Source organism: Archocentrus centrarchus, chromosome 13, assembly GCF_007364275.1.
Source record: "Archocentrus centrarchus isolate MPI-CPG fArcCen1 chromosome 13, fArcCen1, whole genome shotgun sequence".
NCBI lineage: Eukaryota > Metazoa > Chordata > Actinopteri > Cichliformes > Cichlidae > Archocentrus > Archocentrus centrarchus.
In genome coordinates, this window is record NC_044358.1 from 35503917 (window position 1) to 35565831 (window position 61915).

At 41.9% G+C, this 61915-nt stretch overlaps 1 protein-coding gene across 3 annotated transcripts; it reads right to left on the minus strand.

Annotated features, from left to right (window-relative positions):
- Positions 1-18913: 18913 nt before the first annotated feature.
- On the minus strand, positions 18914-54754 carry ets1 (v-ets avian erythroblastosis virus E26 oncogene homolog 1). 3 transcript variants are annotated; one of them, XM_030744893.1, is made up of 10 exons: positions 54641-54754; positions 53059-53160; positions 48972-49119; positions 29884-30003; positions 29068-29268; positions 28697-28774; positions 27943-28194; positions 26040-26300; positions 22121-22239; positions 18914-21973 (listed from the first exon to the last, which is right to left on the minus strand). In XM_030744893.1, exons 1-10 carry the CDS (start codon positions 54740-54742, stop codon positions 21758-21760), a joined length of 1599 nt encoding a protein of 532 aa, XP_030600753.1. In that variant the 5' UTR covers positions 54743-54754; the 3' UTR covers positions 18914-21757. The 3 variants fall into 3 exon arrangements, with proteins under 3 accessions (XP_030600753.1, XP_030600754.1, XP_030600756.1); XM_030744894.1 differs by having other exon boundaries at positions 53059-53157; positions 54641-54657; XM_030744896.1 differs by lacking the exons at positions 48972-49119; positions 53059-53160; positions 54641-54754 and adding an exon at positions 40846-41210.
- Positions 54755-61915: the final 7161 nt, after the last annotated feature.

The following is a 61915-nucleotide window of genomic DNA, read 5'->3' on the forward strand; positions in this document are numbered from 1 at the left end:
GCAAAGGTAATTGCAAGTGATTTTTTGTAATGCAAACTAAGGAGAGATTGACAGCAATATAAAGGCTCTGTTAAAAAAAAATCATTGGTAATTGGTATGATTATACACTTCTGTAGAGCAAGAAGTCAGCAGAGATATGAATTCTCCTGTTCCACAATGCGTATTACCTTTGATTGGCATTTCTTCTCCCCAAATGCATTGCATTGCAAAATTATACATACATTTATTAATTCGCATGTAGACTATAAAACCTCCACCTGTCACAAGCTGTGGTTTCATTTAACACAGACATTTTGGTGTAAAATTCACTCATTGTTACATGTTATGAATGATTAACACAGCAGAGAAATATCATGATGATACTGTGTCATGTATCGGTGCAGACAGGATATTTGAATGCTGTAACACTAACAAGAGACGCTACCTCTCAAAACACGAGCCTACCTGATCGCATCAAACAATGAAAATGACATTTTAGGAAAGGATTTTAAAAAGTACAACAAAAATACAGGAACTTTCTCCTGAAGTGGGGCACTTTAGATTTATTATCTCAGTGTGACCCGGGATTACATTCGAAGACCAAGTAACTACTGCCCTGTAAATCAAGCTGTGCCCAGCAGGAGCAGGATCACAAAGTCAATAGCCTTCAGGGTCAAGGGCCATCTGGAGGAAGCTCAAAATCAGGCAGCCACTAGCTGTATCTTTATCTACTCTAAAGGCCACAGATGTTATATTAACAACAGATTTACAATGTAATTCCAGACAATGTCAGCAAGTAAATATAATAACATTTAAGCATGTTCATCTTCCATTCTCAGTACTGTTTTCTGATTTTTCATAACATAGTTGACACAGGTAATCCATTTATTTACCTGTGTTAAATGTTTAGATTTGTAGCAGGGCTAACCTCCACAGTCTGGCCCAGCTGCTGCACAAAAGTGTCAGTAAAAACTCCTAAATTTCACTTGACCAGCCTCATAACTTCCAAGTTATTTCTCCCATGATTGTTTAGCCATGGTGGCCAAAGCCTATTAAGCAATTTGCTGGCAGAAACAAGACTAATAGAGAGGTATTGCTAAGAACTGAAGGAACTGCTGCTTACATAGCATGTTTCTCTTTGGCTACAGTGAATCACTGTGCTTATTTCTGTGGAAAGTACCTGCTATAATAAGCAGAGTTTTCTGCTGTTTGTTGACTTGTAGTTGAAAGCCATACAATAGAAGCAACGGCAATGACCACACAAGAGGGCAGAGCTGTGAATCAAAGAAAGAAAGCAAGAAGGAGTAGCAAGAAATGACGCTTGTGGTCAAGGAAGCTGACCTTTAGTACTAGTTTCTCATGAAAAAGATGCTGTGCTGAGGACATCGGCTACAAGGATATTAAGTGTGTGTTTGAGTTTTTACCTTTTGGAAAGTTTGGGGTTTTTTTTTCTCTTTTTTAACAGTGTCTGCCCTTTTTGCTCCCATTCAATTCTGTGAGATCTGTTTCATGAACTGAATAATGATGTATCATGGTTTACTGTCACATATCAACATCAAAGTTTCTGTGTAAAGAGAGTAAAAAAAAAAATATATATATATATATACTGGTACAGTTAAATTAATTTGACTAAGAAGTATCTTTAATGTTGCCTAAAACATGAAGTTTCCTGCATGTTAACAAGTAGGAATACAGATGACTGGGGTGAGTGTGTATGTATGTGTCTGTGTATATATGTCCATGTGTGCGCAACCCAGACAGCAGGGAGAAAGAAAAGCAGCTTTTTCACTAGCGTTGATTGGAAACAGATGTTGGTGAAAGCCAAGACAGCAAAGAAAATGTTTCGGAAAATTCTCAGGGCTCAGCCTTCCCATTCTGGGCCCTGGCCCAGGCAACCAATCACTGCAGAGCACCCTCTGGTCTTTGGGGTGAAAGAAGCACTTCTATTGGATGAAGATATGAACGTGGGCGTTGGGAGCAGATGTCCTGGGAAAGTTGCTGAATCCCACTCAACTCACACTAAAAGAAAAGCGAAAACATTTGCTTGGTTAACTGGACAGTGACCAAAGCCTGTTTTAATCCAGCTGAACTTGTTCTCTCTCTCAGTGCATGCACAAGCTTACAATGAATACCTTAGCTCTGCATTATAAATATATACATTTGAAGTGGGCTGGTTTTCAAATTGTTAGGCATTAACCTGCCTCTAAAAAAGAAACCTAAGAATAATAATCTGTGAGAAAAATATCTTAAAGACCTCTAACTGTTTTCTGCTGTCTTCTTTCATCTAGTAGTTTGAAATGAGTGCAGTTGAGGGCTTCCACACATCTCCCCATCTTCACACCTCTAAACCCTTGACTGCTCCTTTACTTCTTTTCACCTCCTAACCTTCAGCCTCCCGCATTCAACTTTCTATTCCAGCTCTCATCTCTCAGTTCGTCTCTGTCCCCAGCCCCCCTCCCCTCTCCCTCCATCTGCAACACCCAGATTCAGTCACAGTCTAGTTCACATATGGCCTCACCTGCACACAAAGCTCCATCTCACTCTTTTATTGTGCCAGTCTATTGCCTATTCACAGCAACAGCACAGCACAAATCAATCATCTTTCCTAATGGAAAGTCCACATTAACATGAGAAGACACTCCATTTCCGTCTCAGAATGCCAGGTCGACTGGTACCTGAGCTCCGGTCGATGAAGATCTAGGGGCCTGCAGGCACTCTCATTTCAGGTGGGATAGCAAGGTGATGCCGTTAGGTCCAGGGGTGGCACTGGGAGTCAATGGTGTATTAACTGAGGATGTGACAATGGCAATAAAAATGCAAATTGCCAGCCAAAGCAGGGGATGGCCTGGATCTGCCCTTCATAAGCCTGCATAATACAGTCAGCACACACCTGCCAAGACATGCAGTTCAACACATCTCAAACATAACAATACAATGAGTGAGAAAAAGGGAGTGTCTGTCCTTGAGCCTATAAGAGCTGTAACTAAAAGAGATGTCTTTTTATTATGGTCAGTTCTTGTTGATTTGTCAAATAGCCCCCATTATGTACAATTTGCATTGGAGTAAAAAAAAAAGTTAATATATGCTACTGAACAGCAGTGGACCCAACACACCATTTGTCATTTCTTCAGGTCTATATTTTTTTTCTCATGAAAAAGACTTCAACACAGTTTAACACCTATTTAACAATTTGAACCAACATGCTAGACAGCACTCTCCACCACAATCACCATCTCCAAAAGAGGCAGTGTCTTTTAGAAAAATGGTGTGTGATCTTGGACAATTCATACCAAGGTGCACTGACACTATTCTGGTGGCCCATAGTTCCCCAAAATGTTACTAGGAAATATGTTGTTTCCTTATTTTTCCTTAAATTAAGTACCTATTTTGGCAAATTAATTCATTATGTTTTGTCTAGTGCATCCTATAATAATGTTAAAATAGTGTGTAGGCTTCAAAGCAATCTACTGGAAAAAAAAAATTGCAACTCTTGGTCTAGTTCATTACACACAACCTCAGTCATGGGGAAGACCGTTGACCTGATAGCTGTCCAGATGATGGTCATCAACAGTCTCCACAAGGAGGAAGCCACAGAACTCATTACTGAAAAGGCTGGCTGTTGGCAGAGTGCTGTACCAAAGCATATTAATGGAACGTTGACGGAAAGGGAAAAGTGTGGTAGCAAATGTACACAATGAAGAGAGACAACCACAGCCTAGAGAGAATTGTCAAGAAAAGTCGAGAGCTTTGGAAGAAGTGGACTGAGGCTGTAATTATTGCATCACCATGTCTTCAGGAAAAGGTCTACAACTGCTGCATTCCTAATAACAGGCCTCAACTAGAGTCAGTTTCTTATCTAAGCTAAGGAGAAAAAAAAACAGTGGACTGTTGCTCAATGGTCCAAAGTCCTCTTTCCACATGAAGATAAATTTTGCATTTAATTTGAAAATCAAGGCCATAGAGTCTGGAGGAAGAGTGGAAAAGCACAAAATCCAAGATGCTTGAAGTCCAGTGTGGATTTTCTGCAGTGTGTGGTGATTTGGGGTGTTATGTCCTCTGCTACTGTTGGTCTACTGTGTTTTATCAAGTCCAAAGTCAACACAGCGATCTACCAGGAGATTTTGGAGTAATTCATGCTTTCATCTGCTGACAAGCTTTATGAAAATGTAGATTTCCTTTTCCAGCAGGACTTAGCACCTGCCCTCCATGTTAAAACTATTATGAAATGGTTTGTTGACCTTGACTGGCCGGCTAACTCACCTGACCGAGTTGTCAAGAGGAAAACAAGAAACACCCAAAAAATGCAGAAGGCCACTATCAAAGCAACCTGGGCTTCAGTAACACCTCAGCAGTGTCACAAGCTAATCACCTCCACTACAAACCACACTGATGCAGTAATTCATGGTAAAGGAGCCCCAGTACTGAATGTGTAAACGAGCATACGTTTCAGAAGTTGGACATTTCTGTATAGTAAATTGATCTTGGGAAATATGCTAATGATCTAAGATACTGGATTTCTGATTTTCATGAGCTATAAGTCATGAGCATCAAAATTAAAACAAAAAAAAGGGTTGAAATGCTTTATGGATAATGAATTAAGAACATAAAGATTACCTTTTAAATAAAAAAAAAAAAAAAGATTTCCATAATATTCTATTTTTTGAGATGGACCAGTAGTCTCTATGACATGGCAAGACTCCAAATTTAGTGGGGTCATTTTTGAGAAGTCAGTTCCAACTCTGTTTATGTTAGTCCCTGCACGCTATACTAACACAAGGCAGCAGAACTATGATGGACAATGGGACATGAATGCATCCCCTGATAACACTTTTTTTTCAGTTGGGCCCTCAGGGACACACTGGTTGTATTTCACAACTGCGTAATGGAACCACTGAGTTGCTCTTTTGTGCGTCACAGGGATTCTGTTTCAATGAAGGGGACATAATGTTGGGCAGTGAAGACAGAGTTGTGTTGTGTTGTGTTATCTGTAACAGAAAGTCTATTAGGTCTGAAGTATTAAAGATTAGGCTGCAGAAGAAAATAAAAGTGGACAAATATTTTGAAGTAATGACATATGGACTGGTTTACATTTGGTCTCACAGTGTTAGATTTCTGGTTGTGCCAGTCCTACTGCTTTCTTTGCCTTTCATTCAGATGTACACTAATAATAAGATTTACAGTGTAACTATACCTCAGTTTCACCACAATTCAATTTGTTGTGGTTCTGTTAACAAACTCTCAGAAGTTTGACTCATTTAAAATAGGCAAGGAGTGACTTACTTAATCTATTAAAAACAAACCAACGCGACCGAAAACATAACCTCCTTGGTGGAGGTACTTACTGTTACTGTAGTATGGGGCCCACAATCTGTCACATGCTTAGCATTTAGTATTTGTTAAAAGTGATTCTGTAATCTGGCAAATTTTGTCAGAAGCGGCAGAAATCATCTGATATCTTTATGTCACTGTCAGGTGTTACACTTCTCCCTTTTAGCACAGACATCTTTTTCCTTTTTATGTCTCACTTTTCTGTTTCTCACCTTGAGACACTGCTTAAATCACTGGAAGGTTTCTTTGAATGAGGAACAAAGGGGGGTGGGGTGGTGGGGGGGGGGGGGGGGGGGGGGGGGGGGGGGGGGGGGGGGGGGCACTGCATCCACATGAGCCAGCTTTGTGTCTGAGGATGAGAAAGAGGTGGGTATGAGTAGTATCATAATGATTTGGATTTCGTTCCAGGTCTCTTGGAACATGCACTGTCTGGTGGAGTATTTTAAAATCTGCCTAGTGAACGCGTCTGCTTTGGATCATCAGCCCAGTCAGGGAGAGGGAGGAGGAAGAGGAGGAGACCCACCTGGGTAACCTCAGCGTGCCCTCTGCCAAGAACACAACACACTGATCCAAGGATCTAGTATGGGTCTGATTTTGACAGAAGACAACTCTATCATATTTTTAACATGGCAGTCTGTTGTAAAAAATATCATTGAAATCTATTGTAAAGGATTACATTTGTCAATATAATGCATATTAGCTTAAATAAATGAATACATTTGAAACCACCCCCCCCCCCCCCCCCCCCCCCCCCCCCCAACAAATTATCAAATGAAAACAAAACATTAATTAAACAAATGTAGCCCGTCTACCATATATGTAAATAACGATGTAGATGGGGCCCTAGGTTCTTTTCTCTATCTACTGTAACTGTTAACAATTAAAGATTATTCAACTCAAATTACCCCCAGAAACTAACATACACTAACACACAATAGGATTAGCAACAGAGAATGTACATTTACTACTACCACCTTGAAACCTTAAAGAGAATGAGCTTTACTATAAACACAATAAACACAACAGTATTTGAAATTAAAAGAGTCAATTTACTAATAGTTCAATGAAAATAAAAGAGAAATACAAAATTAAAGTGCCTTCTGTTATTCAACTTAAATTTCAAATCATCCTTATCCTTTAACACTATGCCGGCAAAACAATATAAAAGAAAATAAATGTTGCAGGCCTGAATCGTGGCTGGAGATCGTAGTGACCTAAAACTCAGTGGTCGTTTCACTCCACCTGGAGCAACAAAATAAAATGGTGGTACCTTTTTGAAAGACACGTGTCCCGCAGGAAGAAGCTAGCCAGCAGGCCTCATCTCCGGAGCAGAACAGAAGCTCTCAGGAATCACTGCAGAACAAGATGGACTTCACCTCCACTAGAGGAACCACGGGCGTCCCCGGGCCACTCTAATTGTTGCTTGGATGCTATCTCTTTTCCAGGCCCACAAAATGTCCAGACCGGGCAGCTGTCTTGAAGCTGGGTTAGCTACTAGCCGCTTACAGTCCGATCGCTCAGTCATTAGCTACTCACTTCACCAACGAGCAGCAAACTTCCACACAGCAAACTTCAGGTCGACTTTTGCTGTTCTCAGAATGGCCCACAGTCTCTGACTTATCTAACCGACAATCCAAAATGTCTGTAGCCATAAACTTTTGCCTCCGATCTCTGCGGGAATCCACTTCTCTGCGGTAGCTCCTCTCGTCTCCTCTCGTTCTCCCTCCGCCATTCCACCTGTGTCTCCTTCACTTCCACTCGGAAAAAACAGTTCTTTCAAAGAAATACAACCAATAAAAAAACCAAAAAAAATATACAATAATTAAAACAAATGGTTTTTAACATTCTTAATATTTCAGCCATGAACTTAACACAACTAAATATATTTTTAACTGTTTTTAACCAAATATCACAAATTTATTATGAACAGCTTATTTATTACAGTTTCCCATTTTTTAACCGGGCTACACCCTCCCCCTTCTAAACGTCTGATGTCCTCATCAGGCTTCAAACCTCTCAAAACATAAAACACATAAGGGGGTGTGAGCAAGCATCCTGTTTTTTTTTTTTTTTTAGCTTTGCCCAATCTTTATGACAACACCTCTATGTATGATGGTGATTGGTTCATCTTTGGCAGTACCTGGTTTGTCATACGTTAGCCTAACAACTGGCTTCACTGTTCTCTTGGGGCGGATCTCAGTTTTCTCATCATGCCTGCAATCTGTCTCTCTCACATATCTTGGAGCTCTAGCATGGTGAGATCCATCCCCTTCCAAATCTTCTTCCTCAAGATCAGTTCCAGAATCAGGAACAGAATCCTGAGATTGCTGGTCTTGATCAGTCCAATACTCTTGCTCAGCATGATCCAGCTTTGGACCTTCATCTAACTGAGAACGCGATCTCTCTTCCTCTAAAACAACAGATGACCGCCTAGCAGGTTGCCACATTTGTTGCCCCAATCTTGCTGAGCATTCATCGGCAATCCTTGCTGGTCTATAATACTCTAAATCAGAGGATGAGTCAGAGTCTTGCACCTCTCGACTCTCAGGTAAGTTTTGGGTCCATCTCTGGGTAGATGAAGTTCTGGTCTTTGGTCTGGTGGGTGGACTGCAATCCCTATTAGTCTTTGGCAACCTCACAAGTTGTCCAATAGGCAGGATATGGTCACGATGAATAGTTTTCACGCCTCCACAGCCATCTTCAGGTTTGACTCTATAAACTGGAAGATTGGGCAGTTTTTCCACTACAGTGTAGGGGACAGGACTCCACCGGACTTGCAACTTATGCTTTCCTTTAAGCCCCAAGTTCTTGAGTAACACTCTGTCACCTACTTTGAGAGACTGAAAGCCAACTCTTTTGTCGTACATTCTCTTGTTCTTATAGTGACTCTTGTTGGCAGTTTCAGTGGCAAGCTGATAAGCTCTCTTAAGGTCTTCCTTCAACTTTGCCACATAGCGTGAATGGCTCTCTCCTTTTCCATCCTCACCAGTGCCAAAACACAAATCCACTGGGAGCCGGGCTTCCCTGCCAAACATTAGATAATACGGGGAATAGCCTGTTGCATCGCATTTAGTACTGTTGTAGGCATGCACCAGAAATCCAACATGTTGACTCCACTGTTGTTTTTTCTCATCACTCAGAGTAGCAAGCATGGAAAGCAAGGTCCGGTTGAACCTTTCCGGTTGAGGGTCTCCTTGAGGGTGATACGGAGTAGTTCGGGACTTCCGCACTCCCATCATCTTCAGCATGTCTCGAATCAGGTGACTCTCGAAATCTCTGCCCTGATCTGAATGGATTCTAGAAGGCAGACCATAATGTACAAAATACTTGTCAACCAGTATCTTTGCCACAGTCTGAGCCTTCTGGTTCTTGGTAGGGAAAGCTTGTGCATAGCGAGTGAAATGATCAGTGATCACTAATACACTGCTCATGCCTTTACTATCAGGTTCCAATGAAAGGAAATCAATACATACTAGATCCATAGGGCCACTGCTCAGGATCTGATGTAATGGAGCTGCTCTCTGCGGAGGTGACTTACGGGTAATGCACTCTCCACAAGTCTTTACATGCTGCTCCACATCTCTTGACATTTTGGGCCAAAAGAACCTTCTCCTCAGGAGATCAGCGGTCCTTTCAATGCCAAGGTGTCCCAAATCATCGTGCAATGATGTCAACACAATCTTACGGAACTCCACAGGTAGAACAAGCTGAGTGAGTTCTTCACCTGAGGGTTGCCTGCTTATTCGATAAAGCAGCCCATCCTTTATTACCAGCTTATCCTTGTCTCGTTTCAGCTGGGAGAGCTCTGGATTATTCTCTGTATCCTCAGGCCATTGTTTATTCTGAACCGCTTGCAAAGCTGCTCTAATTACCGCATCCTCTTTTTGGGCACTGACCAGCTGTGGTTTTCTCAGACACTCTAAAGACTTCAATCCCATGTATGTCGGGAAAGAGTAGATGTCTGGCACACAAGCAGGAGAAGCTCCTAACTGATCAATGTACCTTGGGGGGCTATCTGAGGACTCAGAGACACAAACCTGTTGACAGACTGACTTTACATCTGCCTGCGGAATGATCTCCCATTCTGTGTTATCACTGTCTGGAAAGTTTCTGGAAAGGAGGTCAGCATCTATATTATGCCTTCCAGGTCGGTAATGGATGTCAAAGTCGTATGTGGAAAGGGCAGCAAGCCATCGATGCCCTACTGCACTAAGCTTGGCTGTGGTGAGCACATACGTCAAGGGATTGTTATCGGTGCGCACCGTGAATCGAACCCCATAAAGATAATCATGGAACTTGTCCACCACAGCCCACTTAAGTGACAGGAACTCCAGCTGATGTACTGGGTATCGTTTCTCAGATTGGCTAAGCTTTCTGCTGGCAAACGCAACTGGTCTCAATCCTTCTGGGTATTCTTGATAAAGGACAGCCCCAATCCCCTTCAAGCTTGCATCCACATGCAGGATGTACGGCTTTTCAGGGTTAGCAAAAGCTAACACAGGGGCATGAGTCAAGCAGTAGATGATCTGATGGAATGCATCTATGCAGGACTGATCCCATCTTTCACCAAAAGGTTCGGACTCACTCAGGTAAGTCTTAGTAGGGTCTCTGTTTTGCCTCTTACTTTTCTGGGTGGGAGCATAGCCTTTCGTCAGCTCAGTCAACGGTCTGACAATGGCAGCATAGTTGGCTATGAACCTGCGATAGTATCCGCAGAAACCCAAAAAGGATTTCAATGTTTTCAGGTTTGTTGGCTGAGGCCAGCCAATGACTGCCTCAATTTTCTGTGGGTCTGGTGAAACACCATCTGCGGATACAATGTGGCCAAGAAACTTTACTTTTGGCTGGCAGAACTGACACTTCTCAAGAGAGAGTTTCAGTCCAGCCTCTGCAAGTCGGTCTAGAACTTTGAGGAGCCTTTCCTCGTGCTCTTCCAAGGACCTTCCAAAGACAATTAGGTCATCGAGGTAGACCAGTACTTGCAGCAAGTTCATGTCACCAACAGTCTTTTCCATTAACCTTTGGAAAGTTGCTGGGGCTCCAGTTATTCCCTGAGGCATTCTTTCGAACTGGAAAAAGCCCAGAGGACAAATGAATGCAGTTTTTTCTTTGTCCTCCTCAGCCATGGCTATTTGGTAATAGCCGCTCCGCAAGTCGAGAACAGAGAACCACTGGCTTCCAGACAGGGAGTCCAGTACTTCATCAATACAAGGTGTAGTGTATTGATCGGGAACTGTCCGGCTATTCAGTAGCCTATAGTCAATGCACATCCTTATAGTCCCATTTTTCTTCCTAACGATCACAATTGGTGACGCATATGGACTACGAGACTCCTTAATGATGCCTGCACACAGGAGCTGTTGGAGGTGCTTTCTGACATCCTCAATGTCTGCAGGAGCCAGGCGGCGGGAACGCTGCCGAAAGGGTCTATCATCAGAGAGGCGAATTGTGTGCTCCACATCTCTGGCTAGCCCAACATCCCATTCCTCCTTGGAGAAGACATTTGATCGTTGAGACAGTTTTTCTCCTAATCGTCTCTTCCATTCTTCTGGGACAGGTGAATCTCCAAAATTAATCAGTTTGGCATCAATGTCTGATGTTGATGCTGACTTGGCCAGAGGAACTGTAGCAACACTCTCAGTGAGGTACATGTGTCCCAGGACCGTGCCCACTGGTATGACTGTCTCTTTCAGAGACTGGTTCTGAACCAGGATTCTGAAATTATTGACATTCACTGCATGGCCTGGTACTACCATAGGTTGCAGTAACACACTGGCCGGAAGTGGAGCCGAAGGAGAAGAGTCAAGCATCAGGATCTCTTTATCAACCGGTTGTGTGAGATCAACTTTGCAGACCACCTGCTGGTCTGCACCTGGGGGCAGAGTAAGAGGGCCAGGGCCCTGCCATGTCACCATGCCAACACTGTCCTCTGACTCACTGGCAGATGATGTAGTCTCTGCAGCTGAATGCTCACTGTTAGACTCAGCCGGTATGCCAAGAGTTTGTGTGATATCAATGCCACTTGCTCGACACTGTTCCACTAGACTCCTGACATGACTGGTATTTGTCCCTATAATAACTGGGGTCTGGTCATCAGTTCGGGGACTGGGGCAAATCAGGGCAAGAACTGTCACAATCTGACATGTCCCTGTGACCATGGCTGGGTATTCAAGGTCTACCACTACATAGCCACGATAAGGATAGCTAGCCTCTGACTCACTCAAACCCCACAGAGCAAGACCGGACACTGGTTGTACGGGGACATCCGGGAGGTACTTTTGGTACCAAGACTCAAAAATTATAGTGACCTGAGAGCCACTATCAAACAGGGCATGGCATGAGTGTCCATTAACTTTTAACTGTACAATGCTAGGTGGCCCAATCAAACCTTCAGGGATTCCAGAGTCCTGTGGTGTAAGTACGAGACTTCTCTTGACACCACAGTTAACCTCTTCCCTTGCTGGTTTTGCAGAAGGTTGGTGTACCTTTGCTAGCTTTAGAGCTTGAATCAGTTGCCTAATGACCTTGCTCTGATTTTCTGGATTACGGCATTTTGCGGCAAAGTGACCTTTCTCCCCACACCGGTAACAGAACTGTTCCTCTGTGTGTCTGGAGGGTCTGGAGAGGGAGCTAGCAGAAGCTTCCATAGTCGAAACTGTAGCTGGTTGGGCCAGAGTGTCTGATTCAGGCACTCTTTTATTTACTTTTTGCTGCAACCTCTTTAACTGCTTTTTTAAAGATGTCAGCTCAGACTCTTGAGTGTTCTCAAAAGTGTGTTCTTTGATCACAGTACCAGCACTGGGATATTCATCCTTAGGTACATGGGGCTTGGTCCCAACTGATGCAACCATGCTCTTGAGCTCTTTGATTTCAGCTTTTAGACTTTGGATCTCGGCCTGTCTTAGATCCACTGTCTGTGTTGCTTCTACTCGATGCACTGAAGTTTTGAGTTTCATCCTAGAGGCTTCATACTCTTCCTCAGCCCGAACTTCACTCAAAAGCTGCAGAAAGGTAGGAGGAGCTGTCTTTCGCTCTCTTAAGCGTAGCTGGATTAACATCAGGTCAGAGGCCACTGCCCCTCTGAGTAGTTGCTCCAAACGAGCCCTATCCCTACAACTAGGGGGAAGGCCACCTCTCTGAATGACCTTTGAGAGAGCGCGCTCCAGCCTTCTGAGGAAATCGGAAAGTTTTTCTCCAGGTTGCTGCTGCATCAATCTGAATGCGAAATACAGATCATCCCCGGATTCTGCTGTTCCGAAAGCACTTTCTAGGGCTTCCAAATACACAGCAGGGCTAGCATCCGGATGGGAGGTTCGCACAGCTTTTGCAATTTCCAGTGCTGGCCCCTTTAAACTTTCCATTAATCGCCGCTTTTTTTCTTTATCAGTGCATTCACTTTCTTCTATCATGAGCCATGCCTGTTCGAGCCAGTACTCAAACTGCTCTTCCTCAGCTGGGACAGGCTGTGCTCCTGAAAAAATGCGTAAGCGTCGATAAATACCTTCTAAGGGAGGTTTAGTAGCCTTTTCCAAAAAATCCCCAACTGCTTGGAGGATGGACTCAGTAGAGTCCCTGGGGCGTTGACCAGTAGTCAGCAGGACTTTAAGGTCCTCTATAGTCTTTCCTTCAGCTGCCAATAGCCCTTTTAGTTTTTTGTCAAACTCTTCATCAGCAGTGTCAGGGGAGTTTCCTGTAGTGACTAAGGGCCAGGACCCCCTTCCCTCAGGAAGATGGACCTCTGAAGGAAGACTTGCGCCAGATAAAGTTTCTCTACTTTCACACAAAACCATCAGGTTGTCTGATCTGGCATCAAAGATCCTTCCTCTGACACGAACTCGCCCTAAGCACTTAATAGTTTCAAGAGTCTCTTCAATTTTAGATATTTCAGTATCTTCTGGAACAATGACCATTAGTCCATGGGCTTCATCCAAACCTTCACCCCTGCACCATCTCTTCAGCTCAGAAACAAGGTTTACCTTATCTGCCATTCTTAAGAGTATTGCTTCTCTACGGTTTCTTAGCTAATCCATTGAAATCTAATAAAAGGGGGGTTGTGAACATCCCAGCGGTGCCTCCATTTTATGTAGCCCGTCTGCCATATATGTAAATAACGATGCAGATGGGGCCCTAGGTTCTTTTCTCTATCTACTGTAACTGTTAACAATTAAAGATTATTCAACTCAAATTACCCCCAGAAACTAACATACACTAACACACAATAGGATTAGCAACAGAGAATGTACATTTACTACTACCACCTTGAAACCTTAAAGAGAATGAGCTTTACTATAAACACAATAAACACAACAGTATTTGAAATTAAAAGAGTCAATTTACTAATAGTTCAATGAAAATAAAAGAGAAATACAAAATTAAAGTGCCTTCTGTTATTCAACTTAAATTTCAAATCATCCTTATCCTTTAACACTATGCCGGCAAAACAATATAAAAGAAAATAAATGTTGCAGGCCTGAATCGTGGCTGGAGATCGTAGTGACCTAAAACTCAGTGGTCGTTTCACTCCACCTGGAGCAACAAAATAAAATGGTGGTACCTTTTTGAAAGACACGTGTCCCGCAGGAAGAAGCTAGCCAGCAGGCCTCATCTCCGGAGCAGAACAGAAGCTCTCAGGAATCACTGCAGAACAAGATGGACTTCACCTCCACTAGAGGAACCACGGGCGTCCCCGGGCCACTCTAATTGTTGCTTGGATGCTATCTCTTTTCCAGGCCCACAAAATGTCCAGACCGGGCAGCTGTCTTGAAGCTGGGTTAGCTACTAGCCGCTTACAGTCCGATCGCTCAGTCATTAGCTACTCACTTCACCAACGAGCAGCAAACTTCCACACAGCAAACTTCAGGTCGACTTTTGCTGTTCTCAGAATGGCCCACAGTCTCTGACTTATCTAACCGACAATCCAAAATGTCTGTAGCCATAAACTTTTGCCTCCGATCTCTGCGGGAATCCACTTCTCTGCGGTAGCTCCTCTCGTCTCCTCTCGTTCTCCCTCCGCCATTCCACCTGTGTCTCCTTCACTTCCACTCGGAAAAAACAGTTCTTTCAAAGAAATACAACCAATAAAAAAACCAAAAAAAATATACAATAATTAAAACAAATGGTTTTTAACATTCTTAATATTTCAGCCATGAACTTAACACAACTAAATATATTTTTAACTGTTTTTAACCAAATATCACAAATTTATTATGAACAGCTTATTTATTACAGTTTCCCATTTTTTAACCGGGCTACACAAAAATCTTAAAATCTCTAATCAGTATTTTTGTTACTTAATGTTAGCTTGTTATAGCAGAGCCAAACAGCTGTGCAGCTTGAGGCAGCAGGCAATGGCCCTGCATGTTTTCTATCTAGAGTGGAATTTATCAGAGGGGTTGGATGGGCCCCAGTCTGTTGGTTTTGTTTTCATGTCACCTCATTAGTGCGCATGAAACAAAATTGTTAAAACTCAGAAACACTATGGATGGCATGGATTTCAAAGGGAAACTATACACCCTCTTTGAAGCACCACAGCAGTACAATGGATGGATGTTTGACAAATTTGTACCACTGTGAGTTTGAGGTTATTATTATTATTATTCAAATCTTTTTATTTGTTTTAAACATGTAATAACAACAATGAAACAAAAACAAAAACAGAACCAAAATGGCAACAGGTGCTGACATCATATATATAACAGGAAGGAGGGGAAGGGAGGAGGATATAGAGGGGAAGAGGAGCTATATGCTCAGGATATCTTTGTCTCAAAATACAAAAGAAATGGCTGCCAGGTGATGTTGTATTGTTGAATTGAGTCGTTAACTGTATGTTTCAGCTGCTTCAGCTTCAGATGGAACATAACATCTTCTATCCATTGCTTATGAGACGGAGGAGCAGCTCTCTTCCAATTGACTAATATTAGGCGTCTTGCAAGTAGTGTAACAAATGCTGTGGCATTGGCCTGCTGCGTTGTTATTGGTGTTGTCGGAGGGACAACCCCAAATAAGGCAGTTAGTGCACTTCAATCAATATTCCTCTTACATATAAATGTAATCGTCCTAAAGATTGACTCCCAAAAGGGGAGGAGCCTGGGGCAAAGCCAGAACATATGACTGAGATCAGCAGGGCTGTGCCCACACCTAACACAAGATGAGTCTACGCCAGGAAACATTCTAAATAGTTTATTAGAGGACCGGTGTAATCTGTGCAGCACCTTAAACTGTAGCAGGCTATGTCTAATGCAAATTGAAGAAGAGTGGATTCTTTAAATTGCGGCCTGCCAGGCTGCATCAGTAAATAGTTCCCCTAACTCTTCTTCCCATGATTCTTTCAGATGTCTAAGTGATGGGGATGCAGCGTTCTGGATTTTGCCATATATAGCTGATACTAAGCCATTCATCAATCCACGTTATTCGAGGCAGCGTTAATGAAAAATTAGCTTTCACGTAACTGCGTACTTTGAGATACCTAAAGAAGTCACCCTGAGGGACACCGAAGTCCCTTTTTAGCTGTTCAAAAGAATTAAATTGGCCTCTTTCAAAAAGGTCCTTTATGCAAGTTATGCCACTCTCGTGCCACTTTTGAAAAGATGGATCTATCATGGATGGGGTGAACTGGACATTGCATCGCACAGGAGATGCAGTTTCTACATCGAAAATGGGTCCTAAATTGGGACCATATCTTTAGAGAGCCCCCAACAAATGGATTGTTTGTCCCGTGACATTTACTTAATGGTAAAGGGCTACATATTAATGAGCTAAGCAAAACTGGACTGCTAGAATGTTGCTCCAGGTAGACCCAATCTGGAGATTCAGCATCCGACTGATCCATAAACCAGTACAAAAACTTATGGATATTGGTTGCCCAGTAATAGTAAAGGAAATTAGGTTGGGATAATCCACCCTCCTCTTTGTGTCTCTCTAGATATTCCTTTCTAATTCTCAGAATGTTTTTATTCCAAATGAATACAGATATATGTTTGTTTAGTTCTTTGAAAAACTTCTTAGGAATAAAGACTGGTATAGTTTGAAATAGAAATAAGAACCTTGGCATGATTGTCATCTTGACTGAGTTTATTCTTCCTACAAGAGACAGAGGGAGTTTTGACCACTTCTCCATGTCTAATTTAGCCTTATTCAGTGCCTTAGTGAAATTTTTGTTAAACAAGCAACTGTAGTTGTATGTTACGCGGACGCCCAAATACTCAAAACTATCTTTACTGACTATAAAGGGGAGAATATGGAAGGTCATTTGACGTGCCTTTTCGTTGACTGGGAATATAACACTTTTTGATAGATTCAATCTATAGCCAGATACCTGTCCTAATTTTTCAATTAGGTTTAGAGCAATAGGTACTGTGGTACTGGGTTTAGACAGAAAAAGGAGGAGGTCATCAGCGTAAAGGGACAATTTGTTTACATGCCAACCTCTCTGCACACCAGTTAAATTAGCGGAGTCCTTTATCATGATTGCCAGAGGTTCAATAGCGATATCAAACAAAAGGGGGCTAAGGGGGCATCTTTGTCGAGTTCCACGTGAGAGAGGAAAGAAACTAGAAGTGACCTTATTTGTTCGCACCAACGCATGTGGTGCTGTGTACAAAATGGTGATCCAAGTACAGTAAACTGGGCCGAATCCAAATTTTTTGAGTGTAGTGAACAAAAAGTCATATTCAATTCTGTCAAATGCTTTTTGGGCGTCAAGGGATATCACTACTTCAGATTCGACATCATGGCGCTGATAAATTACATTAAAGAGACGTCGCAAATTACTGGAAATCTGCCTGCCCCTAACAAAGCCCGTCTGGTCTGGATGGGTAAGTTTAGGAAGAACATCTTCAAGTCTGCCAGCAAGGACCTTTGCCAAAATTTTATAATCACAACATAGCAAACTAATTGGACGATATGACTCACAAAGCAAGGAGTTTGAGGTTATTACTGAAGCAGTTTTTCTGTGCATTTATGTTTGTTTTTATTCATCAGTGAATTGAAACTATACATACATAAACACATTAGGCGTAAACTGATCAGACACTTTATCTGGTGCACCTTGCCAGTACTGAGTTGGACCCCCTTTTGCCAGAACTGCCTGAACTCTTCATGGCACAGATTTAACAAAGTGCTGGAAACATTCCTCAGAGGTTTTGGTCCACATTGACATGACAGCATCACACAGTTGTTGCATATTTGTCAGCTGCACATCCATGTTGTGAATCTCTCATTCAACCACATTCCAAAGGTGCCCTACTGGCTTGAGATCTGGTGATTGTGAAGATCTTTTAAATACAGTGAACTCATTGTCATGTTAAATATAAAAACAGAGATGATTTGAGCTTTGTGACACAGCATGTCATCCTGCTAAAAGCAGAAAATGTGGTCATACAGGACATGGACGTGGTCAGCAACAATACCTGGATAGGCTGTGGTGTTTAAACAATGCACAGTTGGTAGTAAGGTGCCCAAGAAATTATCCCCCACACTATGACACCACAACCAATCTGAACCACTGATACAAGGCAGAAAGAAGGAAGCCATGTTTACATGTTGTTTATGCCAAGTTGTGATGCAACCATGCAAATGTTACAACAGAAATCAAGACTCATAAGACCAAGCAACGGTTTTTTTTTTTCAGTCCTCCCTTATCTTCTATTTTGGTGAACCTACGTGAATTGTAGCCTCAGTTTCCTGTTCTGAGACGACAGGAGTGGCACCCGGTGCAGGCTTCTGCTGCTGTAGCCCATCTGCTTCAAGGTTTGACATATTGTGCTTTCAGAGATGGTCTTCTGCATACTTTGGTTGTCACAAGTGGTTATTTGAGTTACTGTTGCTTTCCTATTAGCTCAAAGCAATCTGGCAATTATCCTCTGACCTCTGATATCAACGAGGCATTTTCACCCAGAGAACTGATGTTCACTGGATATTTTTGTTTTTTCAGATGATTCTCTCTAAACCCCTTGAGATGGCTGTGTGGGGAAATCTCAGCAGTTCAGTTTCTGAAACACTCAGACCACCCCTTCTGGTACAAAGAACCATGCCACCTTCAAGGTCACTTAAATCGCCTTTCTTCCCCATTCTGATGCTCAGTTTGAATTTCAGCAGGTCGTCTTGATCATGGCTACATACCTAAATGCAGTGAGTTGATGCAATGTAATTGGCTTCACAGTAATGGTATTATCACAATATCTATAGAAATGTTAATAATATTAATAACACTATCAGAAAAACTCATTATTTACTTGGATTCTTTTTGAGAAATGAACTAGTCAAAGCATAAATAAAGGAAGGTGTAAAGAGACTGTAAACTGGAGAACAATTACACAAATAATTGCAATGTTTTCATATGTGTATTATAAACACAATATGAATATTCAATTTTTAAATTTCTCCGCTATCGTCAATAATGATATGAAGTCTCTACACTTTCACCACCGCTACTCTTACTGTTACGCACTGATCACTTTGAATGCTACTACATCTACATTTAAACTGTGTAACAAAGTTTGGAAACCACTGGATAGGTGGACAGATGTATGGAGGAATAGACAGATAACATATCATTTAGAACAACCTTTCATATGAACTTTCATAATAAAAACACCACACCCAGTGATAAAATCTTTCTTCACATATATTTTATAACATTTCGAAGTACATTAAGTACATTTTGGAAATAGAAGCTACAGTTTATAAAACCTTTCCAGCAGAAATCATTGATGGGCCAGCATCAGCCTTTTTTTTTCCTCTAGCAGACAGGTCTATTTTCTATATAAAAAAAGAATTACAAAATAAAAACAAGAAGAAATTAGCTACATTATTTTGTCCTGCGCTACCTTTAAATTCCCATGAAAGCACCAGCTGTCTGCATCTCGTCTTTTATAAAATATAAATTATTGAAAAATATTCAAATGCTTGTGAACTAAATACAATAAAAAATGATCTCATAACAAAAATACAGAGACACTATAAAATATACAAAAAAAAACAACATCCAAAACAATTTCCTTCTGAATCCATTCTGAGATATGTATATGCCACAAAATATTGTTAAGTATACAATTGCCTGACTAGGGTTCATTAATACATACTACCTGCAGTAGACCGTAGACTCTGACATTTAACAACAGTATAATTTCCCGACAAAATAAATGTCAAAATATTAACATTTTAGGTAACAGAAATGTTTTCTTTGAGCACATTAATCTTACGAAGCCAATACTAACATTTTGACTTTGTGTTGGAGGAAAAAAAAAAAATTTTTTTTATACAAATAGGTAAAAAATAAATCTTTAAAGCTCACTTTAATACAGAATACTGACATCGGAAAAATACCTGAATACAAAAAAAAACAAAACAAAAACAAAAAAATAACACTGGCGTCAACATACACAAAAAGAGGAATGAACATACAGTGCAGCTTATTACTTACTGATTTGTTTAACTTCCAATTCTTTATGTTGGATATGGAAATATTGAGTCACCACTTAGACAGTATGAACACATACATCATCTCTTTTCTAAACTCAGTGGGAAACCAAAAATCAGCAAAGGGGTTTCTCTTTGTCCTTAAGCTGTGTGCTTTCTAACATATTAACAAAAGATGAAAAACAACATTTTACAAATACACGAGAGGTTTCTGGTCCCTGTCTTCTAACTTTGTGGGTGCACCGTGGCCAAAGACCTCACATGGGTTTTGGTTATTATTCCTGCTTTGTCTCTTGCTTATTTGTGTAATCTGGATCTCAGTAAAGCATTATGAAACAGAATCTGTACAAATAGACATCTCAGAAGCTATTTTCATCCATATGGGTAACTTTCAGCCACTGTAAACAATAACATTGTATTCTAATATAATACTCAACTTTGGCATTTCCCATAAGACTAGCGCACAGCCACTGTTCCCACTGTTTGGGAGGAAACTGTTGCCAATTTGCTTAAATGTAACCAGTCATTAATTCTGAACAATATTATTTTGCTCATAGGTAAGTTGCAAAAGAACTTAAAATTGAAATGCAAGCATCCACCATCAGTCCTGTTTGTCTCAAGCAAGCTAATTTGCATCACTTGTATCAATCCTTCCCCATTAGACATCATAAGAGATCACCTACATCATCCATCACCTTCATCTATCCCCTAAAGCTTCTGATTCTCTATAGTCAACTTTTATAGTAAGTTTTTCTATTACCAGACCCGCTTTCCTGCACTGTACCTTCACACTATACTACTCTTCCTTATGGCCAAAATGCACAACATAACACATGAAAAGAACAGCAAAATAACTCCATCAGCAAATTAACTTGTGATTTTTACTGTCTAGGCAAACACGATTATTAAAACATGTCTAAAGCTAAGCTTACATGGGCAGTGAACTGAAATTATGCATCTAACCTGCACATTAAAACTCCTGAATTTCCCCACATAGATCATCGACAGTTTGCTAATACCGGTGGTATATGCAAAAAAATGCACAAGTTTCAGTCACAATATGTGTCTCTAACGAGGTGGCAAACATATACATAAAGGTGAACGTGTCAGTTTCAAAAGCAACGGCTACTTTCAGTTGTCTTTCAGACACTCTTGCTATGAGTAACCTCACTAGGTCTTCACACACACTTACAAAGTAAGGGGCCAGTGTCTATAGTGTTGTCTGATAACGAATCAGCACATTTCAGTTAAAGGCTCCATGAGAACAGATTAGTAAAACTTGGCATCATTTGGTTCCACTGTAATACCTTCACTGAGAATATGAGAAAAAAAAAATACCCTTCACAACGCTTACCTGCAGATATACAGTGGACGTTTTCGTAATCAATGATATAATACTGGCACAAGCATATGCTCCTTAAACAGAAATTTATACAAGTCACTTTTTTTTTTGGTGCTAGCTGAAAAGTCTGTCACTGCCAAAGAGAAAAACAGTAAGCGTGTATGCAAGTATGACATTATACCTTCCTCAGTTCAGTTTTTGCATTTTTTGGCAACCGTTTTCTTAGCGGGAACTTTCCGCTCTGTTTAGCCCAACTTTTTTTTTATTGTCTCTTTCTTAATTCTCCCCCACTTTGCTACTTAGTCAGAACAGAACCTGAAGTCTACCTGATAACGCTTCGTCTGCCTCGAGCTGCTAAATAACACCAGTATAAGTCACGCGTGCGTGCACACACGCACACGAGCGCGCGTGCTTGCGTGCACACACATCTCAAATGCAACAGGGTATGAATACAGGTTTTTGGCGAGCGCCCTCTTTTTAAAATATGGTCTGAGAGACGGGAGCTCAAAGTTGACCACAGTTATTCATTTAAAAAAAAAAAAAAAAAAAAAAAAAAATTTTGGTCCCCAAAATAATTGGTTTACCAATTCTATCAAATGGTTAAGACCACTTTATGAACCCCAGTCCAAGTGGCTCGTTAACTTTTGTCTTCACTTCCTTTTTCTTATTTTTTTTTTTTTATCTCTGATTTCACTCATCCGTATCAGGCTTTACATCCAACATTGCATGCAGCTCCTCAGGAGTGTACCCCAGCAGGCTTTTTAAGTCACAGACAAAGCGGTAGACATAGCGTTTTCCAGATGTCTTGTGGATGATATTCTTGTCATAGTAGTAACGTAGGCCACGGCTCAGCTTCTCATAATTCATCTTGGGCTTGTTTTTTCTTTTGCCCCACCTTCGAGCAACCTGAAACAGCACAGTGAGCAGGATGTGTTAGAAACACACATAGTTTACATTTTAATATATATATAAAAAATAAAATACTACTACTAAAAACTACTTAAGACCTCCCAGCACGTGTGCCACATGACCAGCGGGGTCACAGCCTCTCACCTCATCTGGGTCAGAAAGCTTGAACTCCCAGCCGTCGCCTGTCCAGCTGATGAAGGACTGGCAAGACTTGTCGGTCAGTAGCTCCAGAAGAAACTGCCACAGCTGGATGGGGCCACTGCCTGCAGAGGAGATGGGGGAGGGAGAGAAGGTGTTCATCTAAAGAAGAGCCATTTACACTGATAGGACACATTGTTGTTTGCGCAGATGCCGGTTGTTGTGGGGATTGATTGAGGTGAGGGTCAGTTCAGAGCAAAGATATCCAGTTGTTGGGAGTGCTTCCAAATCCCATAGCCTGCTTAATAGCTTATGGAAATAAACTACTATAACAATACACTGTATCAAGAGCATGTTCATGATAAGAGGCATACAGTATTAGCATCACTCCATGTGCAATGTAGAATTTGCTAAGAAACAGCACTGACTGTATGTACAATGTACTGTTTTGTGAATAAAGTTTAAAAAAAAAGTCAGAGTCAAAAGAAGTACAATACTAATTATTCATGCTATATATGAAAGTTTTAAATATTCATGCACATTATTCGCTTAGTTTGAAAAGAGGAACAAAGAAAACCTTCTAATCTGGGTCAGACTGAAGTACAGCAGTGGAACCAAATGTCGTCCTAAGTACAACAGTCTCATTCATCATGCATTCCCCTGTCTGCCAGTTGCCCTGCGCAGTATGTGAATCTAGAGTGAGAGTCAGTGTCTGTAAGAGTTCCATACTGATGAAATCACTATTTTAAAATAAGAGGGGCTGCCTTTAGGCTTCAGCAGCACATCTACTGTACTTGAATACAGCCTGTTTTAAGAAAGAGAGCAGTTGCAAAGTCATCTGCAATGTTACAGTAGGATGCATTTTTCAAGAGTAAAGTTAAATTAATTAAAGTAAATAAAGGTAATAAAAGTCACTTTGAAGTTGCAGGGAAAAAAAAGTTTATTAGAGTTCATGGAAAAAAAAAAAAAAAAAAAAAAAAAAAAGGAGGGAAAGCAGAACAAAGGCGACAAAAAAAGGCTGGTTTTGTCTCTGAACTAGATTCACTGCAGCACACTTTGATCGTGTGGTTTTTTTTTGTTTTTTTTCAGCATATACATGAACCCACCCACTTTTGAGGCTTGCATGTTGAAATCACACCTGCCAGTGCAGCACACCGCCTCAGCAAAACTGGAGCTAAGCAAAAAGTCACCTCTCTCGAGTGCCTCCGAAAACCAAACGTACCCTTTTATAACAAAAACAAAAGCTTTCAGGGAAACAGACGTGTGGGCTGAACACTTGAAATTTAGAGCCCTTCTAGGCCTTACTAAGGCTGAAGAAGGTGCATGACAGCAGCCATTCTGAGTTTGGAAAATAAGTGGCTCTTTAACACTGGGTGTCACTCATACAGAAAGCTTTGACTCGCATTCCTGCAAGTCTGCTGCAGTAACAGTGAGCCCACATAAGGGTAATACCAGAACCTTGAGCTCTCACGCCACAATGTAGGTAACCCTTTTTAAAAAAAAAAAAAAATTCTGAAAATAAGTTAGAATCCTAATGCACAATGGGCCTCACTGAATAAGCATGCAGTTTGAGAAAAAAAAATAAATAAATAAAAAGAGTGAACAGCAGGGGGGCACATTTTCATCAGTATCTAGTCCCATCTACACACTGTGAGTCTTAAACCTATGCAACTATTTAAAGAAAGACAACTCAAAGTTGTGGTTGCCATTTTTGAAAAGGTGAGACCACTTAATATCCACTTGTAAGTGACTATTTTGACAACTTGCAATGCTGCAATGCAAATAAAAGGCCCCTGTGTGTACGAGTGAATACATGTAACAGCAGAGAGAGAGATTGGAAAAGACCGCGAGAGCATGAAATATTATGATACAAAATGAGAGTTTGCTGTGTTGTAAGGTTGTTCCTGATGTTGTTGCAGGCAGAGGTGCAAATGATGAATTGTCACAGGAAACCACGCAGATGGCAACTAGAGCTTTATCTCCCTGCAGTCTTATCAGGCTCCCTGTCCTCGCTACAAGTGTCACCTGTCACCCTGTGACTTAAACAGGAAGTCGAGCAAGAGCAAGCTGTCAAGCTGTCATAAACATTGTTTTGGAATTGTATAAGAGCTTATTTCTTTATTTTGAGGGATTTAAAAAAAAAAAAACTTTTTAGAGAGAGGTCTCTTTCTCTGTCTTGCTCCCCAGATCTTCTTTGTGTTTTTTTTTTTTTTTTTTTTTTTAAATTCATCCACCCACAAGTGCACATGGGCAAACACACAAAAATGCTTCACTCTTTGAAAGACCACAACTGTCTTTACACTGCTCTTCAGAATAGCAGGGACCAGAGCAGCAGCTGGAAAATTTTCTCTTAAAATTGGAGTGTTATAGCATTATTATTTTTCATCTTTCCATTTTTTTTTTAAATAGTTTAAAAACTTCGAAATAGGTCTTCTCCTCGGTGAGGATGCAGAACTACGCACTGGGATGAAAACAGTTGCCGTACTTTCTCCCCAAATACACTATTTGGAGCTGACACATGCAGTAAAGAAATTATATTTTATATCAAATATAAATAAATAAAAGTGCAGAAGGAACATATGGACGAGGAAACTTTGCAGCTATGATTTGTTTAAAAACTGTTTACATGGTGACTGCTTGCAGCAGGTTTGTAATGACTGTGCTGGCACAGTTAGCAGGGAGGAAAACACATTTAGATCACTCTAGCGAGGCTTTGACATTGTGCATAACTATCTTTCCAACATTTTATAAATGACTCACTGTTCTAGAAGTGACTTTTGAACTAATGACCATACAGCTGACCAATTAACTTGTGCATACCAACTTTTGAGCACTCTGTTGAGATCTGATGTATGCATTGTTTGTGACGTTGGAAAATATGCTTGGATTTCCCCTTTTCCAATGCTGGCAATCTGTGCTGCCGTGTGACTCTAATTTAAACAAGACTGAAAAAGTCCCAAACATTCTGTTAAGAGTCGATTCAGCATCAGTGTTCAGCTGTGTTTACAGTTCACTTTTAAAACTAGAATAAGTTGAATCAAACCCTGTACTACGCACAGGGATCGACAGCTACTCTCTTCATAGGTTCATATGGCATTTGACATTAACTAACTCAGCACCAAGAACACCAAGCTATTTCTGTCATCTTTCTTGGTTCGTACAAACATAAAAGTCGAATTTATGGCTCAGTGCTGATAAACTGTTATGAGGCAGTAACAGCAGCAGGTTTTTTTTTTTTGTTTGCTTTTTTGCACCTTTTTGAAACCAAAAGCCATGCCTGAAGCAAAAATAGTGCATTCGCTACACAAGAGCATTCAAATATCTCCACATCTTATTGAACTTGAAGAACATACATAAACCAGCGTTTTTGAGTATGCATGAGTGAGAAGATGCCTCGTGAGATGAAGAGATTATTTTACTCTGGTGTTATGTGCAGGGGCAGGCATAATTTCTAAGCTTCACGAGCGTTGCTAGGACGACCTGGAAAAAATAGGTTGAGATGCGGGTTGCTGATAAGAAGAAGGTAGATGAGAAGACAGAAGAGAAAAAAAAAAAAGCGAGAGAAAAAGAAGTGAAGTAAAAGGAGGCACAAGTAAAATCTGTTTTATTTCCTGTGATGTGCGTAACTTATGTTGCCTGGGTTAAAGGTGTCTCTCTTTATTTTTTTTTCTTCTTTGGTCTAAAAGTGTTGCATTCTGACAACCTAAGATCTGGGGCTTTTGCAGAGCGTCAACAAGTGTGTTGCAGCACTTTGGATTTTAGTCCCAAAAAAAATGTAAACAGAAAATCAACAATTGGAGTGACTTTCCGTAAAAGTATACTGTTGGCACGCATTTAATATCAGGAAAAAAACAGCAAGACCAACATCATTATTTAAATGTAAAGCACTTTATAATGCATAAAGTTTGATCTCTAGACATCTTACCTGTGTATCCTGCCAGTGCTGCTGCTGGAATGACGGGTTTATCCTTGCTGAGGTCTGAGCGCTCCCTCACATAGTCTTTAAAGGTGCCCTTGGGCTTGTGGCCATGCAAGGCAGCGGGGTAGTCTTCTGAGTCAAAGCTGTCATAGGACGGTACCCGCTGCAGGCTGCTAAACGAAGACTGGCTGCTCCACGACTGGGTCAATCGGTCGCAGCTCTCATAGCTCTCAATGCTCTCGAACGAGTCCTGACCACCAAGCTTACCTGGAAGGGAAGAGTGAAAGGAAATGGCAAAAAAAAAAGAGATTGTTATACAGGGTGTAACTTACAAACTCTACCCTAACTTTGTATCAGGAGAGATTTCAGTAATATGTTTTTCCTTTGGAGCGAGGGGGGGGGGGGGTCAAAGTAGACAAGCTATATGATATTTAACCTTGAGTGTGTAGGCCTATTTTGATTATGGCAAAAATCTCAAGATGATTCTCGTCAACACTGGCACTGCAAATTAACAATTACTCACCGAGTTTTATAACATCATTCAATTTTTCACAGTCGCATTATCTCTCTTTTCTAGTCATCTCAAGATGAAAAAGAAACGAGCGCGCTTGATTTATGACACGGATCCATTTCTATGACAAATCCCTATTTACCTTTTTTCCTAGATTTTGGGATGCCAAAACTGAACAATTGAAAAAAAAATTCAATTAATTGCACAACCCTGGTAGAAATGTGATGAAAGGGGCATTAGCAGCACCTTACAAGTAAATTATGCTGCTTCTCGCTAAGCTATAGCTTCTTGCTCTGTACAGTGCCACGTCTCACCATTTCACACCTCATTTCACTTTTACAACCAGCATTTGGGTTTGATTTTAAATGGAAGACATTCACACAAATTGTCCCGCTATTTTTGGCCTTGGGGACGATAAGAGGAGTCATTCAATGGTAAGTCATTAACAAATGACAGATAATGCTGCGCCTCTATTGATGCCGAAATCTTCAGCTGGTAAAATTGAAGCCACATGTGGATCTCAATTGTGCTACAAAATACTTTCCCACGTTGGGAGAGCAAAGTCAATGCGCAAAAAAAAGAAAAAAAAACCTGGTGTGATGCATGGGGATTGGATCTCGAGCCTTGCAGGCAAATGCTTAAAGCACTGGATAGAGGCTTGGTTTACATGGCACTTGCTATTAATTTATACAGCTGGGGATTAGTGAGAAGAAAACCCTAGCTTTATGGCTAAAAATGTAAATCATACAGCTAATTCCTCTGTAAACTATTGCTGGGAGAGAAAACAAGCTTGCGCATTCAGAAAAGCAAACAGTTTCATGAGAAAACCCCACGCTTGCTAGCTGAGGATGACACCTCTATCTCCTTACCCAGAACTCTAAGGTTGAGTCAAAGAAAAGAGGGCAAGAAAAACAAGAAAGAGAAAAAAATTTTTTTTTTTTTGAAGGTTACACCACTTGAACTGTTTTACATAAGGGACATGCGGCAAGAACAGAACACATTGTGGCTTTGGTTCGTGTATCACTCTGACAAAAACAATAGAGTTTTCTTTTTTTTCCCAACTCAGTCTAAAGTGTACGAGTCGGGTTTGCTTGAACCACAAGCCAACCAGAGGGCCTGCTTTTCTTCTCTTCTAATACTTGCACACTGATGTGGCATGACAAGATTCTGGTAGCTTCAGCACAATCACACGCAGGCAGACACCCACAGAAACCTTCAACTTCTACATGCAAGACAAACACATGCAAGTGCATGTGGATGCATTTATTAAGCAGGTAATCCAAGCAAACCTTTGAGCATTACATAAAATGCACTGCGTTTTCACTGCAAGGCTGATCTTAAATTCTTAATATATTATTAAATCTCAACTGCATACTTATGCACTGTATGATCTCTCACCTCTGCTGCTGAGGCGTCCCACACACATGTTGTCAGGTGACACCACCTCTTGCTTGACAGAAAAGTAGTCTCCCGGCATGGAGTTGAGGGCCGTGTCCCGTAGGATGACAGCAGCAGGGTATTCACTCTCATATTTGAGCGTCAGCAGTTCTTCTGAGCTGATGGGATGAAGTGTCTGGTAGGACTCTGTGATGAAGCCCGGTTCTGAGTATTCAGAAGGAGGGACACACTGAGCGTGCTCAACACCATAGCCTGGAGATACAAAGGGAAATGAGTGTAGATGGAAAGCAGAGAAGGAAAGCAAGCAAGGAGCAACACAGGGGAGTAAGATCAATCTTAAAGGAGTGGAGTCATTATCCCTCTTGTGCTGAACCACTGCTGAGATTCTCAGTGTGTGAATAGCCCAAAACAAAATACAGGCTTGAGCAGATGAGAACAATCTTGTAGATTTTCAGCAGGAATATTGATTATGCCCTAACCTAACCATGAATGCATGGTCACTATTCAGCTACAGCTGCAAAGATGTACTGACGATCAATATACAGGAAATAAATCCAAGTGGGAAAAAAAATGGGAAAAAGGGTGACTTTTGCTACACTGATGTGGCATGACTAACTGATTTTTTTTTTCCCACCCTAACCCTAATCTCTGTCATTTACGTCACTGGACCACATCATCCACTTCCTCGATTTACATTCCCTTTCATATTTGACGCATTTTATTTTGGGGATTTGTGACTGTGATGAGTACTTACTGACAAAATAGTCTGAGGTATAGCGGGATTCCTGGAAGTTAGAGTTCAGTCCATTCATGGGGTAATGCTTTGTATCCTCTTCATGAAAAATAGATGGAGAATGAGAATCAGTGACCTCATCATTGATTTCATGTATCATGTAGCTGCATCCTGCATTATCAAAAATTAATGACCCTGAGCTAAATTGTGTCTTCCTGTTTGGCTCCCGTTACAAAAGCGAATACCAGCAGAGTCTTAAATTGGAGTAAGTGGTGATGTCAGCTGGTGGGGGTGAGAGCTTTCTTTTTTAACTTGCATCACATAACTGAGACTTTTAAACCATCTTATAATCAGAAAATCAACATCTTGGTTTCTAATTTTTACGGCCTTACCTTTCTGAAGCATTTCTAAATGTTCCCAAAGGATGTCGCCCACAAAGTCAGGCGCTAAGTCCAAGAAGCGCTCCTTCCCCATCGCACACAGGCTGGCTCCGTTGATGCCAAATTTCTCAAAATCCACATTCTTCAGACTGAATTCATTCACTGTCCACGTTAGCCACTCAGCCACATGTTTTTCTGTCCACAGTCTAGGATCTGCACAGGATTACAAATGGTTAGTGCTTCTGCTACATGCTGACATGGTTACACTGTATAGACATTTATTCAAATATTTAGGTCAACTTGAGAATGATGTGACAGGAAAGTTTAAATGTTGAGTTTTCATATTTTAGCACTCTAAACTGTAGCCAACTTTCACTCAATAATCAACAACAAAATGGGAAGAAGAAGTGACTATGAACCGCAGTGGTAATGAAAAGGAAAAAAAAAAATCATAATTTGCAGCTCATAGAACTACATGGGGATGCTTAAAATCCTGCTCCAAACAGCATGAAGGAGCTCTCTGGTTTCAGTTTTCAATGCTAAATCTTCACTGTCTTGTCTCTGTGTCAGGGCTGGATGTTGCAGTCAGTCAGTCTGCCCAGACCGAAATAAATATATAATGTAGCTCAGTTTCTGGAATCACTGGGCGTTTCCTTTTTAGTCAGTCTTTCTAAAAGCTGCTTTCTCTGAATCCTCTGAAGAAGGTTGTAATGTGAAAGAACCACAGATGTGCGCGTCTGATATCTGATGTGCTCGTGTTGCAATTTGATTTTTAAAACGAAAATGTTAACAGGCACTAGTAAGAGTAAAAGCAACTGGCAGTCTTACCTTTGGGAATGCCGAGTCGCTGCTGTTCCTTTGTAAAGCCACTAAAGGTGGCCTTCAGAGCCTGGGACATCATCTCTTTACTTCCTGGAGTTAGCAGGGGGACATCTCCACACTCTGGATCTGACAATCACAAATGACAAAGAAGATTTATTCCAGTTTTATTTTGAGTAATACTAATATCGGTTAAACCTGAAATCTGAATTACTAATATTACATGCTGCTTTCATTCCTATTGACAAACCAAGCTATGGCAATGCATCCTGTATTATATTTCATGCCGATAAAGCTTACTGAATGGAAAATTTAATTGAGACAAAGAGGCGGCGGGAAGAGTCTTGTGAATGTGTGCTTCGGTTAGACATTCGCACAGATGCGCGCATGCATCCTCGTCCCCACACACACGCGCGCGCACACACGCACACACACACAAACATTTATATCTACCGTGATCAACAACATGGTTCAACAATTACATTCCGTCTAGACAGACACCGTCTCCATATTGGTTCCAATCTGCTGAAACGAGGACTGTCACAGCTTTGGATCTGACCTGTTTAAAAACCAAGGGGAGTACTGCGTCGCTTTGTGTACACCGCCTTTATAATAGAAAATCTATGCATAAGAAGTAATTAAAACATATGTAGTAGTTTTTAAATTAAGTGTCATGGGAGTATTTTTTGTTTGTTTTGTTTTTTTAAGACTCCTTTGGTAAATCCCACATTTGTTTACAAACATTTCAAACACTACCCCCTCTTCTACCTGCACATCCTGGGTGGGAGAGCAGTGGCCGGTGCCCATCAGTGACACTATGACCCCTGCTAGCCCTCCTACCATGTCGCCCCGACACAGTGGGCCTACTGTCACAGGACCAAGCATGGGGTCAAACATTCTGACAGGTCAAGGGTCAAGGGATGAGGTGATGATGTCACCTCGGCTGCTAGCGGGTGACTTGGAAAGTTGGGGGTGGCCTGTCTCGAGGGTTTCAGTTACACACTAGGGTTACTGTTCTCAGCTCACAGCCAGTGGGCAACCAATGGGACACAGAGCTCCCTTTGATGGCTTTAAACAGTGCCTGATGACTTGCACTCATCTAATTAGATTGACTAGGCTGCAGAAGTATGGGATAAGGGGCAAAACAGAGGAGATGATGAGGACAGAAGGAGAAAGACCCCCCAGGCCTCCAACACAAGAATAAAATAGTTTAAAAAAAAACAAAACAACTTAGACTCAACAAATAAAACTTGTAAACAGCCACAAAAAAGAACCTAGAGTTTCAGTTAAGGCATGCTTTATCGTTGAATCTCCAAGCTGTCCACACTCATTTGCACAGTGCACAATGATATGTCATTATCTGTTAGCATGCGGTAAGACATAATGTCATTATCTTGCCTGATCAACTCTAGGGGGGTGTAGCGCATACGACAAAACTTAAAAGTGACAACAGGTCATCTTGGGCCTCGAGTAGGTTTAAAATGCATACACACAAAAAAAAAAAGAAAAAAATCAAGGGCTCAATCAGGTCTGGTCTTCTCTGGCATGTCTATTTCTTTAGCTCATTTTTCTTTGTCCATTACATGCAATTTAAAATCATTAGTCACAGATCACAAAAGGCTTGTCTTCAGGGTAAATACGTTGAGGAATAGTTGTGTCACTCTCCTCTGAGCACCGCCATGTGTCAAACCCAGATGTTCTGGCATCTCCACCGGCTGGTGGGTTTATCTGCCAGCAGTATACTAGAGCAACATACAGTTCATGCTTGTTTTCACCACTTGCTGACGTTGCGACCTTGTCTGGAATGCACAGCAGCTGCCCCCCCCCCCCTTGCCCATGTAACCAGTGTCTGTCTGGCTGTTTGTAAAATTAGGTTTCCCAGTTTCTTTTTTTTTTTTTTTTTTTTTGGGTCTTTAGGTCTTTTTTTCCCCCTTTTTTGGCAGCAGACTGGAGAAAGAAGACAGAGGAGCTCTTTGCTTCTTCATGTGATTCAATTCGGAGTGTAATAATATATTATGAACAAAAAAAAAAAAAATGCAGCTATTCTAGTCAGAAGTGAAGGTAAAAGGTCGAAGAGTTGAGAACAAGCACTGTTTCGCAGTCTCGCACAAAACATCATTTAAACTCCTGTCAGACATGGCTCACACATCAAAATAAACCCGGTTTCACAATTTTAAAAAAATCAAACAAAACAAAAAAACAAAGACTGCAAGGTTGTCTAGGTTACTACTGAGCTAATTTTGCTTTTAAGTAGTGTTGGTGATGCAGAAACGTACATGTTGCATGTGGCTGCAAACTGAGATGGGACTGGGGCTCAGACAGTCTGTGCTTTGATGTGAAAGCAAAGGCAAAATGTGGCAGTTTATTTAAGCTGGCTCAAGCGGAGTTTGTCTGCACTTTCGAACCGTTTACACCCCTCCCTCCCCATCGCTTTTATCAACCCGTCCACAGCTTTTACTTGCCTACACAGACTTGAACCCCACTTTAGCACTAAATCTTCCATCAGAGACACTTAACACTACAGTGCATGAGAACTAACATTAGGTGCGATAGAGAGAAAAATGTGGACCCAGACTACAAAGCAAACGTAGATGTGAACTGCAGTTTCTTTTGTTTTTATTTTGAATCGCTTGCCACAGATAGCATATTATTCTTACTATTCTTATTATTATGCCAATATATTATTATTAAGATGTGTTAATATTTCTTCAAAATTGTGCGCGGGCTCTAATTCAAATCACAAACTCAAGCACAATTCAAAGCAAAGCCGAAGTACGACCTGTCAGGTGACAGTCAGAAAGTGTGCTTTATGTATTGCTTTGTTGTATTTTCTTTGATTTGAGCTGAACTCTTAAAAACATGAGGCAGAGGGTTCGGCGAGGCTGAAAGGAGAACACTAAATGCAAAAGTGAAGTGATAATAGAGCAGTCTCCATGGTGAATGATCCATATGAAAGTTATCTGCGGCAGAGCTAATGTACAATGTGCATCCATTAGCGAGAGAGGCGAGCTTGGATCTAGACAATCTCTAGTAAATGATGAAGTCCTGATACAATTTCAATGCCTGTGAGCCCCATTAGATACAGAATGGTCAGTATGTACTGAGAGTTAGAGCATCCACTAGTCATCACTTTCCACATTAGACTGTGTGGGTCTGTCCGCAAAATGAGTCCCATCCACTTAGCTCAAGAAATGTGGGGATGGTTGTAAATCACAGGCAACATTATGGCATTTACATTTCACTAACAAGTCTGAAAAAAAAATAGTTTCTGCAACAAAAAGTACAAAACAAAACCAATTTTTCCTAATGAGGTAAAAACCATCTTAATTCCAGCTATTCTAAGAATCACTCATGAACTGAGATGTTTAGTGTGGATTACAGTAAAAGGTATTGATTAGCCTTTCTCATTATGCTATGATATGAGTGATGAACAAGCTGCTGAGTGTGACGACAATATTTCCCCCCAGGGATTCTCACCGAGGCTGTTGCACCTTTACTGTTCTGCCCTTGTGAGCAATCCCCAACCCAGCCTCAGACAGAAGTACTTTTTGCACCTCAGGCTGTTAAAATGACTCACATAAACACACATACACACATACAAACTAAATTAGCAGTCATTTTTGCCTGTGCGCCAGAGCGTGGGTGTGAAATTGGGATTTTTGCAGTCAGGGCCAAAGTCTATTGGGCTGGAATAGGCACGGATGGGCAGGGCAGGACAGGGTTGGGGAAGATAGCAAGGGAGCATCTTGGGTGGGTGATGGGTGACTGAGCTGAAGGGAGTGGGCAGGGGGGGGAAAAAAGTGAGAAGGAGGCAGACCAATGAATGGGAGGTTTCATAAAGCTCCCTCTCTTCTCCTTGTCTATGGCATGACATCACAGTGGGATCAGTGCCATCTTCCAGCCTCTGGCGGAGAGTCAGTTCATTCATAAAGCCTGGACTGCTGCCTCTGCTCCAAATGATGCAATGATACAAGCAGAGCAGGCAACCAGACCCAACAAATAAGGGACAATATGCCTTCTATCATGCGATTGAACTATAAATAGGCCTATAGAGTTTATGAGTGGGTGTGTGATGGTGTCAGGAAAAGAGATCCGACTGTGGTAAAAATAAGAACAGCATCTGAAAAGATACTTCAAAGCTGGGTTTTTGAAAACCTTTGTCAATGTAAGGATCTACTAGTTGGGGTCAAATAGTAATTTATTTATATCACAGTCAAAGATTGGGCGCCCCACTCTATACGCCTCTTTATAAAAGATGTGCATAAGTCCATTTCCTGTGGCTGAGTTGCCACTTCCTGTGGGAGGTGAGGTGAATTGAGGGTTCAGGTGAGGGTTAAACATTTCATAGCAACCACTAAGGCCTTATACCATTCCTGAATATCCCTACGTGCACACGTGTAAATATCCGCAGGCTCACAGCAAACTGCAAGGAAAAAGACAGGAGCTCCTGGTTAACAGCTAAGAGCTTATAATTGGTTCTTTAAGGCAGACCAGCCCACTGTTGACCAGAGGTGACGGCGGTATCTGAAAGCGCCTTTGATGGAGAGCCATATCTAGACCCCCAGTCTGCAAATGCAGGGTCATAAACTCGACCAGTATGAAGGGAACCCATTCAGCGCCACAGGGTGATAAAGTGGTGACCGAAGGCTGCAGTGAAGCAAAAGGAGGAGGACGGGGTGGCTGTCTGGTTTTAAGAGGGCTGCTTGTTCAGTCGGCCACACTGTTTAAATTTCCATCTCAATGCCAAGAATCAGGAATTGAAGTGCAGACAAGGTGATGAAGCAGACCAGACCGACAGCAGACCTAAGCACGCTCCGAAGCAGGACAATGTCAAGCTGAAGCGATCCCACGCACAAACCAGTACAATCCCACCATCACAGGCAGCAGTGCTGAATAACTAGTTTTATTCTTAGATCTTCACCACTGCCTTCTGGCTGCCCTCCTGAAACACAAGCCTGTGGTGGTGTAAGGCTGCTGTACGGGACAAGCCTAGAACAGCTGACATCTGTCTTTGGCCATGAAAGTAGAGTTGCTGAGGATCATCACCACCACAGACACACTGGCTACTGAAGCAGACAATAAGTCAGACTAATACCCAATAGCTGCCTTTCTGTCTTCCACTCCCTTCTTCTCTGAAATCATATTAGCCCATGATGTGAAAGTGCATTAACTCTTCTGTTTATGCTTCGGCGCTTGATATGACATTCATTTTGAAATGAAATGATGAAGCTTGTTGGAAATTCTGTCCCCCTACGAAATACAAAAAAAAAAAAAACAAAAAAAAACAAAGAGCTGTCGCTTTCAGCAGGATTTGGTTCCTTTTTGCAACTCTAACTGCCTAAAAGCTGTGTTGCTCTGTGATCTTTAACAGTGTGAAAAGGCCAATTTTTACTTACTTATTCCAAAAAAGATCAGACAGTTTTGTTTTATACATCAGTACATGGATAGTGGCAAGAAAATAGGGAATTGACAGGGAAGCGCTACACTAGAGAGCGCAGGTGGTGCTAGCCTAGCCATGTCCAGGCTCCGCTGCGGTTATAAACAGACATGGGATGCTCTGGAGGAACTGTTTAGGCGTTAAACCAAACACACGACATATCTGACAAACAGTTTACTTTTTGTGTTGCATTTTTTCCACAAAACATGGTGCCTGCTCCATTTTTAGTCCAAACTGATACATTCCACAATCAGGTTCCTGATACAAGTGTGAATCGTGTGGGACAGCATGAGGATGCACACTTGGATGGAACTGTTTGCAACACAACCATACTTTGGTGCAACATGTATGCTTGTAAATCTTGTAATGACTGGGTCCAATTAGACACCGTACATATATGAGACTGTTGCTTGTTTGAAGGCAAACGATGGACGGCAGATGGATACTTGATAAATAAATTCTCCCTAGACCGCCGTGTTTTCATGTTGCATGCCTCACATTCCACCTCTGTTTTACAATCACTAATGTGCTTCTCACAGCTTTCTTGTTTTCCTCTAATGTGACCAAAAATGACTTGCGGTCTCAGTGGCAATATGGTTTCGGCTCAAGATGATGAATCGTTCTACTATTTTAGGCTCAGTGTTGGCTCCACGGCTAATAGGAGTAGAAAACATCAAACATCTGGCCACATCTCTCTCCTGTTATCTTTTTGAAAATATGCGCGTTTTTCTTGACGCTGTGAAACCTCTCAGGTTTGGCTGACTGTACTGTTCAAAAGATTTGATAACTGGAAAGTTACAACTCAGGGTTTTGCAATAAGAGATGGAAGTGATTTCTAAAAACATGAGACTAACGTCTCAGTTGAGCAGTTGTGTAAACTTGTGCTCTAAAATGTCTTATCTCCCACTCTTTAGTTCTCTCTCCTAAACACACATAAACGCAGGCATGCACAGACAGGGTGTGACTCATTCAATCAAAGGATGACTGGACTTCAGGGGATATCGTGCTGCTTCATTTGACAATGTGACTGGTCATGATGAAAGCAATGACCATATCTTGTAAAATTCCTGCTAGTGACTCAAAATGTGGTCACAGTTACCTTGCAACCATGCGTAAAACAAATACACATTGCAGAGCAACAGAGTGTCTCAAAAACATAGCTATATGAGGCCAAGTTAACAATGGTCAACAAGAACATTTTCTGTAACTGTCAAAGTTATTTTAACGTAGAAAAAAGCCAAGAGACATACACTCAGGAAATGTGCCTTCGATTTGACAGTGTCTGTGATGCAAGCTCATCACAAGCACCGCAGAGTCGCACTCAAACACCAAACAAACACACCCCTCTCTATCATCTGTTGCTTTGGCAGGCCGGTCGATCCATATACATCTGATGCTGTGGGTCTTGTACGCATACACTTGGTGGCTGCGCCCCATTTGTTCACCTGATTACAAAAACAGCATGCGATGCATGCTGACTCCGAAAACAGGTGTTGTGCAGCAAGCAGAGACAAAACAGAAAATAAGGGAAGAAAATCTGGAACAGACGCTGAACAAAATAAGTGACATGCCCTCATTGTGGACAGCTGAACATCTGCAGTGAAACAAACTGACTACCTTTTAAGACAGAGGACTGATTCTCAAAGCAGGCGTGTTTCTAAACCAGCCCAGTTCCCATTTTATTATAGGAAACACAGCTACTAAATGTGGAACCATAAAACAGAAACTCTGTAAAAAGCCACTCAGGACAATGCTGAGATGCGTGGGCAGTTGTGGAGCCCTTTTAGGACAGTGTCAAGCTAGTTAGGGTTCCCCGTCAGACTAGTAATGAGAGGCAGAGGCTTGTGATAGCTGTAAGCGGTTAGCTAATCAACACCGGCGGACAGCCAGTGGCATGTGGTGCAGCAGGCGTCTCGTCCCATGACTCAGGGATTACAAGCTAGGAATGACTGGGGATGGGACAAAGTGCATTCTCCAGGAACTCACTACAGTATATACCACATCAAGGGCATGAGAGAAACTCATGTGGCCAACAGAAAGGCATGGAAACAGAGGAAGAAAGGGAAAGGAGGGGGAGGAACACTAGTGGAGGAATTGAGTCAGTGGGTGGGTGAATGATTGAAAAGAGTTACAAAAAAATGCTTGTTGATGCTTTTTATTTTTTTTCTCCTTTGCTTTGGTTGTTGGCTTTTTGTGTAATGTGTCTAAAACGAGAAGCTGCGGAAGACCCCTTGCCAAGAAACACACTCTTGCTATTGTGATTTCTATATTTTATAACCATTTACTGCAGTCACACTGGCCACACCTTGCTAGCTCCTCAACCCCTTACTCACCATATGCTTATTATTTAGCACACTGCTGTATCTGGCGCTAGCACGCCTTGTTTTATGACTAAGCTTTATAAGCAAATATTAAGGTGTGTAGTCACAAGGGAAACATCAAGAAAGACCCACGCACAATAATGGTTTTATGTTTCCATGGGCAACGCAACAGATGAAGGAACCGATGAATGAATTGCTGACTGGATGCAGGAATAACCCATTTAATGAAACAAAGTGGCACCACTGTGCAATGTGGGAAAGAAACACAGAGTCATTGTGAAAATTCAAAGCCTAACTGTCACAGGGAGAGCAAGCTGGTATCTGTTGCCCTCTAGGGACAGTTAAGGCCTGTTTAAACACTACCTAATGTCATGTAGGTGAGGCACTGATCACTGGACCCAAGTTTTGATCTCACAAACCACGCTTCAGCTTGACACACCAGACATCAGAAGAAAAACTAACCTGTGTGCTCTGTTTGGCCCAATTCATTGACAGACCACATCAAGAGAAGCATGGATCACCCAAACAGTATTTGCACAGCTGCTAGCCAGCCACGCACGCTCAAACACTGGCATATATTACACTGTGCTACTCAAGCAGCGCTGTCACAAATGCACTAAAGCAAAAACCTGAAGCTTATGTAACTCCCCCTTTCCTGACTCAAGCCACTACTCCTCAGCACTGTATCAACATGGGAGGTACCATGAAAGAGAAAGTAGGTGAAGTCCATCTAGGAGTCATTCGTGTGGCATGGCCTGTATGTGCTTGTGTGAATGCTGTCTGTTTCAAGTTTGGAATTGGATGCCATATAAGGTCTCCCGGAATAAGTGTCAGAACTGCCAGTTACAACAAAGTGCAGCATTTTGATCAGATAAAAGTGAACCTTCCCGAAGTGCTTTCTATGACTCTATGCATACCAACCAGCAGAGCATATTCACAAACATTCCTGTGTTTCACTGAACTTCAACCTTCAGGCATGCCAGAGACAGAAAGTAAAAAGAGAGAGGGGAGAGACAGTTCACTCAAGTCTAAAAATTGTATTGTAAATAATTAACTCTGTTGAATATTAAATCTGTCATAAATGTTGCTTAAACACACTGTGATACTCCCTGTAATGTAGAGCTCTCCCTTATCTTAAACATTTGTCTCAGTAAAGTTTTCTTATGGCTGCTTAGTGCTTTCACTAATAATAATCCCACGGTATGGGTTCAAATAAAGTAAGTGAGGGGGTACCTTAAACTGACTCCTGTAACAGTGAAGCAGAAATGTTGTTTGGGTGTACCTCTGACTCTGGCAGTGCGTGGTTGGCTTTTAAAGAGTTTACCTCTGCTGCCACTTGCATCACAAAAGAAAACGAAAGAGTAAGGTGGGCTGAAAACCACTTAAGCCTTTTAGAAGGGTTCATGCATGTACAGTGTGTGACTGCAAGTGTTGTTCTCAACAATGCCCCGGCCCTGCCTGGGAAAAGCTGAGCAGCTATGACCACTTGCTGTGGAACGCCTTCTCACAGTAACAGCACAGCTCTTGCTAGTCCAGCAAACTGACATGAATGGAGCACTTATTTCTTTTAGAAGGGTGTAAGCAAAGCAAGTGCAGCTTGGGCATGCTTGCAACTTTACTTCTTATTAGGCAGAGGAACGGCCTTGGGCATTGGTTATACATCTATCTTGTAAGCATGGTAACACCAAGAAGTAAACAGTGTGCGTTTGTGTGCATGTGTGTAAGAGGGAGGTGAAGAAAAGATGTGTTTGTGTGAAGTTGTGAACTGCTCTTTGGCAGGCTCAGCTTGACCTGAGTGCACCCAACTTAGCGTAAGTAGGAGCGAGAGTTGCGAAATGCTTTTGCAAGATTGTGCTAAGCTTTGGCAACAATACTGCAGCTGTCAGCACAATTTGGGAGTTTGTGTGATGTGCATGTCTGAATTTATGCTCTGCAGGTATTGACAGCAGGGAGAAGGTGGTTAATGTGGTGAGTCACAGCCCCTTAGTGGGTCAGCACTAGCAATTAGTATCACATTTCCATGATGCATCAGTGCTGCTTGCTACTCTACTAATAGGTTCTCTGCACCTGAACTGCAAAAGCACAGGGGGATTGGTTAATGTAAAAAGCTGCTGAATGCAAATCCTCTAAACATGCCACCATATGTCACTAAAAAGGAGAAGTGAAACCACACAAAGGTTTAAACTCCAACACAAAAACAGCTTACAGTTGCGGCCTTCCCTGCCTGTGCCCTGGACTACCCCTGGAGCAAGCCAAAGGTTCTGGGCAATGGAGTTAAGAGAGGCAAGCCTCAGCACTGCAGATTCATCACCTCAGCCTGCCTCTCCTTCCCTCTGGAAAGTCAGTTTCAGCCACTAAGGAGGAGGGGGGGGAGGCAGAGAAGAAAGGAGAAAGGGAGGCAGAGGGGTTGGCAGGGAGGGGAGGGGAGGGGAGGGGAGGGGAGGGGGGTTATTAGGAACCACTGCCTGTCTCCCATGCCGGCTGGGCAAAATGCCTTGGATTTCCCCAGAATGGCATGGAATATATGGGTCAGTGTTAGGTGACAAATCTCCAATGAAATCAAAGCAGGATTAAAGAGACAGGGTTACCATTTATACAAAACGGAAATATGGAAAAACTTGGATAGCTTTTCATACTTGAAATAATCAGAGAACTGTCATTAAACATACAGCCGGTCTGAAAGTGACAGCTACATGAAAGAAAATGTAAACAGTAAAACTCACAGTGCTGTTTGCATGTACTAAATATTTTCCAGTGCTGAGCAAGACAGCATACTTTGTGATGGATGTTCACAAATGTAAAAACTCAAGTGTAATAACTTTTTTTTTTTCACATCAGTACCTTCCTTCAGGCACATCATCACGTTTGAAACAAAGACACACCTGTCAGAGCCGGATTCCTAGTACCAAGAAACACACATACATGCATACAATCAAGCCTACTGCAAGACTTTAGACCCTCAGGCGTGATTTCATCTCTCTCAAGTCTTGCGTGTATTCCAATATTGAGCAACACAGCAGCGCCTTCATCAAAGAAAAGCGTTCAGGACGTCATGTCCCTCTCAGCTTATTTACTTCTCGAGAATTTACTAGCGTGGTTACCGTGAGCGTAATCCGGCGACAGCCGCTCGCGTTACAAGGAAACGTTGAGGCGTAAATGTACAGTAAGTCTCGTGTTAGCTGTCAAAGCGCTCAGAAGAGTTATATTACTCACCGTCCATTTTTTCAGCCTTTATGATTGTTAACGTCGGTTTCATATCGACAGCTGCCGTCATGATCATCAGATCAGCGTAAATTAAAAACGCCGCCTCCCTCTTTAATTCTAACAGCTTCCAAAAGCGCAATATAAAAGAGAAGATCTTCTCCTCCTCTGACGTCCCGATCAGGTCTCGATTTTTTTATTTATTTATTTTCCCCTCACACTAAAAAAAAAAAAGAAAAGAAAAGAAAAAAGAAAGAAAAGAAAAAAAACACCAGATTCAGATTCTTTTACTCCTAACTTATGTATCTCCCTCTCCGGTACACACACACTCCCTCTTTTCTTCGTTCTTTCTTACTCACTCACTCACTCACACACTCACTTACTCCCTCCTCTCTATCTGTGGATATGGGCGTTGCATTGCAAAGAGCCAGAGAGCGCCGACAGACGAAGGGGGCGGTGTCTGGACCTGACTTGCTAGTTGATTCACAATTCAATTACAATGCCCCCCCCCCCAAACTAGACACACACACACACACACACACACACATACACACCCACACACACCAGCTCACGCGATAGCTGTTTCACCCCTGTGAGAACCTACAGGTACCAAGACCCCTACGTCATCGGACGCACTTCTTACTTTCTTACTTTGCTCTTTACTGGGATGAGAAACACTGCATATTTGATGATGAGCAGCCTCGGAAACAATGTGTAAACACTGATTTATCACGTAATCTATCGTGCCAAAACATTACGAATTATTCAGTGTAGTTAAAAAAAAAAAAATCAGTCTACTGGGAAAAACAGCATATTCTGACACTGATAATATTGACTCTGAGCCCAAACAATATCATGATATTAAATAGCCGTGTGAAAAATAGTTTTTGAATCCCCCCCCCCCCCCCCCCCAAAAAAAAAAAAAAAATCAGCTGTATCTAAAAAAAAGTTACTAAGAGCTAAAATAACCTAGACTGTCTTTTTCCTATATTCTAGGCATCCTCATAACTTGTAACTCACCCTCATAAACACCTCAGAGTATTTCCTGTTCAGGTTGCAGAGATCAATAAAAGCCAGCCATGTCTACGTTCCTTACACTGCTGCAGCATAGTCATAACAGCGTTCATCTTTACAAAGAGTTGCAGTATTAACCTTCATTCAAAATAAATCTACCGATAAAAATAACTTGCATAAGTAGTGCATTGTTTAGTTGCATGGATATTTAAAACAAACTGGGTCACCAAGACCATTAATGACATTCTAGTTGGGAAAACACAAACTGCCTTTTCTTTTTGTGTCTTTGTGCTTGCTTTTCTTTTTTCTTTTTTTTTTTTAATCTGCCAATAATCAGGAAAAATGACCATGCCTTCCTGGAAATTGAATCATGAATTTGTTCTGCTACTGAAAAAGAATAAAGACAAAAGAAAGACTGGGCTTTTTGCCACAGTAGTACTCCACTCTTCATAAGACACTGTCATCAAAGAACACCTCCCATGGCAACAGAAGCAGTAATAACAGATTGTAATGCTATTAATTTTACACCAGATTTTGCAAGAAACTGAAGTGTAAACAGTTTTCTTTAAAGCACAAGTCCTTTTTCCATATGTAGCCAATACCCATCCCCATCATAAGAAACCTAGTTAGAATGAATCAATGGCACAACCTATGATGCGCATCCATACGATACATCTGCATGTCCTGTACACTTGTACGTCTAAATGGAACGATCTGGGAGGAGGCTGGGGAGCCAGGGATATTGATCACACATGGATTTTTAAACTGGTGGTACTTCACCGACTCCATTAGCAGCCCTGGATCAGGTTTCACTGCCCTGATAGGAGCCTCATCTGGGAGGAGTGCTGGTGGGTTCTGCGGTGAGAAGCGCTGCCTCACTGGGTGGTGGTGGTGGTGGTGGGGGTGTTGGAGGAGAAGAATGGAAGAAGAAACAGTAGCTCTCCAGTCAGCACGTCGGTCTCTCAAACGCTCTGACTGAACCTCTTTGTTTTCTGTTAATGAACTCCCTCTCATCTGGTCTTAAAAGGACAGCCTGGGTTCTTTTGTGCCTAAGGGCAGCCATTTAGAGTTTAACGGTGTTGCTGACTAATGTCTGGATAATTTTTATTTAGTTTCCATCCATCTTTACTTGTTTACATATTGTGTTTATGTGTTTGATTGATTTAAGTGGTCTATTCACACTGAAATGGTCATACAGTACCAAAATAATAATGATAAAAAAAAACCATATTATTAAACTAAAATCTTAAAACTTTCAGATGGTAAAATTTAAAGAAACATCGGTTCTTTAAATTCTCGCATCTGAATATATTTCTGTTATTTTTATGTCCCTATGTTTCTCAACTGTTCCTCAGAGCAGTGACCATTCCCTCAGATAGTCTGGTGTACAATGACCCTTAAGGCAAACAGCACTCTGACATGAGGAACATATTATGCATAAAAAAAAGGTTAAATGCTAAACAATCAATTTCTCATAATCAGGAGTAGAAACTCCTTGTATCATGATTTTGCGCAATATGGGTTTCACAAACAGCTGCTAAAACAATAGTGTAATTTTCTTCTTGGAGAGAGACACAAAACAACCATCTTGTGTATGTACAGTACCCCCGAGGACACATGTCCTAGATCAAACAAGTTTTGGTTTCAGTGTCTCCTTTCTTCACCTGGCAAATGCTGTTTCCATGGTTTTGACAGTTAGCTGCCTTCACTCATTTGTGTTGCTGTATAGCATCCCCCAGCAAACGCAGCTTTCTCTCTCCTCGTTGCCGCTTGCTGTCAGTCTCTTACTGGCACATCTGTGCTTTCTGCCTGTCTATAATCCTTAGATGTAACCGTTGCACCTGCTACTTTTCACAGAGTTAACTGAAAGGTTATTTGATTTAGAGCAATCCATACAGCTGTCAAGTGATATTTGTCTTTGATGACGGCGCCCTTGCAGTAGTTGGGATACTCTGAGGCTTTTGAGTTCAACATTATACATTCTTTCACGTTTACAGACGCTAAGTCTTAAAAGATGACCGAGATAAAATCAAAAAGTCCCAGAGAATGCCTATGATCTGAGGGGTATTATATGCTGTGTGAATAGACACCATTTAGCATGTAATCAATCAGTCACTTATTTACAGGCACTCAAGCACACACAGATGGGACGCGCACACGCACAGGCGCTCACACACACACACACACACACACACACACACACACACACACACACACACACACACACACAGAGCAGACAGTCAAACAGTAAAACAGTGGGGTCCTTGTGGCTTCTGTCTAACAGCTCAGTCCCAGCTCTATCTGTGGTGGATGCTGTCTGAAGGTGCCACAGGCTGGATGCACTCCTGCTGAGATCAGAGGGTTAGTTGGGACAGGAGTGCTGTGTCCCTGTGTCTGCTCAGAGATGTCTACTGTGCTCATGTACATCTCTTTCTTATGCCTCACATTCCAAAATCCCTTCTGAGACCGTGTGTGTATGTGTGTGTGTGTGTTTTTGTGTGTGTGTGTGTGTGTGTGTGTGTGTGTGTGTGTGTGTGTGTGTGTGTGTGTGTGTGTGTGTGTGTGTGCGCTCCACTAAATTGCATGGATGTAAGTGCACTGGGAAAGTAGCAGGGCCTCCCTGAACAAAGGCTCAGCTCTTTTCTGAACAATTAGCTCCGCTAAAAAGGACATCTCTTCCTCCATTAGCGGCACCACGTGCCCCCCATCACTCCATTGTGCAGATAATTCAATTATCCCCACCCCCCTCCGAGTCTCTTTGCCTCCCAGACCTCCCTTTACTTGTCTTGCTTTCCTCTCTCCCTCCCTCCTTTCTGTTATTAGCACAGTCTCACAGTCTGCTAGTCCTCACAACTAAAGGGACCATACAACAGTGTTGATATATTTTTCATATGATAAATGAAGGTTGTGTATTATAGGAAATAGCAACACCCAAAGGAATGGTCCACTCAGTTAAGAAACATGCAGCTGTTGGATCCTTTTTTTTGTTGTTGTTAATTATTACATGAATCCTGTTTATATTGAAACACTAAAGCAAGCAACTGACCATTAACGAGTACAAAATGGACTTGATCCAACAGCAAACGCAAATTGTGGGACACAGTCAGAGGAATTAACTTTTACCACTACTGGTAAACTGCACTCATTGTTGTTAAAGGCCATGAATATCGCTAAGCTTACAACATAAACGTTAAAACAATGGGAGGTCTGTCACAGGATTCATTAAAGCACCACCTTTCCTGGTGAGCTGGCATCTGTTGCATCATCACCCGTCAGTGATTGCATGTCTTTCAGAACTGCATGTTCTCCAACTGAAGTGGTTTGTAATTAGTCACTGCACTATCAAGAGGAACTTACCGCACGAACACTTCCTCGAAATACGGCCCGTAAAACTCTGGGAAAGGGAAGTTTAAATATGGCTGACTTTTAAACGCAGAACATTTCCCCCCAAAAAATAAATAAATACAATTAAAAGCTAGAAGGAAAGAAATGGATCATTTTTCAATCAGAGTACAATGCCAAAAGCTGTGAGTGAGGGGGGAAGAAAAGGCATTTCTGAAAATGTCAAGGAATATTTACAAAAGCATTCAAGGAAATGGCTGATCAAAGGAAAAGCAGCGCCAAAAAAAAAAAAAAAGGAAAAGCAGCAACAACGATTTCAAGATTTCAGTTCACCAAAGCAGAACTTTGAATTATGGGAGAGAAATTCTGGAGTGACTCTGCTGTAAACCACTTCTCTGAAGCCTAATGTGGAAACTCATTCAGATAGTTCAGGCATCTAAAAATAAAACCTTCAAATGTATGGTGTAGCAGAAGCAGACGAACCCTTCACTATTATTATTGACTTACACCTCTTGCTGCAGCACTATCACCGTGCCCTGAAGTTCAAATATACACAGTTGTGTAGCCCATTCCCTCACAGTTGTCTGCAGCTTTTCCGTGTTTCCACTCTTGTTTTGTTTTATTGTTAGAGGGGGAAGTGTGCGCCGGCCTGATTAGTATCACTGTTTCCTCCTTTCCCATAACCCCCCAGACCCCCGCAGGCTGCCTGTTTACTTTTAGAAAATAAAAAATGGGCCTTCGCCCGTGAGGACGTGCCCCTCATCAGAGGCGAACCCCCACCCCCCCACACACACTCAAGGCCCCACGTCTTAGATCCTCCTCCACTCATCTCTTCTCCTCCCACCAATGCAGTCCCACTTCTGTGACTTATCCTTTTCCCTATCCATATTCTCTCCTAAAACTATATTCCACCCACTCTCTCTTGCTTTCCACCCCATTCCCCTCCTCTTCCAACTGTCCAGCTGTCAAATCGCATCAAATAAAACACAGGCCAATGGTCTCTGAGTGCCAGATCACAGCTGTGTCTGCATGTACTAAATGGGAGTGCATGTTTAAATGTACAGTGAACTCAAGAGAGCCTGGGAGTGAATGTGCACGCGCGCGTGTGTGTGTGTGTGTGCCTGCCTCACTGAATGGAAGGATGCTGTAATACAATACACACAAGAGTGCAGGGTGTGAATTTAATGAATGAATATGCGAGTGTGTATCACTGCAGGATGTTGGTGGAGTGTGTTTGCCTGCATGTGATATCTGTGCCTGGATTATGGTGAGATTGTGCAGAAATCCACACTCTGTTTTATGTTTCACGCACACGTATAGTGAATTTTCTCAATGGGCGTTTACGGCAGATCCTTTGCTAGAAGCGTTGGAGAGTATAGCGTAGAGCTGGGTTAGTGTAAACATCGCCATGGCATGGCTGTTGTCAGGAAGCAGTGTGTGTGACATTAGGCTCTGGGCCAAGCATGTAACATCCAAAATCCCTGCCTCACATCTGCTCTGTGCTCTTTCTTTCTCACAGTAACACATTCACAATGGGGAAGAAGTGACTAACGGGTATAAAATCAGGCACAAAAATATTTCATCCCAAATATCCAAGACAGTTTTGTCTCAGACGTGACATGTTAGGAATTGCATTTATTGTGCTCTTAAAGTATTTGGACACATATTTAGGTTCATGAATATACATAAAGAGGGGCCTCACAGAAGGGAAAAAAAAAACAAAAAAACAATTAAAAAAGTGTAGTAATTTAAAACTGGCACAACCTCAGTGGTTTGAAAAAAGAACTAATATGCATTCAAATATGAGAAATCTCCAAAGTGCCAAAGAACTCACACAGCACGAGAAACTGAAAGTTGTATAAACTTGTATTTCTGAGTACATACAAACGGTGTGGATATTCTGAAATTGCAAATGTGAAATTTTAAGAGGAGCTTCTTTTTTTTTCAGTTTGAGAGAAATGAGTCAAGGCAACGGCTCAGGGTGTGGAGACTGTGTCAGAGGTTATTAAGCAGCTTTTGAGGTTAACGGCAACTCATAACAGCGTACGGTGGTAGCTCAGAAACCAAAGCGCATCTATATGACACTACTTTTAAGAGCTAAATGACTCTAACCACATCTCCAGGTGGCTCAAATGCTCTGAGACCTGCGGTCTCCGTGGATTTAGGAGACGAGCACGAGAAAAGAAAGAAAGAAAAAAAAAAATAAAGGTCAGCACTCGGTCATTTTTTTCCACTTAGCAATGTTTATGTCAACGGTTTAGCGCTGGGAGGAATGAAGTGAGTGCTCCAAAAGAGTGTGTCTCTGGCAACAAACATCAGCAATTCCCATCAAATCCTGACTCCCTCTCATACTGGCGTATGCAAGCACACGCACGCACACACACACACACACACACACACACACGCACACACACACACACACATACACACTTAGCCCCCCCTCCACCTCTCCAGAGACCAAACCAGAGGCTTGGGAAAAAGATGGCCGCCCTTTGGCCCCCTGTCTTGCCCCCTGCATCCAGCTCAGGGAGGTGACGGAAGAAAGCCTGTGCCCCCCAGCACCCCTATCCTACTCCCGTGGCGTGTGTCCCAGTCCAGCAGCATCAATCACTTTGGAGGACTATGAGAGGCCAGAGTCAAACACAGGCAAATGCACTGGAAGGAATGTTCCAGTTTAAAATAAAACTAATTTGAAAAACAATGAAAGAAAAACTAGAAAGAGAGGACTGTTAGAAGAAAAATGGAGAGCATTTGCCCCCAGAAACAGAGTGGGAGGAAGACAGACAAAGAAAAAGAGGGGGTGTGTGAGGGTATCTGGTAAAGGCATTGCCCTCAGGGTCAGCATCACCAACATCCCCCGTGCAGTAGATGCAGAACAACAGGCCAAGTTGAGGCTCTGCACGCGCGCATGTGTGTATGTATACTTAAATGTGTGTAGTACTGATGTTGTGGGGACATAAATCTGCTCTACTTTGGGGATTCGTCTCTATTATTAGGAGCAAAGCATGTCCACAGTGTAATTCATTACATTTTACTTTTTAAGACTTGGTTTAAGGTTAGTATGGGGGTTAGGGAAGATAAAAAGATAAAGTAAGCCACTGTCCCACATGAACGGAGCAATCAGGTTGGTACTTTGTCCCAACCTTCCTTTTGACTGTGACTTTTTCACATTACTCATATCTGTAAATGCTCTGGCTTGTTTAGGCATCGATGCCTCCCTGGGTAGAGCACGCAGGAGGCAAAGCACATGATGCCCACTCACTTTCTGTGAATTTTCCAGACAATTACCTGCGTTATTCTGCGCAAAAGAACGTGCGCCAGGGAGCTGACAGGTCAAAGACTGTTTAAGGGCTGAACCGACTGAAAACGGTCAGGTAACATTTAGAAAAGTTCATGGCTGCAGTGCATGTGTCAAAATGGCTTTATTGTGTGTGTTATAGCAACTAAATGAGCAAGATTTGGTGTGTGTCGTGATCACAGACATGAATCCGTTTAGCATTTCATGTAATACAGAGTCTTTTGGCTTCTCTTTTTTGTTGTAGTGCTAAATCATGTACAATAAGAATTAAAAATAAGGCACTTTTTTTTTCTATCTTCTTGCAGATTACAGTTCGATGCCTTATAGTGTCATACTAACCCTGAAAATGTTTCCATCAAGCAACTAAGGATCTATTAGGAACAGTAAAACATTTTAATTGTAAAAGGTTAATCAAAATATTATTACATTTCAATTATTGTTAAATTATGGGTCCTGGTCAGTTCTCAGACTGACAATTTCTTACCTGTAGGACACATTTCACGTCCATCCGGAACCTCCTGCAGCGGTATATCGTGAGGGTAAAGGGGCTGTGATGGGTAATACTGCTGATGAGGGTGAACCACACCTGGGTGCTGGGTCTGTGGTCCCACTGCCACACCTCCACTCTGCCTCTGAAGACAAAATGCACACAGGATGGTTTAGCCAAAAATGAACCAAACAGCACTAAATAGCATACATACAATAGCATCCAGCTGAACTGCACATAAACAGTTGATTTACTGTATGATTTTATTTACTCGGGAAGGCTGTAATGCAGTCTCCTTAGTTTGCTTTTGGTTATAATAAGGATCCAGCTTGAATAGCATAGTTGATGAGAACGCATATGGAAATTGCTCCAAATAAAAACTCTGACAGTATTGTCTGAGTGTGAGAATAAAACATATGGCAGGAAATCAGGCTTTAAAATCCCCCTGAATCACTTGAACCCCTGAAGAGCAAGAAGAAAAACCTATTGTTTAGTGTGCGTTTTCATGGGACAAATATGTATAGCCAAAGTTTTATCTGTTCACCGATGAAAAAACATTCATTTGTGAGCTTATCAATGTAGTAAGCTGTCCAGTGGCTTTGTCCTACAGTGTAACCTTGTATTTTGAAAACAATTTTTTTCATTGTATTCACGTACAGATAACCCCTGCAGCTAAATTTGAGTCATTCAGTTTATCTTTGCTGTGTTGTTTTATCCTGCTTATCACAGAAACATTCACGTAAGCGGCTGCACTAAGGGGGGAAGTCTAAAGTCAGCACTTGGCAGCAGAGCTAAAGAGATATGAAATTCTTTGTGGAAATGAGAGCGTGGGGAAGAAGATAGCCATTTTTAGCAAATCAAAATCATCGTTTGACCACAGACAAAAACACCAGTAGATAGAGTTGTTTGAAACTGGCATTTTTCTCACAAGCACAGCTAGTTATAGCCACCTGCGCTTCTTTTAATACAGTCTGAAATGAGCTTGCATCAATGTTCAGGTTTTGGTGTTGTGGTGCTGGAGAAATATATTCTCAGCATTCAATCCAATTTACCTTCAGAAGTTATGTTCAGAAAAGTCTCTCAGACAATGTCATTCAATAGAAGATGATTTACTTTGTAGCACAAGGAAAGAGACTAAGAGCAATGCTGGCATTTGCAGTGTTTAATGTCATATGCGTAAGTGACAGCCTGGCAGACAGAGTGACTGCCAATCTGATAAGCAGCTCCTGTTTAAGCACAGCAGCATTTATCAGTAGCCATCCAGCTTCATGGATGACTAACATGGCCAAAGAATCAGGGAGGCCAGTTTACAAGGTTCTTGAGAGGTTTGTCTGGGGTGGGTGGGGGGGTGTTGTCTTCTTCTATCAAGTCAGTCAGCAAAGGAGGGAAAGTTAGATAGGCAAGGAGGGAGCCACATGGAGGATTTATGTACTCGACAGATAGACTGTAATAGATAACAATGGAGATACCATCAACACCAAAATACTGAACTCGTGTAGAACAACTTTAAAGGCCAGGATCAGCCTATATTTGGAGGAGCCTGCCTGTATAGTATTTGTTTTTATAGGGCCGACCTAGAATTTCACAGTTATATTTGCAGCATAAATCTGTCTATCAATGTTAAAATTTATTCACCCAAAACTGAGCAAAGAGAATTCTTTTAAGGGCTGGGGTAAAGTATTTATCCCAAACTTAGTTTAGAAGGGGTGTGTGTGTTGGGGGGGGGGGGGGGGGGGGGGTACTATCATCCCATCATGTCACACTTGAGCTCTAGTATAGATCATTAAAATCTGATGCCCATGCTTTAATTTAGCATCCTTTTCCAGCTTGCCTCTTTTCCTGTGGCTTTTTTTTTTTTTTTTTAGGTTTTAATTTTTTTTTTTTTTTAATTTCTGTGTTAAGCACATTGTGTTTATGTGTAATGTGCTACATAAATAAAATTGCCTTTGCATTTGTTTTTTTTTTAAAGCATTACACCTAGCAATCAGTGAGCGCATGACACACTTTCCGATGTTGCAGAGCTGCACACTCTTTGGTTTATATGATATCATCATTGTTATATAGCCTTTTGCACACACAGGACTGCATGTGCAAAAGGCTGGATGATGCATTTTGATGCATTTGTTTGTGTTTCACTGGTCATTAACATTGTGGTCTCACTCCAGTGATCCAGTTATGCTTTTGCATGTGCAGAAAGGCATAAGTTTAGAATACTGCAACATATTTTGCAAAATGGGTGAAGAAATCTCACACTGCAGATGTTAAAACAAGAGAAAATCCCATTGTTATGAGAAGCCAGGTTTGATTCAACATTAACAACTGATTTTTTTCTCTTCACTGTGTCACAATCAAGCATACATTATGTGCACATACATAGTCACAGATTTCACTGAATTACAACCTAATGGTTTTAAGAGGAAAGCTGTAGCCTATTGCTAGCAAACCAGGTAGATGTAATTCAATATACTTTTGTGTTCCCTGAAAAAAAAACAACAAAAAAACCCCCCAGAAATGTGGACAGCAGTGCAAACCCCCAGTACATTTAATACAAATGAGGCGCTGTTAATAGGCTATAATTTGTGGCACATGTGCTTCTCTGTTATGACAAAATGCAAATATCTGTCAAAAAAAGTCCTCAGCTGTGTCTGAGATAGAAATAGACATGTATCCACACTTCTCTATTTTTTTTTAATGTGAAATTTATGTGCTATACATCCATAAAGGACACAAGAAGTAGTGCAGAAATGTCCAAAATTTTAATTTGCAACTCAATTTTGAGTAAACTGGTGAGTGCCCTTCGTGTGCTGTGGAGGTAATGAGTGATTCTGGGCACAGCCCGTGCAACCTGCTGCTGTTCAGTGCATTACTTCATGTCTGGGGTTCTTTCATTGTGTTTATTATTAGAATGACTGATATGTATTGACGAGGGCTCTGCTAAAAATGGTTTCCATACTTTCATTATATTACAATAGGTAAGGTTTACACTATAACTGATTATAAATGAAATTAATTACATTTGCATTTGGTCCATTTTCAACAAGCTGCTAGAAGTTCTGATTTATTTTATTTATTTATTTATTTGCAACTATTCTCTACATGCTGTTTTTGTGCAGTACATAGAACTTAGATATTGTCTTAAAGAGAAAAAAAAATCAGACCTTCTGCTTTTTGCTGATAATTTATGCAAATTCAAGAGAATAAAGCTACCGAGGTGACATGGGTTCACCTTTTGACCAAGCTGCCCTTGTATACAGTAGTCTCAATTTCAAAGCCAGGCCCCACCACCTGAGCCAATTAGGACACAGGGAGAGGCATCATTCTGTGTTTTGTATTAGGATGGGGTGGGGTTGCCATTTGCATGTAACCTCAGTCTATTATCCTAATGTGCTGGTGCTCTGCATACAAATGGAGGCATTTATTTTGCAGCACACTGGCCTTCACCCTTCAAATGCTCACCTGACAGGAATCCCAATGTTCACAGGAACTGTCTCTGACTTTGTATTCCGCTCTATCATTTGGAAAGTGTTAAGGGTTCTTGCAAACACACGGCTGCAAAGCACAGTGCAGGTGGCTCAGCTGAGAAAAGTGTTGGTCTGTAGGGAATGCCTGACTCCAGTTTGATTGGTTAGTGGCAAGGCTAGAGGCTTAGGTCTCATTATTTACAATAGTACTTGCTAAAGAGAAGTACATGGTGAGGGTGGTTGTGCAACACAGAGGAGCTCGAAAGGGCAATTTCACAGCCATGCAGAGAATTGTCTTGTTCAACAGCTCTGTTTCCCAACTTTTGATGAAATCATGAGGAACAGCATGTACAGATGCAGGCACTATTACTGTAATCCTGGTGGACTAAACTGAGAAAGAAATAAGAGAATCCTCCCGTAAGGTGATGGAATCCAGAGTTCTTAATACACTGACAAGAACACCACTCTAATGCTGCTGCACACATTCCTGCACTGAGCAGTTCTCACACACACACACACACACACACACACACAAATGCTCATTCACTCACACTCGTGGCTGGCTGTGTGGTAGGTAGCTAAGTCAGCCTTAACACCGAGATAATTTATGAGGGAGGTCTTACCAGTGCGCCCAGACGGTCACAGGGGTGAAGGGCTGGGTAGGAAGAAACTGGATCCATGTAGTAACTCATCACGGACACTGTGGACGGGAGAAGCAGGGCCTGCTGAAGGGACATGCAAACAGTGCAGGCAGAGAGACGCAACTATCTGTCACACACTGTTTACACTTTGTGCATGCAAGTGCATGGTATATGTGTATGTATTCATAGGTGTGTGAGAGAGGAAAAGCAGGGAGAGGGGAGGGGGGTCAAAAAGAAAAGGGGGGGGTAGAAATTTGATCTGGGCTTCAATAACCTGTGAGATCAGCTTCTCAGCTCAGAAAAAGGTGTAAAACAGGTAAAAAAGGTTAAAACAACATCCTGTCATCACGTCATGTTTTTTTTTTCCTTTGTTTTCTGCTTTCATTATATTTTGTTGTTATTTTACGTTATATTTACATGTTCAAATTCAATCAATCAGTGTATGACATTGCCTTGGTTTATGGTTTAAGACTTGCAGGAGGGGTTCTTTTAATATTGGCATTTATATATAAATACAGTACCAGTCAAAAGTTTGGACACTTTTGACTGGTACTGTAAATAAATTACTTTCAGCTGGAGTAAATCCATCCACAGAGTAAATCTAACATTTCCACCACTTCTTCCACTGTCTTTCTCCCTCCCCACTATCCCAAACTGCTTCCTCCTTTCATCTGCCTCGCTTCTTCCTCCTCTTCTCCTTCCTCCTCCTCCCCTTCCCTCCCTACGCTTTGCTTATCACTTAACATTGTTTACTCAAAGCAGCATCAACAAAAGAGACAGAGAAGTGAACTGAAGGATTGCATTAGAGGTGGGTGGTGATATGGGCAGTAGCATGTTGCATACAGGTCTCATCTTCTTCACATTCATATGTTAAGCAATTTGGCATTTCTACTTTGTGGCAGCTGCTCAAAGACTGGTAGATGTGCCACTGCTCAATGCTTGCAGATGTTCAGCACCTCAAAAAGATTTAGATGCTTTTGTTCCAGTAAGGAAAAAAGAAAAGAGTAGCACAGAGTGAATAAATCTCAAATTACTCCTGTCGTTCAAATGCGTGCATTACTCTTAGCCTCTCAAATGTCTGATTTGGTGAAAAACAAACAAAAAATAAATCAATCAATGATAGAAGAGTAAAACATCCATACCGTCATAATTATGCATTTGACTATATAAATAGATGCTAGTTCTATACAAAGCTATATTTCGGGGCTCTATTAGAAGGCAGTTTAAAGCCCATTAATTGAAGGTAATTAACAGCCCTGTTAAACTCGAAAACTGAAAGTTAATTTCCAAGAGAAAGAAAAAGATGTGCAGACAACTTATTATTCAGACTTTTTTTTTTTTTAATGCAGAAATTAGTAAAGGTGACCCAGCGCTCTGCATTTAGGGAAAAAAAAAAAAAACACGCGTCACGCTTTTAGGAGAATTCCTGACGGGAAAAAACTGAAACTTTAAAGCTAACACTTTACCCTTGTGGATCAAAGGAGCGGCTAGCACGGATAATAGTAGCATCTTCTAAGTCTACCACTGACCTGTAAGAAGAAGAAGAGGAAAACGTTGTACTTACCGACTGCGGTGTTAAAAGTTTCCTGTAAAGCGCTGGACAGCTGAGTGTGACAGCTGAGCGGTGGACTGCAGAGATGCTGTACCTGCTCGCAGCGAATCCCATGGAGGAAGAAATGATATGCACACTTTTAGTCCCTCCCTCAGTCCTACGGTGATCCTCTCTAAATCCTATTTTTCCTCCGCATGTAGTCTTTGGACTTCACATGTGGTCACATGCAGCCACAGTAGGTGTAAACTTGGAGAGAGCCTGTGCTGCTGTGTAGCTTTTCTTCTATTCCCAATAAACTTGTGTTTCTAAAGCTTTTAGACTTCAATATCTAGATGCTCTTTCAATAAACAGAATGCTACGTTTTCCAAGCTAAATTAGATTTTAATGTGTTTATTTATTTATTTACTTTGCTCCTTTTCCTCTGTCAGATCTAGAATCCCACAGGGGAGAGCAGCAGAAAAGGGGCAAAAAAAAAAACAAAAGGTTGTGACTATGCAGGCAGTTGTTGACTTTCCTGTGATGATGTCCTCTGACCAAATTATCTCTGACAAATCAAGTTTTTTTCTTTCTCTCTCTCTAAAACAACAATCTCATATGTCTGAGCGTGCCTGTCAAGCAGCAATTTTAGTCATATTCTCATAATCTGGTATTACTGGTATAACCCGGCGCTGTGCTGCATGTCAGACTTCTGAAATCTGGCCTCAAACTAGCTTGAAATTACCCTTCAAAGAAACTGTGGCTGTCAAATCAATTTGTTTTACCAGAATGCACCTGAGAAGCATCTGTGTCTGCATATTTATTTACTGTACATCACTGACCATCATATCACCCTCCACCCTTTAACCGCAAGCAGCAGCCGATGCATGTGGGACACTGATTATAGCTATGGTAGGAACACCGAGCACTCTTCTGCGAAATGAGAAGTTCCCCCACTACAAGGCAAAATCTACATCCACCTGCTCTGATGGAGGATGGTGATAACTAAGTGAGAATATGGAGTCTTATCTGTCTATTTGCTTATTCATTGCTGCATTTGTTTACTTATTTCCACACTGTAAGCTCGCAAGCTTTCCACAGCATTGCTCCCTAACAGCATGAAGCACCATCTCTTTCTCCCCTCCCTCTGTCTCTCCTTCTCCCCTCTTCTCTCTCTATCAGCTCAACACTCAACACTTGCGAGGCATCTGAAACACCTTGTGGCTCCATGATAATACCGTGACCCCGGTGCCGCATTTGTTTGAATTAGAAAGTGCATGTCCAAACCTCCTGACAACCACTGCTCTTACCAGTAAATCTTAAGTCTGGGGAGTACAGAGGTGTGTGTGTGTGTGTGTGTGTGTGTGTGTGTGTGTGTGTGTGGGTGTGTGTGTGTGTGTGTGTGTGTGTGTGTGTGAATGAGTGAAGAGCTGTGGGGACGGTAAGGAGGGGAGGGGGTCAAGTCCAAGGTGAGAGGCGTGAAGAAGTACCATAAGGGGCTCGGTGGCAGGCAGCCTGCACTTTCTCAAGACCTCATCTGAATCCCTTGGCGTTCTCTGGGCCTCAGCACTCTGGGCCCCCAGGGGACACAGATGGGCAACACGTCGAGGGCAAAAGGCGAGGGTATGACTTATTGCCATGTGGAGAGAAAAAGCACGAGACGCGCCCCTGTGATGAAACCAAATTGAATAAAAGTGGGGGGGAATGAGATCCAGATCTTCAGCCGATGCCCCGGCAATACTGTTTCAATTAGCCGGCTCACCAGTTCAAAGGCGAGGCCCTAGATACACTTCTGCTCTGCATGAAGCTACTATCATCGCTTTGCCCCTTGCCTTTCACCTCCCCATTATGGTGCCATCTTTTTCCGCTCAGAGCCTCAGCCTGTCTGCTGGCTGTGCTCATGTTTTACATTAAACAGATAGTGGACGCCTTGCCATCACGGTCAGTAAAAAACATCAGTCAAACGACCTGCGGGATTTTATGACCTTCACAATCACTCTCTTAGTATAAGCCAGTCTTGCATCTGCATCAGCTCTGAATTTATCTTATGTTGCTTTATTTTGAACTGAAGATCAACACTGTGTTTCGATTTTTTTATTGTTGACAGCCCTGGAAATTTCAAATCTTCGCTATATCGCTTAACCCCTTAACGAGGTTTTCATGGCAACGTTATCTACAGCTCACATTGATGTACATGGCATTTATTCAGTAGTCACAATCCCAACATAGACAGCTGAATTCAACCCTGACAGGAGGAAATGCTACTTATAAAATATACTAATAATTATACTAATAATTGATATGGCTCTTTCCTCAAACGTAACAGAGATTGTTTTGTTTTTTTATGTATAATATATGAACACATTCATCATCCTTTTTGCTTTCTTGATGAATTTCTGTCAGCCGACTGCTCAAACCGTACAGCCGTGAGTCCACCATTGGTAACCCACATCTTGTTGAGCAGCTCCAGACTGTGAATCCTTTTCTCTCATTTTCTCATTTTGGATCTTCCAAAGATAGCACTGACAGGTGATATTAATGATCTTTTATTAGCATCATCCTGATTGCTACAGATTTTTTGGAAGCACAAGATAGAAAGAGCAAGAAAGAAGAACAAAAAAAGAAAGCGAGAGAGAGAGAGAGACTATGGAAGTCCTCCACCCACCACTTCTCACAGGAGATCGCCTCTCTTTGATAGCCTGCCCGAATCTGTTCCCCCCATAGAAACTGCCCTGCAGATGTTGTTGCTGTATGTCGACTACAAAGAAGGAGCCCTTTATGAGAAGAACATCTATTTTGGGCCTCAGTGTTTCCGAGCTGTGGTGCTCAGTGAGAGAAGTACAGGCGTAATCTTTCTGCTGTTGAAAACTCTGTTTTATTCTCTGCCCATGGTATTTTTAGATTAAAGCCTAGTTCTAATGAATAAAGTAAGAATGTAATGTTTTATGACAGTATCAATATGCCATCACTGTGGTGGACTTGGGCCTTGAACAGTCTACGTTGCTATTGGCATCAGTAGACAGAGAAGGGGGGGAATATGGGACAGTGACCTCAGTGAAATCAAGATTGTGGAGAAGCCTTTGTATCAGGGCTGACTGTATTCATTTAGAAGTGTTTGTGGTTCAGATACTCATCCTCAACTACAGAACCGTGACTTTGTTGCACTGTTGACTGTGAGGCAAAGGTCTCAGGGGCAATATTAGCTCTTGATATTATTTTTAATTAAAGCCCCAATCCCTCAGCCAAGTTGTCCAAACAGTTCTAAATAGACTCTGTAAATCAGACAAACATCCTCAATATTTGATGGGTTGAGAGTGTGCACTATAGCCTCCAGATGGTTTGTGTTTCTCAAGCGTTTCACGAGGGATGGTACGGGACAGCAATCTTCTGTTCGTGTGTGCCTCTTGACAGAGCAAGTTCCTCCAAATCACATGCTGAGTCGTTGGACTCCTGCCTAGGTCTTCTCTTTCCCTCTCTTTTTCCCCGTTGGTCTTCTTACTCCTCTGTGTGTGGGTTTATCTATAAGCTCTGTGTGTGCGCACGAACTGTAGCTTTTGCTTTTTGCCGGACAATACTGTGTTTAATGCCATAACAGACTGGTTCTTGCTGGAACTAACACTATGCATTTAGTATTCTATGCAAAAAGCAAGTACAGCTTGCAAGATATTGAGCAGTTATGTATCATAATCAAAGCTGTTCAAAGCTAATTTATTCTTTAATAAGTGTTAGTGGTGCTTGGGAGGAAAAAAAGATAGAAAAAAGATGGGAGTGCAATAAGATGAAAGAGGAAAGCAGTCTGAAGATGTAGGGAGAGAACTAGATGCACAGTCCAACTTTTCCCGGTTGATAAGCTGCTGGCCTGATGCCAAAATCCCCATCCCCACACCCCACATCCCTCCAAATACACACACACACACACACACGTTCAAACACCCCACCCAGTGCTGAGCACTGACCTCCGCCGCCACCACACCAACACACACACACACACGCAGCAGCACCACCACTCCAGTGGCGTCTCCAGCTCGCTATTCCTCTTCATTAGTGTCCCAGAACGAGATGCTTGTCATGTAATTAACAGAGGTTTTCTGAATGCCTGCGTAACACACGCTCTCATTAGGAAAGCAAGAGAAGGCTGGAGCAAGAGAGGAGAGGTGGAGAGGCAGGCCTGGGAGGCACGTAGAGGGAGAGCAATCAGGGAGACAGATGGGGAGAGAGACAGACAGAAGGACAGGGAGAACACGGGAGGGGAAAAAAAAATAAAGTGTTTAGAGCAGCAAGAAAAACAGAAACTTACATGTCGAGGGGCAAGATTTCTGACTTGAGTGCACCAGCTAGGGACACGACTGACAATTACTGGGGTCTGGACTAAATTATAACGACTTACCTCAGTCAACTGGTATTCTCGTTAATATTCATAAACTCCGCAAAAGTCATTTAAGCCAAGCCCTCCTCAGTTTTCTTATAGAGTCATCATATTTAAATGTTATGTGAGATGACATAGATAAATTAAGTATGAATATTGAATATATATGTATGGGCATGGCCCTCTAAAGTTTAGCTTAGCTGTGGAAAAGCATGTCATTGTGTTTATATGTGAATGACTGCTACCGGCCCTGGCAAACTATCGTGGGTCTACTGTGCCTCTAGCTCTATGACAGCTGAACTAGGCTCCAGCCTCATAGTTACCCTGAATTGGTTAAGAAAACGGATGAGTACATGAATTACTATTATCTGTATATGAACTCATCTATTGCTATAAAGTGATGTATAGATCTATAGCAATACCTAACATTTAGGTAGAGTTCCTCAAGTCTAAGTAAAAAATGTTAGAACTCTTGTTGAAGCCATGCCATGTATCAAGCATAATTGTGCATGTGTAGTCTGGACGATTTATTTTCATGCCTTTATGCTCCATATGGCACCATTAGGTCCATCTCTGGTGTATTTTGTATCTGTGTGGCCTCAATTTTGTGCCAGGTGGAGCCAGTGGGACCTGCAGCTTAGAGGCCTATGCTCTTCGAATCTGGGGTTACAGTATTTAAACAACGTTCTAGTTCATGTGGGCTAGGTCTTTGTCTTTGGGATAATAAAAACACACTGTGCAGCCCACTAATCCATGTTGGGATTGGAAGAACACCTCTAGTCCTCAAATACACTGTGTAACTGGAATCAGATGAAGGTGCATGGAAATGCCCAGCACGGTGCTGCATGGAGCTGTCTGCATGGTCATGTACAGATGTCCTTCACTGCTATGAGGGATGCTATGAGGGATGCCCCATGGGTGCACTGCAGAGGTTCAGCTAATGCTGCATTGTAGGCATGTGTCATAGCAGAAATGTGCCTGTCTGTCTCATGCAGTAAATGATAAGACAAGATAGGGGGGCTAATAAAACACATAATCATCCTCTTTTAGCCATATTCAAGGCTACAATTTACAGCTTCTTGAAAAGGATTTTAGCTAGCTTGGATGGGGGTTTTCCACTAAGTGTACAGTACGAGGGGTAACCCCTACTTAGGTGACCAGAGCTCACAACAGTTCTTAGGCCTGTTTTGATCCTTTCAGAAAATGCTTAACCACAGCGAGAGCAAAAAATAATTCTTTCTCCAAAGCCTTTGTGACAAGATTATATGGCATACAACATAATTCTATGGAACTAGCTCCAACATCTCAAGATAGGTCAGGTGAAGAGGGCACAACGTGGAGTTAGAGGGGACCATTAACCTGTCTAACAGGATGTAGTAGAAAAAGCTCTTGCTCCCTTGGATTTTGAGTACCGCTGCTGGTGGCAGGCCCAGCCTTTCGGGAGCCAGGCCCACCTCTTGGCACAAAGCTGCCACAGCTCCCATTCCAGAAGCTGCATCACCGTTCTAAATACCGATGAGAGGCAAGGAAATAGCAAAACATCAATGAAGGGGGGACTACAGCCAGTTAAAGAAAGCAGTGGAGCATCACTTCACATATTCACGTAGACTCACAACCAACAGTCGGTTGCGAGGCAAACAGATTTCAATCATTGTTCCTAAATTTGTTATCACGTTCAATTCATTGTGTGTGTGTGTGTGGGGGGGGGGGGGGGGGTCAGAAGCATAGTTCTACTGTTTCCATCAGAGTGATGTACTGAACATAACTGATGGAAAAGAACTGTTTGTGAGACCTGAGCAGAGGTAGCTATGTCCACTGGTGCTATCATTTCGTGGCAGTGGCGCAGTGGGTAGGCGCTCGCCTTGCAGCCAGAAGGTTGCAGGTTTGAGCCTCTGTCACTGCGCTGCGTTGTGTCCTTGGGCAAGACACTTAAACCACATTGCCTAACGGTAGCGCCGGTCTCTGGCTGCATGTCCGCAGATGCTCGTCTCTGGATGAGTGATCTGGAATGATCATTTCGTTGTGTGCCTTGTGCGCACAATTACAATGAGTTGAATCTAATCTCATCTAATTTTGTGTGTTCATACTACATCTTACCCATTTGTTAATAGTGGTGTAAGTGTATTAATACTACAGCAATGGCAGTTTTATTTATATAGCACATTTCATTACACTGGGGGACCAAACCATTGAGAGCTTTATGAACTAATAGAGGGATTTCTGTGTTGAAATTAAGCTTATGCATAAGATCAGTATGGAAGCTCTGTAATTACTCATCTGTCTTTCCCCGGTGTTTAGTTGCTAGTTTTATCATCACATCACTTCCACTTACCCATGCTGTCAAACTCAAAGCTGACATCATTGCTCTAGTCCAATCGTCTTTCTCCCTGCCTTCTTCAAGCCAATCAGCCTCCACACTGCGTTTTTTTAAATCTCACTGCTTACCTGTCATTCTCCCTTGCAGCCTCATTCGTACAACCCACCTCCCCTTCTGTCTCCACCTCACCCAAGTCCCTCACCCATCTTTGTCTTCCCCACCACTAGCATCTAGACTCCTGGGGGTCCTGTTTTAATTCCTATCTCCGCTGGTATTCCGTTCCTCTATGACGGGCCGTTGGAATCTAATTGCCAAATTGCTCAATTGAATTCTGTATATCAATAAATCATGTTCAATTACTCCTAATGATCTCTCTTACTGAACTGGAGGTCAGTGAAGCGACTTCAGAACTGGAATGATACGTTAAAATTCAGTCAGTTTGAGATAAAAAATTTCTAACTTTTGATATATATATATTTTTAAGTGGTAGAAAGCAGTTCTGTCAACCTTTTTTTAATATCAGACTGTGTATCATCTGCATAAGAATGAAAAGGCATATCATGAGTCTTTATAATCGTGCCAAGCAGGAGCATGTAAAGGTTAAAGAGTAATGGAGCAAGCACAGACC

Excerpts from the sequence above, each read along its gene's own strand:
- ets1 (XM_030744893.1), bottom strand. The coding sequence starts at position 54,742 with ATGGGATTCGCTGCGAGCAGGTACAGCATCTCTGCAGTCCACCGCTCA. Across the intron at positions 29,269-29,883 it reads GCGACTCGGCATTCCCAAAG|ATCCTAGACTGTGGACAGAA; the intron begins GTAAGACTGCCA and ends AATCCTGTGCAG. Across the intron at positions 26,301-27,942 it reads GGGACGCCTCAGCAGCAGAG|GTAAGCTTGGTGGTCAGGAC; the intron begins GTGAGAGATCAT and ends CTTCCCTTCCAG.